The 72,089-nt window shown below is 38.0% G+C and overlaps 1 long non-coding RNA gene and 1 pseudogene across 1 annotated transcript; both read right to left on the bottom strand.

Moving 5' to 3' along the window:
* Positions 1-23,936: 23,936 nt before the first annotated feature.
* Positions 23,937-24,033, bottom strand: LOC138818429 (U6 spliceosomal RNA; annotated as a pseudogene).
* A 7,034-nt stretch (positions 24,034-31,067) lies between these two features.
* Positions 31,068-37,600, bottom strand: LOC138818424 (uncharacterized). Its single transcript, XR_011369124.1, has 3 exons — positions 37,394-37,600; positions 35,152-35,285; positions 31,068-31,130 (listed from the first exon to the last, which is right to left on the bottom strand). It is a non-coding gene; the product is annotated as an uncharacterized lncRNA (long non-coding RNA).
* Between the last annotated feature and the right edge of the window lie 34,489 nt (positions 37,601-72,089).

Genomic DNA, 72,089 nt, shown 5'->3' with positions numbered 1-72,089 from the left:
GTGAATCCTTCCCTACTTGCCAATGGGTATGAGAAAATGAAAGGAAGGCATTACAGCAAAATATCTTACCTTTTTAGGCATTCAGTCGTACTGGTGAGGGTAAAGTCTGAACTCTCCAATTCAATAAAAGCTTGAAGTTTATAAAAGCATTCCCTACATATAAGAATTTGTGGCAGGATGATTGACAGGGTTATTTCACCATGGAGATATCCCTAACAAGAACTAGAGTTAAATGGAGTATATGGCAGTTATGATGTGTCAATGACTATTGAGGCATTTTCTATTCTAAAGAAGAATCAATTCGTGGAGTCTTCAGTCACATCAGTAATGCTGTTGTTCAACCTAATACTTAGTGTTACTTGGCTTACATTTATAACAAATAGGCTCATAAGACATCCAAACATATCTAAAAATATTTCAATAAAATCCCAAACTGATGTGGATACATGGGCCACACATTGGAACTGTAGGACAAATTAGGCTTGTCTGTGCTGTAGTTCAATCTACAATCTCCTGAATAAACAAAGCCTTCAAAAATGTTCACACAATAGATATGAGTAAAGTTCATGACAGTTATATCTGTATAATTTTTCTAAGTTCAGGATAAAAACATTGGTTCCCAAAATTTAAAATCAACAGGATCTGTTGAATTTATGGATCCAGAATTTTATGGCTTCATATTCATATCCCAAAATTTTATCAATATGACTTTCACCAAAACAATGATCTTATTGAACTTGTTTATGTCCTTTTACTTTTCAAATCCAAATAGCATATTTCTTTCAATATCTTCTTTCAAATTCCTTCCTTTACGTCTGTAAATCTGTGTTTGTTACTTTTTTATTTCCTTATTTATCTCTTTCTTCCAATCTTGTCTACAGTGGTGCCCACATTGCTCACACCTGTGTCAGAACTTTCCTTTTCCTTTTCCTTTCAATAATGCCCCCAATTTTATTATTCTTTTTCATATTCATGGTTGTGGATATTTTGATGATGTCTAAACAGACCCATCTTTGCAACTAAACTTTAGAACTATCAGATTTTTCCCCTAAATCCATCATTTCCACCTGTGGTCCTTATAACTAAGAGTAGAACTAACAGAGTTGCCAGCCAAACGTGTGGAAGCACATTAGATTTCTTCTTACCCTTCTACTCCCTCCCATTAGATAAGATGAATGATCCAGATTTTCTCAGTTTCTGTCACTCAAATGATTTCTAATTTTTGGGTGGGTGCATTCGTGGGGCCTGACCTCTGGGCCTGGGAGCTGTCCCTCAGTTCTTCAGCTCAAGACGAGCACTCTACCACTTGAGCCACAGCACCACTTTCAGCTTTCTTCTCTGCTTATGTGGTGCTGAGAAATCGAATCCAGGGCTTCATGCATGCAAGGCAAGCGTGCTACCACTGAGCCACCTTCCCAGCCCCCACTGAAATGATTTCTATATACTACTTTTTATGCCCCTGACACCAGCCTGTTTCATTTACTCAACACTGTCACCTAGTCCTAAAACAACCGTATCCAAAGTATGCTTTTTTCCCATAGTCTTTTCATATTGGTCCCCTCCATCACCAAATTACTCTCTTTGTAAGCACACAGAGTGAAGAACTCAGACACAAATTCTAGTATCATTATTTACTCACTACATTGACTGTTGGCCTTACATTTCTCATCTATAAATGAATGTAATCTACCAGAAATAATGAAGAATATATGGGTTGACTTCTAGAGCAGGAAAAAAGAAAAGTGAAGAGTCCTTACATTTTCCACCTTACCTTACAAATAAGGAAAGACTCAAATTCAGTTTGTTGGTATAAAGTCACAAATTGTTTCCTGCAGAAATAAAAATAAATTTTACCTCCTGGCTCTAAGGTCTATGTCATTTTAAGGTAACTACAGATATGTAAGTGGTACTATGTAAAAATAAATAGTGTCATGTTTTTTCAGATGTATTGAAGAACATACCCTTAATATATCATTGGAAACATTGGTTACTGAATAGTATCTATAGGAGAATGTTTTTGAACTAATCACACTAAGCTGAAAACTATACCTTAGTCCATCAAAATATGGAAATAAATAATTTTATTTATAAGAAAATAATACCACCAAGAAAAGTGTGTATACATTAGAGAGACTTCAGGAATAACATTAGGGTTTTTACTGTCTCTACCCATTTATGTGATAGTATTTCTTGATATTGAAACTCTCCTCTTGTTATTCTTATTGTATGTAATCCAACGCTATTTTTTACTATATATTTAAAATGGGAAATATAGCTTCAAAAATGTGTAAAGTTTTTTCCTTTTCAGTCACAATATTGTCATTATCAGGGTACTCTGTGATCATCATTATCCTCATCAAAATTAGTATTAGAATCATAAGTGGTAACTATTGAAACTCTGATATGTATCTATGATTTTGCAATTATTCGTTTTGTCTTTAGATTAATAATTTTAATGTTACCACTGTGAATGCATCTATATTAAAATTTTGAACAAAGAAACAAAAGACTAAACCATAGCACGTAGCTTGGCTATGTGCTTATAACATATTATAGAATAGATTTTTGAAGTATTGCAATTTCCTAACAAGTACGAATTAACTTCCTCTCTCCTCACCACTACACACAAATATTTAAGAGTTTGAACAGAATTATTTCAAGTAATATAATACAATATCATGTGTATATCTAAAATTCCCTTAAAAGTAATAAACGCTACATTCTATAGAAATATTAGATATTTTATTCTAGGAAACTTTTGGAAAAACATACTGTATATCTTTGAAATAAAAAGGTAAAAAAATAGTAGCATAAGAAGTTTTAGAAGGAGTCTGTCTTCAGAAATGTATTTGTATATATATATATATATATATATATATATATTATGTGTAGAAAGACATACATTCTTAGAGATTGTCATCAGAAATATATACATATATCTAAATTTATGTGTAGAACGATATACATTATAATGAAACAAAAATCTTGAAACATAATTAAAATTAAAAAATACATTAAACCAAGTGCCAGTGACTCACACCTATAATTCGAGCTATTCTGGGTAATGAGGTCTTAGAATTATTTTTGAAACTAGCCCAGACAGAAAAGTACTTGTTAGATTCTCCAATTAGCCACTAAAACCAGGAATTAGCTCAATACCTCAAGTTGTAGATTGCTGGCTTTGAACACAAAATGGCTTAGGGACAATGCATAACCTTGCAAACAACATCTAGAACAACAACAAAATATATCACATTAATTTCACAGAAGCATCTTTTACCTGCTGTGAACATTTCTTAGAAACATGAATACATGCCCATGGAAAATGTTAGGTAAAAAGTATAGAATATTTACATCTATGTTAAAGACATGACTATTTAGATTGTTTAAGATATTTAGGTAATGATTTAAAATTAAGAATAATGATAATATATTGGGACTGTCTTTCATTCTATTTTACAATAGTAATAAAATATTTGTAATTATTCTGTAAAATTACTCTGGCTTGGTATTTGAATTATAATAAGTGATATACATTTTTAAATGATTTCCATAGGAAAGTATAATTTTAATGCTATTAATTCTTTTGTAATTTCAAAACAATTAAGAAAATTATTCCAAGGCTGGTTTTCTCTAAAACTATATTTGTTTTCTTATTCTAATTTTCATATGTTCGTAGAAATTAAAATTCCAAAAATTCAATGGATGTTGGCATTCAGGATCATCTTCATAGATACTAATAATGGAGTCGCTTAAGTGGAATTGTTTTATTTGATTTGTTTTTGTCACAAATAAATCAAGATGATTGTATGTTTTGTTTCTTTTCACTTTATTGGCTCTTATCCTGAGAATACTTTTTTCTAGCAAAGTAGAGAAAAGCAATTGGATTGAGCAAGTAACATATGGCTATCAAAAAATGCAGATGCATAGATTTGTGTTTTCTATCATTTGCTAAAAGTTTCTTCCAGAAAAGGTTATCAATTATGTATAAGTGATGTATAATTCCTAGATATTCCAGTTATCACATACATTTTTTGATTGGATTATCTCTGCATAAAGTATAAAACAGACAAAAAACTCAAAATAAACAGAACTCACATGTTTGTTTTAGAAACTGCAGTTTACAAAGAATTTTTAGCCAACACCAAAAACATTAGTCATTTTGCATTTTGTAGGAAGTATTTTTAACTATAGTTTTATTTTTTTGCTGACATGAAATTCACATACAATATATTATCTCCTTTCATTGTATACGTTTTAGTGCTTTGGAAGTGAATTGTACACTCTTAGGTTTTCCAAGCCTAATTTTCACAAACTTGGATTTCTTCAAATAGAAATGCTATAAATTTTAGAACAGATATTAAAATAGATATAAAATTGAGTTACAGGAATTTGTCCTGCATACATCTTCTATAGGGTATCTTTTCAAAATTTGTTTTGAGGAATTATTTCAGGTTCTCACTCATACTGTCCAAGTGCACAGTCAATGAACTACATTCCCGATCCATTCAAGTTTTTTTACTTCTCTTTAATACATACATAGAAGTGTAACAGTTAGAACATATACAATTCTCTTTGACCTTTTAAAGACTTGAAAAATTGCTTAATAAAATGACTGCAGTATTACACAAATCATTCTACTATGCGAAGTATATTAATTTCTCCACAAATGCATTACTATATTTGGTGTCATCTTTTTATATTTTGGTCATATTACTGAATTTTCTTTTTCTTTTTTCTTAGATACTAAAGAGGAGCTTAATTCATATGCTCCTCCTATTGACTATTAATTTATATATGTCCTTTATAGAAATATCCTGTTCAGGAAAAATTTATACAGAATTAGAAGATATAATAGTACTTAAGATTCAGGATCACTGTAGCATTAACATTGTAGCATTAACAAATATGTGCCCTCTATCTGTTGGATATGTTTTCACTACTTTCATAGAATTAAGAAAGATCATCAGTTGATATTAGTTCATTCTTGCTTTTCTTTAGCCACTAATGCTTTCCATGTCAAATTTTTGGAAACCGTTACTGATCCATTGTCATGAATTTTTACATGTATGTTTTGTAGGATTTTACAACTCACATTTACTTTGATAATCATTTTTTATTTAAAAATTTTTGTATAAGGTTTGAGGTAGTAGTCTAAGATCATTCTTTAAAACTAGAGAGGCAGTAGTGCCAATATACCCATTTAATATTCTATTTTTCTTTTATTAAGTCATGGCATCCTTTTCAAAATCTATTGACAATAAAACTAAGAATTTATTTTTGATAAATCTGTTACATTCTTCTATGTGTCAGTTCTTTCACTAATAAACATGGTAATAAGATTCAAATCTAGTTAGAGTGCTCAAACTACACCATTTTACAAGATTGTTCTGATTGACCTGTATTCCTTGAATTTACATACAAGTTTATTGAGCAGGTGGACCAATATTCTACAGATATCTAGATGTTTGATAGTCACTCATATTTTGCACCTTGTGAAAACACAAGACCCCAGATATTATATAGTGAAAAATGTCTTTAGAGAATGCTTAAAACAACTAAAATTAATTTAGGAATGAGTTAAGATTTAGATAGCACTATAGAATAATAAAGTTGAATGATAACGACTACAGAGAAGAGTGAAAGGGGATAGAATGAGGGGCCACCTAGGAGCTGTATGTCATTGTTATTGTGTTTCAAAAACAGAAAGACTTCAGAGAAGGGAAGGAGGAAAATAATCAAAGGGTCCTTAATCAAGTTCTTTTTAATCCACCTAATAGTGTGGACTGAGAGTCAGAGAATATAGGAAAAATAAAATAGAAAATAAAGCATTATATAGACCTCTTACAATGTAAATAAATTGTAATAGCAATATGATAATTAATTTCCAAAGAAATAAAGTAAACAATAGCTAAACTCTAAAGGCAAAAAGAATGAAGAGAGAAAAGAAGCAAAGCAAAACCTTTATCAATAACAAACACAAGAATTTGGAAGTGAAAAAGCAGTGGAAATACTCTAAATAACAATACAAATTGCTAACATGGATAGAAAATGGATCACATTTAATCATATATAATTTTGAAAAAACATACTAGGAATGAAAATTTTAAAGCCATAATTTAAAACACTATTTACATTATAACTACACAGTATAGTTCAGTGGTAAAATCTTGACTTAGCATATGTGAAATAATGGTGTGATCTCCCAAGCATTACAAAGGTTCACACAAAGCACACACACACAAAAACCACATAAACACACACACACACACACACATACACACACATACCACATACACACATTTGGAATATTGATATTATAATATTAAATAGAGGAAATTATCACAAATAATAAAAAGATTAATATATGAAATCATAATATTGCTCATATTATTTAAACGTTTAGTAGAAATCAAATGATCACAATATACTTGGATTCTTATAAAGTAAATGGAAAATTAAGAAATAAAAGACATGAGAACCTTTGTAAATAAGTTTTAAATAATAAACATTTTGAAACATGTATCCTTTAAATTTGACAAAAGATTAATATTACTGGTGTTTAAGTCTCAAGATTTAGAATACAATAACCAGGTGCTCTATATCTCGCTATGAGTGGCTATATCTCAAATCATTTCACTCTGGATATTTTCATGATAAGGTCTCATAGTTTTTCAGGCTCTCCCGAATTACAAACCCTATTCACAGTTACTACCATAGGTAGAAAACGGAACACCCAAATCACCATGCCCAGCTCAAACTTTTTTTTTAATTCAAGTACAAATATTTACAAAAAAGTGACCAGGAAATGAAGCCTTTCTTAATATAGTATGTGATTCTTGAAAATACAGTAATTATTTGTTACCTGGAAAAATATGTTTAGAACTATAAGAAAACCAATTTATGTAAATTCACCAACCATATAATAATTAAGAAAATAATATTAAATATTCATATGTTAAATATTTTAAAAGTAACATATTTGTGAATAATTTACATGTGTAAAAATCATGCAAAATTAAATGAACTAATCCTACAATTCTGAAAAAAGAATTATCTTAAAAAACAAGAAAATAATTAAGACCAAAAGTTGAAATATAGAAAATAAAATGAAGTGTACCCTTTAGTTGCCTTAAGTAACTGTAAACACTTTTTATATCAATTTTATAATAAAAAAAGTATGAAAAAGAAAGCAAAAGTACATTTGAACAATACCAACAGCAAAAGCATCAGTAATTGAGTGTACAAAAAAAAATCCTTCCAAAAGAAATGTACTCATTACCTTAATTATGTAACTGTAATCCCTCTGTACATTACCTTTAAATAAATTATACTGAAATTAAAAATAAAACAGATAATATAGCAATTACGAATTCTTAGAAGCCATTAGTTAAAAACTTTATAAAAAACTGCCCCAAGTAACCAAGGAATATATTTTGATGATACTATTTAAATACATAAACTTCAGCAGAAAAGCAAAATGTTTAAAATCTTTTACAAATAAAGTAATAAATTAGAATATATTACTATAATAATCATTGAATGGATTTTTAATGGCAGTCACATATGTAAGAAATGAGGCAATATGCCATTCGTTTGCACTTAATAAGTGAGAAAGAATTTTTTAGGTCTTTTAAAATATATCATAAATTTAATGAAGAAGCTATTCTGTCACATCATATGATAATTAGATAAAGATGATATTAGAGCAAAGAACAGATTGTACTAAGTTTTGGGATGTTAATGTATGTACTTATTTTGGTTTTGGAAAATTGTGAGATTTTAAACTTGTTCTTGTGGAAAGGGAACCCCTATCCTAAAATTAACCACTGATATAATTCCAGCCTAACAAGAACAATAATGCTAGGCTGGCATTATATCAGTGGTTAATTTTAGGACAGGGGTTCCCTTTCCACAAGGACATGCACCTGATGCATCAATGGCATCCGAGTTGCACACCAACTTGTCTAGTTTCCTGGATCCTGCAGTCCTTCCAATTTTAGTCTCTAGATAGTGCAGGATGGTGGAAATGATCCAATGCACCCAGGTATAGATTGGGAAGGAACTCCCCTAAAATTTGTCCTGCTCTTTGTTCTCAAGCGTCCTAAGTAGTTAAAAGTAGAGATTGGAGCCCCTGAAGCCAAGCAGTAACAGTATTTTTAAAGCAATTAGACACATAGATGACAGGCTTGTGATTACCTCAGGAAAAGAATAAAAAAGCAGTGAAGTATAGAGGACAGACAGAATTTTAATTAGCTACTCAGAGGGTGAATTAGCTGAGCTAGCTACTCGGGAGTCCGAGATCAGAAGACTACTGTTCAAAGCCAGTCCAATCAGGAAAAAACATGTGATTATCTCCAAAAAAACCAGAAGTGCAGCAGTGGCTCAAGTGGTAGACCACTATCCTGGGGCACAGAAGCTTAGAGCAGGAATGATGAATGCATGCATGAGCACATGAACATGCACGTGTGTGTACACACAAATGAGTATTTCAATGCAGAGTTCTTTATTTTTTTTACCTTGCTGTACTTTATTTCCCTGTATTAGTTCACAAATTAACAAAATTAGCAAAGCAACTATTTACATACAACTCATCATGTTTCTCTAAAGTCTACTCTCTTCATGGCAGCCTGCTTTTATTTGACCCAAAAGTAAATTATTCAGGAGATCAATTCATCTCCCTCAACTCTGTGATGTTGGATGATTGTTTAAGTTCTTCCTAGCAATGTAATTTTGTGAATTCCTGCATCAAGTAGCATATTTCTTTCATGAACTGGGAAGCCTCTGGGGAAAAAAAAACCTATAGGTTTTACTCCTCCTGGCAAGCATCTGGAAATTTATTAACTTCATATAACCCATGATCAGTCTATGTATGCCAAAGACGGCTGTGAATATAAAAAGACCCTTCTAAGCACATAGAATTCATATACCATTAATAGGTATAAAGGTTTTTTATTATTCTGAAAATACCATAGTGAGGAGTTACAATTACATGGTCAAGATAATGAATACATTTCTTATCAAGCATTGTTGCCTCCTCCTTTGTTTCCCCTTTCTATCCCTTTCCATCTCACCCCTTCTGCCCCTCCCCGTTATTCCCCGCCTTGCGAAAGTTTTAAAGTTCGTTTTTCGACATAACATCTTGTAAATCTCATTGTTACAATGGGTCCAACTCTATCCCTTTTTAAACGATTTGTTTTTCCCATCCCCTCCACAAATTATACCAACATAAAATACAGTGAAAACAGGAGTTATATCATGGGGGAGGGACATACAAAGGAACAAAAATTCATCTTATAAATATATTACAAACAATCGCATGAAAGAAAAAAATATTTGAATACTTATGTTGGGGTACATTTCACATAACATAAACGAATCTTACCTTTTCTGCTTGTCTCAGACGTATACTATTTACTACCAATAAGGGAAACTATGGCGCCTAAGTGCCTTTGGGCCTGGCTTACTTCACTTAATATAATTTTTTCCAAGACTTTCATTTTCCTGACAATGGGGAATTGTCATTCTTTCTGATGGAGGCAAAGAGTTCCATTGTGTATATATACTACAATTTCTTGATCCATTCATCTACTGAGGGGCATTTGGGTTGGTTCTAAGCTTAGCTATGGTAAATAATGTTGCCATAAACATAGTTGTGCGGAGAGCTTTAGTGTGGTCTTCTTTGTGATCATTTGGGTAAATGCCCAAAAGTAGGATTGCTCAGTCATAGGGGAGCTCTAAGTAGAGTCTTTTGAGGAACCTCCATACCACTTGCCAAAGTGGTTGACCAAGTTTACACTACCACCAACAATGCAGTAGGGTTCCCCTATTCACATCTCCTCCTGAATCTGTTGTTATTAGAGTTCTTGATTTTAGCCATTCTAACTGGGGTGAGGTGGTATCTCAATGTTGTTTTGATTTGCATTTTACTATGGCTAGGGAGGTTGAGCATTTCTTCGTGTGTCTATTGGCCATCCTTCTATCTTCTTCAAAGAAGTATCTCTTTCGCCCACTTATTTATTGGGCAGTTGTTTCTTTTAGGATTTGTTGTTGGGGGATGTAATTTTTTGGAGTTCCAAGAATATTTTTGATATGAGACCCTTGTCCGTTGTATGGATAGTGAAGATCTTCTCCCAATCCTTAGGCTTTCTATTGATCTTGCTAGCTATGTCTTTGCCATGCAGAAGCTCTGCAACTTCATGCAATCCTATTTGTCCAACCTTTCTTTGATTTGTTGTGTTTCTGGGTATCTATTAAGAAAATTTCGGCCTTTTCCAATGAGATCTATGGTTTCTCCTATTCCATCCTGTAAAGTTTTCAGAGTGTCTGCTTTGACTCTGAGGACTTTGATCCATTTGGAGTTGATTCTGGTGCAGGGTGATATATAAGGATCTAGCTTTAGTTTTCTACAAGTAATTAACCAGTTTTGAGAGGACCATTTACTGAAGAGGCTGTCTTCCTTCCATTCTATTTTTTTTAGCTGCCTTATCAAGATTAGATGGCTGTAGTTCTTTAGGTTCATTTCTGGGTTTTCAATTCTATTCCATTGGTCCTAAGGTCTGTTCTTGTGCCAGTACCAAGCTGTTTTGATTACTATGGTTTTCTAGAAGAGTTTGAAATTTGTTATTGATTTTCTTCCAGTCCTGTTCTTTCTGTTAAGGATCGTTTTTGCTATATGTGGTCTTTTATTGTTCCATATATATTTTTGGATTGCCTTTTCTATTTCCTTGAAGAATGAGGTTGGAATATTGATAGGTATCATATTCAATTTATAGATAGCATTGGGAAGTATTGCCATTTTTATGGTGTTGATCTTTCCAATCTAAGAACATGGGTTTTTTTTGCCACTTTCTAAGTCTGTTTTGATTTCCTTTTTTAGGTATTTAAAGTTTTCATCATAGAGGTCCTTCACTCATTTGGTTAAGTTAATTCCTAGGTATTTCATTTTTTGTGGGGCTATTAGGAATGGAGTTGCTTTCCTAAGTTCAGCCACAATTTTCTCATTGTTGGCATACAGAAAAGCCATTGATTTTTGAGGATTCATTTCATACACTGCTACTTGCCAAAGTTTTGAGTCACCTTGAGTAACTTGGGAGTGGATTCTTTAAATACAAGATCATGTCATATGCAAAGAGAGGGAGTTTTACTTCTTCTTTCCCTATTGGGATCACCTTTATGTTCACATCTTGTCTTATTGGTGTAGATAGGCATTCTAATACTAGATTGAAGAGCAGAAGAGAGAGTGGGCATCCTTGTCTCATTCCTGAGTTTAGAGGAAATAGCTTTAGTTCTCACCATTGAGTATAATGCTTTCTGTAGTCTTGTCATACACAGCCTTTATTGTATTGAGGAATGTTCCATAGTTTCCTAATTTTTCCCGGACCTTCACCACAAAGGGGTGTTGGATCTTGTCAAAGGCTTTTTCTGCATCTATTGAGATAACCATGTGGTTCTTATCCTTGCTCTTTTTGATGTGATGAATTATGTTAATTGATTTGCGTATATTGAAGCAGCTTTGTATCGCTGAAATAAATCCTGTTTGCTCATCGTGTATGATTTTTTGGATGAATTGTTGAAATCGATTAGCCAAAATTTTGTTGAGAGTCTTTGCATCAATGTTCATGAAAGAAATAGGTCTATAGTGCTCTTTCTTTGATGAGGGTTTTGGTATGAGGGTAATGATGGCTTCATAGAAAGTGTTCGCTTTATTGGGGAGTTACATCCGTTAATATTGAGAGATAGGACTGAGAGGTATTTGGATGTTCCTGCCATTTTATCCTCCTTCTTGGGAGCTACGCCTACTGCATTCTTCCTATGGTTCTTTGATTCTGTTTTGGTGTGGTTTCTTGGCCTTTATTGTGGTCTTTTTTTTCTATGTGTAGGACATCTTTAACTATCTTTTGTAGAGCTGATTTGAGGGGCATATATTGTTTGTTTTTCTTTGCTATGGAAGATTTTTATTTTACCTTCAGTTATGAAGGAGAGTTTACCTGGGTACACTATTCTTGGTTGATAGTTGTTTGTCTTTATGGCATGGCATACATCATTCCAGGCTCTTCTTGCTTTAATTGTCTCTGTTGAGAAATCTGAGGTGATTCTAATTGGATTTCCTTTATAGGTGACTGATCTTTTCTCCTTGGCAGCTTTAAGGATCTTTTCCTTGATCTGAATTGATCATGTGTGGATTATAATGTGATGATGGGATGTCCTGTTTTTGTCTGGTCTATTTGGAGTTCTAAAAGCTTCTTGTATCTGAATGCCTATCTTTTTGCATGTTGGGAAGTTTTCTGCTGGGATCCTGTTAAACAAATTAACTTCTGTCTCTATGTGCTCCTCTACACCCATTTCCCTCAGATAAGACCTTCTGATGGTGTCTTCCAAGTGTTGAATAGATTTATCATATTTCTTGAATTTGTCTTGGATAGTTGTATGTTCTTTCTCTATAATACCTAGGCTGTCTTCAATGTCGGAGATTCAATCTTCTGCACGGTCTAACCGGATGTCAAGACTTTCTACTACATTTTTTCATTTCTTTTGCCGACCACGGTTTTTATTGCTTCAAAATCTTTGTTGGAGCTTTGTTTTAGATCTTGTATGAAATTCTTTACTTCCTTAATTTGTGTTCAGTGTTTATTCTCAAATCACTTGGATGATTGGTTATGGTTTCCTTGGACTCCCATTGCTTCTGTTGGGCTCCATTCAGCATTCTCTTTGTGGTCTCCCTGACTCCTTTCAGGTGCCTGTTTATGGATTCCATGAATGGCTCTATTGATCTTTGTCTATGCTCATCCCGCTCTTGCACTTCTTGTATTACTCTTTGATTAGATTTCTCACGTTCATGCAACTTGTGTAGTTCTCTTTGTCTGATCTCAGCCTGCTCACACAATTCCTTTATTTCTCTTTGAGTGTTCTCAACCTGCTCACCCAATTCCAGTATCAACCTTTTAGTATCTTCCTCAAGCCCATGAGCTTCCTGTTTTGATCTTTGGTTTGCCTCCTCTCTCTCCCTATCACGCTCACACTGAGTCCTTTGCAGGGTTTCAGTCATTTCATTTACCATGTTTACCAGTAATGTTTGTAGAGCTTTTTGGGAACTCTCCTCTGGATTATTCATTATCTGTTCTATCACCTGATTACCTTGAGTGGGAATTGAGATACCCGGACTTGCCATTTTTCCTTGTGTTTTTCTTGCTTCTTCTGCCCATTTGGGATTAAAGTAATGCTAGTTTTGTGCTAGAAAACCATTTTAAGGCAAGCATCAACCAAAGTCCTGTAATTGCATAGTCAAAAGTCGGCAGATACAATCTATTTCAAGAGATAAAGTCTATTCAACATTAAACAACTTTATATTAATGGGGTAAGAATAGCAAAGAAGAATTTGACAAACCAGAAATTATTATGTTTAGGGAGAAAGGTGTGGAAAAATAGAGTTAGAGGGATGTGGAAATGTAAAAGGAGAATGAAATTAACCAAGTCCTTCTCTCAAGAGGGAAATGGATTGGAAAGAATGAAAGGAGAGAGAGAAAAAAATTAAAAGAAGAGACAAGAAAAAAAACGGAAAGACAAATATTTAAATTTAAAAAGTGAAACTCTTAAAAGTAATGAAAATTTAAAGAAGTGACATTGAGAGATGAACGGGAATAGGATGAGAGGAGGGGAGGGATAGAAAGAGACCTGAAAAACTAAAAAAAAATAATTTGTGGAGGGGAAGAGGAAAAACAAGTCGTTTAAATAAGACACAGGTGGACCTGTTGCAACAATAAGAAGTACAAGTTGTCATGTCGAAAACGAACTGTACAACTTTGGTGGGGGGGGGAGGATTAAATGGGGGGCAATGGGAGGCTGGGAAGGAATGGGAAGGGGAAACAAATGAGGAGGCTACAATGCTTGATAAGAAATGTTCAAATTATCTTGCCCATGTAATTTTAACCCCTCTGTACAGTATTTTCACAATAAAAAATAAATTAAAAAATACTTCAAATATTGTATAGTTATAAATAGATAATACTGCTATTAAGGAATTTAATCCTAAGAAGTTTTGAATTGAGAAATACATTTGTGAATTAAGTATGTACACAATGGGGGATAAGGTCTTATAATCAATGACAGGTATATATGAGGATAAGCAGAACAACAAATAATTCATGCAAAAAGAACAAAAGATGAAAAAGTAAAATGAATGAGAAAAAAGAACAAAAAAGACCTAAAGGTCAGTAGAGATTTTTTTTAAAAAGCACATATACAGACATATACACCTAAAATAAGAGTTATAAGAGGAAGAAAAAAAGATTAATAATAACAATTTTTATAATTAAAAAGTAAATATTTTAAAAGATATAAAAAAAGACTACTTTGATTTTGTTTTTGGGGTGTTGATGGGAAGATCCTGTATCTCCCTTGTGTCAGTAACCAGTCTTTTGGTGGAGTCTCTGGTTTGCTTGTGGTGTTTCGTTTTCTGTGGCTTGATTGGTTTTTTTTAAGTCAGTTTGTTTGGGCAGGCAGAAAAATTCTGTTGGTTTACCCAGAAGTTTGTGATCTTCCTCCCAGGCTAGTTCAGTGGGAGGGAGATCTGCTTTGAGTATCACAAAAGAGGTAGATGGCTGTTTCCTCTAGTTTGGAGTTGTTGTGAAAAGGCTGGGTTCTGGGAAAAGTTGAGGCCTTTCAGAAAACAGTAGCTTTCCCTGAGGGGCTAGCTTCTGAGACATTCACAGAGCCCAGTCTGGAGCCATTCTCAGGGTTTATGTTTACTGAGTTTCAATTGATTGTCAGGGCTGCTGTAGAGAGGAGCAGCCTCTGGCTCTTTTTACCCAGTGAAGAAAGCTACTCCTTCGGGGGTGTAGCTTTCTCTGCCTGGTTGTGGAGTTCAGAATGGCAGGTCAGGGTAGGTACTTGTGACTCGCTAAATGACTTTTTTGTTTTCATCAAAGGACTGAGTTGGAGCTAGCTGCTTAGCCAGGACTTTGTATCAAAGATGGATATCTCCGCTGTTGGTGGAGGAGTGGCCTTCCCTCCTCTGCTTCCTTTGAGAAGCAGTGAGAATGTCAGTTTTGTACTCAAGCGGGAGTGTGGGTTCCTGGATAGCCTATGTTCTGCTATCTGCAGGATGAAGATATCTGCTATTTGTCAGTTCTTGTTGGTGTTGAGTAAAATCTGCTCACTTGCTGCATCTGGCACATTTGTCCCAAACTATCTGGGTTGTAGGTATGGTGGCTATGGACACCACAACAGCCGCCGCAGCCATGGCTGCTCGAAAATGCTCACATCTGTCTCCTTACCTGGATTTTCCCTCTCTGGCCAAACTCTCTGTACTGTGATGCACACTTGGTGTGCCTAGGACTGTTCACTGGAACATTAGAACTGCTTTCTCTGCGAGAGCTTGTTTAGCCACCATGTTCTCCTCTGCCATCTTCTCGAAATTCCTGAAGGTGTTTAAATGTTACTGGATTTGTTTTGGAATAAATATTTTTTACCTTGACTATCTTGAGAAAGAAGATTTGGTTTCTCAGCATTATAGGTAAGAACTTCAGTGAAAGAAACAAAAGGAAAAATGAGGAACAACTCAACACATACATTCAAAAGAAACAAAACAACCCAAGCAAACCCAAATTAACTCAGTACTCAATAACCTGCAGGAAATTCAAAGGTTTTTAAAAATAGATATGATAGGGGCTGGGAAGATGGCTCAGTGGTAGAGCGGTTGCCTTGCATGCATGAGGTCCTGGGTTCGATTCCTCAGCACCACATAAGCAAAAAGAAAAAAGCCGGAAGTGGCGCTATGGCTCAAGTGGTAGAGTGGTAGCCTTGAGCTGAAGAGCTGAGGGACAGCGCCCAGGCCCAGAGTTCAGGCCCCACGACTGGACTCAAAAAAAAAAATAACTATGATAAGCTTATGAAAATCCTGACTACATGGGAGCCTACTGTGGTGAGGATAGTGGTTAAGCTCAGACTGGACTGAAAGATCTGTACACAATGCCAGGAACCTGTTATTCTAAATTCCAGGAAGAATAACACGAAATAGACTGACCCCACGATCATACACAAGTAGGAAGCGAGATTCAATCTGAAAGTTAATCAGGATAATTTAGGGCTGGGGGCATGCCAAAGTGGTAAGAACATCCATTGAGAAGACACAAGACACTCAATTGAAATTCTAATATTATAGGTATTAAAGAAAAAAAGCTATGACTTTAAATAATTGGAATAATTGCAAGATTTGATTATTGAGTGGAGAAAAATCCATGAGACAGATAGAGTTTACCCATGTTGCAATGCTTTCTACTTATGTGATAATATTATGTGTTACTCCAGATACAACAGAGTTACCTTGCAATGAGCATGGATGTGCAATTGGGTGAAAGAAATACTCTACTTACACAGGTGTAAATTAAATACTTTTTTGGGGTAGATTTTAGTTCTTGAACTAAGAGCCTGGGTGATATCTCTGAGTCTTTTCTCTCAAGGCTATCACTCTACTACTTTGAGCCACAGTTCCAATTCTGATTTTCTGTTGGTTGTTTGGAGATAAGAGGCTCATGGACTTTCCTGCCCAGGATGGCTTCAAACCAAGATCGTCAGATCTCAGCCTCCTGAGTAACCAGGATTCCAGGCCTGAGCCGTCCATGTTTTTAATAATTTAGTAAATTGTACAGTTACAGAAGTTAAAATTTATCATTATAACTTTTATAATATATGTGTGTATATTTATATCAATGCATACATATAGAAATATTTTAATGTATTTTTGTATGTACAGTCGAATTACGAAATCATCCTTCATTACAAAATAACATGGAAACAAGTTTAATGAGGAGCAAAGCATAGGGAATAGTCACGTTTCTTGTTGAATGAAATATGAATTGTGAGAATCAGTTTGAGAAAACCATTTAACAAAATGGATAATGGCTATTAATTCCAATCCCTTTATTTGCCCATATTGTGCATCCTCACACATGAGTGTTAAAGTCAAACCACACATTTTTGCCTTTGTAGTTAAATCATGCTATAACTTAGGGGATAGGTGAAGTAATCAAATAAAGATTAAAATAATAGTAAGTGATGCTATGAGAGCTGAAAATTATTTTAAATATGATAGTAGCTAATTAAATTCCATATCTCTTACTTTTACTCTATTGTCATATCCCTCATTACCACAGTAGGAAAGTACATAGATGATTCTCACTAAATTATGTGTAAAATTATGAAAAATGTATTAAAAGAATATGGGCACATCGGGGCTAGGAAAGTGGCTCAGTGATAGAGCTCTTGCCTTGCATGCATGAGGCCCTGGGTTGATTCCTCAGCACCACATAAGCAAAAAGAAGAAAGCTGGAAGTGGCGCTGTGGCTCCAATGGTAGATTGCTAGCCTTGAGCAGAAAAGCTGAGGGCCAGCGCCCAGGCCCAGAGTTCAGGCCCCTTGACCGGACAGAAAACAACAACAAAGAATATGGGCACAGTGTGGTTTTAGCTGATTCAGACCTGTAGGGGGTAGTGTGTTTTTGACAACTTAAAAAACCTTGTGATGGAGATGAAGGAAGGGATGTGCTTATTCTGGAAAATTGGCTAGAGGGTTGCTCCTAGAAAAATAGTGGTGAATTCTTCCCAAAGGTTACAGTAAAATCAATCTCACAATCATGTTCTCTACTGCACTATTCACCATAGAGAACTTATGGAATCAGCCCAGACGCCCTTTAGCAGAGGGATGGTTGGAGAAAGTGTTGCACATATACACAACTGGATTGCACCCATCCATTATAAAGACCGGTACAGCATTTGCAAACAAATGGATAGATCTAAAACTATGTTAAGTAAACGACGTCAGAGCCAGACACACAAAGGACGCGTATTTGGAAGCCAGAATTTTATGCAAGTTAAACAACAGTATTAATCAAAGCATGTTATTTGCAGAGGAGTAATTTCTTATAAAATTGAACTTTTAATCCAACAAAATGAATACCAGGAAACTATCACTTGGAAAATGTGAGGGGAAGTCAAAGGGAAGGATTAAAGAGACTTACGGTAGAGAGTGAAGCCATAATATTCAATGCAGATAGTATGAAACTAGGAAAAAATGAAAGTGGGGTGAGGTTTGGAAGGATGTGAGAAATTTATGTAAAAATCCATCATACTTAAAAACTGATTCTTTGAATGGAAAACCCTTCGTACAATTATTTACTAAAAATGTAATGAAAAACAATGGAGACATCTGATCTTAATCCATGAGTCAATATGATAATTTCCTTCTCAGAAATTTTCTTTGCAGGTATTATCTTCATAATAACAGAAAAGTGAACAACGCAGTGTATATCAATACATCACATTGCCTATCCTAAATCGACGCAATATAAAAATCATAGTACAAATATTTCAATATATCACATGATAAAATAACAAGTAGAAAATATCAAACTATGATTGTTTTTCCAAGTACTTTACCTTTGGTATCTAATTTAATCCTCACAATAATCCCATAAAGTAGAACTACTTCTATTTTTAATTCTAAGATGATGATATGTAAGTCTTCAGAGTTGGAATTACTAGTACAACATTGTACACACGTTAAGTGTTAGGCTGCGGTCAGTTCCCACCATATCAAATAACCTCATTCTATTTTATAACTGAATACCAGCACTCAGTCTACTAATTCTAGGAAAATTTCCCAAAATTATTGTGCACACTCTAATAATATTTCACTTTATCTTTGTTAGAAAATAAGTAACTAAGCCGGACACCAGTATATCACACCTGTAATACTAGCTACTCAGGAGGCTGAGATCTGCTGATTGTGGTTCAGAGCAAGCTCGGGCAGGACAGACTGTGAGACTCTTATCTCTAATAAACCACTAGCAAACTGGAAGTGGCACTGTGGTCCAAGTGTTAGAGACCAGGGACAACACCCAAGCCCAGAGGTCAAGCCCCATGACCAACAACAACAAAAAAAGAAAATAAGTAACTGTAATATGAAAACTCCAAGTTCATAATCAATTTATACCTCCCTGGTGAAAGGAACTGCTAAACTATAACATTCTTGATTTCTAGCTCAAAATACTAGAAATCATATTTTATGCCTTCACTCAACACTGCACTGCCTGGGGACCCCATCTCTGGTTAACACAGTCTTACTGAAAGAATGACCTGCCCAATTCCTGACGGAAACAGACTGCAGGTCTTTTGGAGCAATCGTTTCCACATTGTAGCTCACCTAAATTGTTTACCATTAGAAGTATTTTGATTGCTTTTTATACCCAAAATTTTGAGAGAAATGTACTACTATATAATGTTATTAAAGACTGATATAAAAATCACTTTTCACCCCAGATAAATATTTTACCTTTTGTATACACAAAAATGCAGTCTGATATATTAATGTTAGGAATGAGAGGTTAAAAATCATAGGCACCAAAACCTAAGTATGAATTAAAGACTCTCCAACTTGTGAATACAATTGTTTTAAAAAGACATCAATACTACTGCATTTTTAATGATAATGATAATGATAATGATTCCCTATGATAATAATGAAAATGATAAACTCTTAACATTTAAAAATAACTCATTTTCTTGGGAGTAGGACACAAAACACAAGGTTAATTCTAATCATTTAAAAATATCGTTATTTATACAAAACATTCACTCAAAACTATAAAGATTCTAAAACTAACTGAAGTACAGAGACACAAAGGAAATAATTTAACAGCATCATGTACATTCAATGGACTGTTAATAGAAAACAAAGTTATACTAATAATTAGCTTACCCAATTCACTTACATTCTTTATTCTATTCCATTTACTTTCATAAAAACTGGGCTTTCATAAAATGATGCATAAAAAAGCCTATATGCCCACTTACATTTTCAGATCTTAACAATATTTATTTCAGAAATTTTAGCTCTATAGTCAATGAACTGAAATAATACTAAAATATTCAAAGGACTTTCAGAAATTGCAAGACTTCCTCTGGGATGTTATGTATATTGGAAAAGATATTCAAAAAGCCTTATTTGTTAAAGTTGCCGTAGTTACTCCCACAAAAGAGCCATTGGTAAAGATCCCTGTGCATGTACAAAACACCTTCAAATGCATACACAATCTGGACATTACACATGCATTTTGTTTGTTCGTTTTTGGAAGGAATATCTAACAAGCATATCGACAATACTTATTTTGTCAATAAGATGGGATATTCAAACTTAATATGGGTTTGATTAACTCTTAGTGCGAATAGATATGGTCTTGCAAAGAAAGTGATTTTCTACCGAAATCCGGAAAGAGTTTATCCAACTTGTGTTTCACAGGAATAACCAGAGAGTAATACCTGTTTGGTCAAGTCTGTCCAAATCACTCCATGAGTGTATCTTAAAAGTATAACCAATTTAAGAGGTCAAATTTTGTACTGACAATCATCTTACAGCAATAACTTACTACATAATTATGTCTGTATCTTCTTACCTCACATACAATAAGAGCTGAAAGCGGTCTCTTTATCTAACTTAATGCTGTAAATGCTTTGATTATGATGACTTTTTTAGTAGACAAATAATATGTACAGAAGGGTGGTTCCACTGAAATGACATGACAGAACATTGATAAATAAAACATTGCAACACAGTTAGCTCTGTTCAGCCTCACCCTGTCCAGATTGGCAAGCAACATTGCAACAGCACACGCACACATATACATGTATACACATGTTTGCACATGTACACACACATATACATGCATGCTAAATTCAGGGTTTATTGTACAAAAAAGTTCAAATAATATATTAGTGATTAGGACAAATGATAATATGCCTTATTACAAAATAATACATGAACCATCACCACCCTTGTTACATTTTACATGCCTCTCCAAATGTGACCACTTAATTTATTTTTAATTAATTGATTACCTTATTAATTCGTTTGGTGCTAATACTAGGGCTTTAACTCAGGGCCTGGCTTTGTCCCAGAATTTATTTTTTATTTCAGTTTTCTCAAGGCTAGCATTTTACTGCTTGTACCACAGCTCCATTTCTAGCTTTTGCTGGTTACGTTCAAATCAGTATCTAATGGACATTTTTTTTTCTTGGTCTGCTTTCAAACCACAATCCTCAGATTTCATCTTTCTGATTAACTACTACTAAAGACATAAGCCATCAGTGTGGCTTCTACTTTTTCCTCTATAGTTATCTAATGCACATACTTAAATAGTAATTTAAAGCTGAGAGTATAGAAGCAAGATGTACAGTGATGATACTGTCCTGTCAGAAATTCAAGTTAGTAATGTAAATTATTCTTAAGACCATACACAAAAAATACCATATTATAGTGTAAGAGAACTCACTATTTAACATATGAGCTTTAAGAGCTTTCTAATAGATCCATTATTTATTGTTACCCAACATTAGAAAAATGTATGAGGCATTGGTAAAATAGAAGTCCTTTGCATGACTACAAATATTCCTTTTTTTAAAAGACACTTGCTTTCATCTAAAAAGTAGGCCTGTCTATTGTCTTCATGTGATTTTGATGATTGAAAGTGCTTAGTGAGAAGGTCAAAATGTATTAGTAGTCCTTCATTATCAATTCTCATTTTCTTCTTGGAGAATATAATAATCAAATCAATAGTTCAGAATCGGCAAGCAATACTTCAGAATCATGCTTCCAGTGCAAGTGGATCACCAGTAAGAAATCCTCAATACCAATTTCCACAAAGTTTTGTCACAGATACAATCTCCCTGCCTTCTCTAGCTGCTTTACTACCCTCTTATTCCTTCATTGTACAAGAAAAGTATGATTCAACTGATTTCAGTCAGATCTGTTACTAGAACTATCAAGGATTTATTTTACTGTCTGTAGTTTGGTAAAATTATGTCTCTTTATGTAGGCTACTAAAAATGTATTTACTAACTTCAAGTAAATACATAAATTCGATTTCCATCTCTTTTAAAAAATAAAATTTTGTTTGCTCTACAAATTGATCAGAGGCATGGATTATGTGGCTAGCTACGTCATTACACATCTTTCTCTTTCTTTCTCTCTCCCTTTCATGGTTCTCATATATAACACGATTGCTCCATAATTATCCTAATTTATTTTGCTTTTATATTTTCGGTTGTATCATTTCACTTTTTGCCTGCCATTTCCCAAATCATTTATATGGAAGGCATTATTTCCTAGTTTCTCATGCCTAGAATAAGCTGCACATGGAGACATCACTGGTCCTCATTTTCAGTGTGTACATTTGAATATGGAGGAATATCTTTCCTCTGCTCTCCATCAATTCCCTACTATCCAGTTAGAATAATTTCGAATAGTAAAATTGGAAAAAGAGAAAATAAATCATGGTGAATAAACAGTTGCAGAAAATTCACCAGATATTTCTGACCAGTTCAACCAATGTGAACTATTAGGAAAATACATGGACACCTCATTCCCACTGGCACTCAAAGTTTCTGGTTAGGCAATTCTTAGGAATATGAAGAACAAGATGAAAAAATAAGGAATGATATCAATTGCAAGAAAAAAAATGGAGAAGGATCCAAGCAAATTTCTTCATTGGGCTGCCAAAAATATTCGGCTTACTACAGTGCGGAGACTTCTTTCCCACAAGGCCACTCATGTGAATAGTAGGGATGACGATGAGTATACCCCTCTTCATTAAGAAGCGTACAGTGGACAATTAGACATTGTCAGTGAGTTGGTGTCTCAAGCGGCACATGTAATAACTGTAGATGACTGGACACCCCTGCACAGTGCATATACGTGGAATAATACCAGAATGACTTATTTATTACTTCATCATGATGCAGATACCAATGCCCAACTAAAGGCCTCTTGTCCCCCTTACATATTGCTGGTGAGAATTGAGCTAGCAAAGATACGCTGAATCTCCTTCTGTTGAACCATTATATAAAACCAGGCCTGGAGAACAACATAGAAAAAATTGCATTTGATATTGCCAAAAGGATAAGTATGTATCACTACCTCTATGAAGTTGTGGAAGGCTGTACAAATTGTTCACCTATGTCCTAATGGTCGGGTTAAGTTTCTTAAATTTCAAAAATGCAAGTCGATCTTTTATGTCCCTACAAAATATTTTCACAATCCAAATAAGAGCAATATATTTTATTTTGGTCTGTCATGGGGCTTGAACTCTGGGCCTGGGAGCTATCTCTGTGCTCTTCAGCTCAAGGTGAGCGCTCTACTACTTGAGCCTCAGCTCCACTTCCAGTTTTCTAGTGGTTTATTGGAGATAAAAGTACCACAGACTTTCCTTCCCAGGCTGCCTTGGAACCATGATCCTCAGATCTCAGCCTCTTGTGTAGCTAGCATTATAGGCATAAGCCACATGTGCCGGCAACACCAATATTTTACTGTAAAAATTCATGGATTCTGCGGAATTCTTCCAAGTGAATTGCCTGCATTGGATGTCAAAATGTATTTAATAGTTTTTGTATACATGTATAATGATTTCTTCAGAGTTTTGATTTTTTAATCAGAAACAATTTTAACTTACCTGTTGAAATGAGTAGTACAGAAACTAAAATATTTCTGGTGCTTGTCTGAAAAAGTATATTTTAAAATATTCTATATTCTATGTTTGCATAATGTTCATAATTTATTTTATTTTCTCCTAGATATACCTTGAATTCTACATTATTTTATAATATTTAGGTTCATTAATGTGTCCTTTGTGATTGCATTCCATATAGAAACAGTTTGATTCCTTTTTTTCTAGGTCTTAATATTATTTTTCTTTGGGATAAAATGACAATGTTGTCTAGTTTGAAAAGTTTTGTAAAGTTTATGCTTTGTAAACGCCTTTCTGAGGTGAATATTTAATACACTGATGTCAACCTAAATTTAATTATATGAATTACGTGTATTGTTACAGTTGTAATTTTATAATCAACTTTTTAATAACTGTTTTTCATTTCTTGCATCTGAAGAATGAAACATATGGAATACTTCTCAAATTTTCATATTATCCTTGTGCAAGTGCCATGTTAATCTCTGCATTGTAATTTGAGTATTCATGCTGCTGAAGCATGTAGTATCCTCTAAATTTAAGTAGTTAATGATGCAATCTTTATACAAGCCTATATAGGCTTGGGTGCCTACTTGTAACAAGGAAACAGTAATGTTCCTAACAATGCTATCGATCTTATTTCCCTAAAATTCTGTGAATAGTAGAAAAAATTATATTGATCAATCGATTGCTCACATTTGCAAATTTTTTGTCAATGACTATCTTAAGTCTTTTTATTTGGAATTTGATCATACTCTCAATTATTTATAGATAGGTCCAAAGGTGATGGCTTTTTCAAGTACTTATTTATCCAACTGTGTTAGCTATGTGGACCTAATGGATTCAAAGTAAGCGTTGCTTAAGAGCTACTTCTAAACTTCTTCAGCTGATATTTTCTCAAATGAGGTGTTACTGGCACAAATGTCTACCTGAGCCTTTACCCTTCTTCCATGTGGGAACAGACCAACCAGAAAATCATACCCTGACAGCATAGATTGTCTTACTAGAACAAAACTAATCTTGGTTACAAGGGATCATAGAGAGATGAACAGTTCAAACAGAACTGTTCAGACTAGAAGGTATTTTATCAAAATATAATTGTTTAATATACCTTCCATTTCAAAAGTAGCTAAAGCCAAGAAGGTGAAAAAATTGTTCATATGCATGATTACTTAATGTCCTGGCCTGTCTACCATCCAACCAGGCAGGAACTTACACTACTGCCTTTTTATCACCAAATATTTTCATAGTTGCAAGAGAAGTCCATATGTTTCTCCTTGTTATTAGGCATTAAATTGATACTCTTTTAATCACAGTGTTTCCTCTTGCCTCCATGCTGTAAATCTACAAACGATAAAGCTTTAGGTCTAACTTTATCAAACACTAAGGTAGAAATAATGGAATAATACTTTAAAACAGAGTTGCCTTTGATACAGTAACTACAACAGAACAATGCAAACCTGTGCCTTTTAATTATATTATATATAATTATGTATTTTATATTTATATGTGCTGATTTTATATTTCACACAGTAAAACTTACTAGAATTAGTTGATATTTTGGCAAATAAATTGATATTTATTTATTCTAGTAAATAGAATTGGAATATAAATAATTAGGTTTAAAATATATATTAGAATATAAAAAGTATCAATGCAATGTCTTTAGTATAAACTTGTGATACATTTTAACTTTTCTTGGTCTTCTGAATCCACATGATAAAAAAAAAACAATGTTTTCCTCTAATCTATAATGCATTTTACTCTGCTGCTCTGTTTATTGTTTTAACTCTCTTGTCCCAAACTGTTTTTCTCCATATTTTGGAAGCATTCCTATTGATTATACCCAAATTTTGCTAAGATGTCTAAAAAAACATTATTCTTCTGCAGTCCCCATGGATCCTAGGATCCCAGGTCCCAGTTATCTGCATCATCAAATAACAGGGGCAAGACTTCTCACCAAGGCCCATGCAACATGTCAGCACATAGTAATTGAAGACCAATCTCAATTTCTCATTTCCTATATTTCAGGGCCCCAATTCCTTGAGATGCAGGAATTAGCAGTAAGCAATTGTGGAATGCAAGGCAACTTAAAATGAAGAATGAAATAAAATTTGAGAGAAAGTACAGTAATTAAAACATGCAACTTATAGATGACCAGCCCATATGAGTGAACAAGTTCACAAAGTGTCAAAAGATTATTTTTAATACCCCTCCCCTATGATTAATGAAAGATTTTATTCCAACATAAGTGGGCCAAAAAATAGTTCCTTGAAGGATAGATCCATAATTGGTCTACCAAAGCCCGGAAAACTTGACTTAGAGGTCAAATGTAATTCAGAAAAATATTTGAAGCACTAAGGGGTGCTTCAAAACACTGGGACTTCAGTACAACATGGTTCTGTGGTATAAAAATGTCACTCTCAAACCAATGATAATCTACATTTAATCTTCTGAAAGTGTATTCCTTTTCAAATAAACTTTTTAAAATCACATTCGTCAAAATGACATTTTACAAGTTGATGATACTTAGTGACATTACAAGTTTTTTAAGTGTAGGGAGCAAGTTACAATAGAGTTGAATTATTTACACAGCACTAATGCCAAACACGTTCAACCATTCATTAAAGTGTAGAAATAGTACCACCCACAATTTGTGTTTTTCAGTAAGGGCCTTCCAGAAATGTGTTAAATAGGTTAGCCTCCTAAATTTCAAACCCAAACGTGAGCTAATAAATTTCATCATTTAATAAGGTACACTTTAAAAAGTCACAAATAGTTGCCTTATCATATGTTATTTTATGTTTTCCTTCTGTCTAATATAGTAAGAAATATGACTTTAAGTCTTGAATATGGGTATTCATCAGAGATATGACAAACATAATATCTGTCTTCTATTTTTATCATATTCCTCTTTTGGAATAAATTTTAATTTTCTTCTTTTTCCAAAACTTATAGGCAGTAGAAAATATTATTCCATGTAAAATAAAAGAATCACACCATTGTACAAAGCCATTTATAAAAATTCGTAGTTAGGAATACATTCTAAGCCATTTTTTTAACTTTCTTTATGTCTAAAGATTAATCTTCCAAATGGATGAGAATAAAGTCTTGTTTAGGTGCTTCACCTCTCCAGTCTCCAGCAAATTGTTGCTGCAGATGAATCAATTATGGAAATATAAGCTGACATCAGTGCAAGAATATGCAGGATTGAAAGTCCATGGAATGCATATAAACCATTCAAAGTATTAATAGACAGTTTAACACAATGACTATCAGGAAGTTGAAACCAGAGAAGAATTATAGTAAAGACATAGAATGAATGAAAAATGAACAAGGGGCAAGTACAGCTAGAATATTCAATGTACACACATGATAAAGGAAGTGGAAAATTGGAAATAAATCTTGGAGAATGGGTTGGTTGAGAATGATGGAAGGAGTGACTCAGATCTAGGAGCGTTGGACAATTAGATGGATATATTTAATTGTAAAACAATTGCACAACCTTTTAAAATTCAGTTAAAAAACACAAGAAACAAAAAACAGAAAAATCACAACCAAACAGCAATCTCCAGAGAGTATGAATATGACCTCTCAAAATTTTAATCAATTAATGAAGGGCAGTCTTGGGAAAAGCAAACAAAACTGTTCAAAGAGAGAAGTTTGGGATAGGGGAGAATTTTGAACAGAATTAAATAGATTGTCTAAGGTTATAAATCACCTACATCTGCTGCAAATAGTATCTTTCTTCTACGAGTTTTCTGTCTGAACTGAATAATCCAGTTCTGAGACACATTTGGTAGCTTGTGAGGTTAGTGTGGAAGAAACAAGATCATGAACCCATTACTCCGCTGGAGAGAAAACAATACTCTATATTTTCTCTAATATCTCTTCACTACTCTTTCTTCATACTTTTAAGTCAATTGATTTTGAATTATATTTTTCCTTCTTTCTTCTGGCAAAGTAATTCATTAAATATTATTTGCCATTTTCTTCTTTCATGCTGTTTAATTGGCCATTGATATTTAATGAGTCCATTAAATATCCCTCTTGCATTTGTTTGCCATGAAACAACATTTATGTTAATGAGGAGAAATCTAATGTAAAACTTTGTCTCCAGAATACAGCCCTAGAAGCTGTGATCACAAATATTCAGCTATTTTTTTTCTTTTACCTTAAAAGACTTCTTGTGTCTAAAGTGCCCACAAAAATAAGTACTCCATCACTTGTTGGTTCAATCAGAATTGTCTAAGCTCAAAAATATATTTTCCTAACAAGATGCTTATAGGAAACAAAAAACACTGCACTTTTATCTTCTCTCTTAAGATTCTCCTTAGATACCATATCAGGAACAGTGAAGTTATTCTAGGCAAAATTATTTCAATAGATTATTTTTCTCTTGGTCTTGAATTTGTTCACCAAGATGTCTGGAGGACAATAGAGTTAAATGACCCATACCTTGGAAGACAGTGTCTGTTACAAAAGGACAATGCTTTTATGTCCTATTTCTATGTCCTCCTTTTAGCTCTTGCCGGAGTTCCAATTAATCACAGCTTCTTGGCTTCATGTCTAGTGAAGCTGAAGGACTATATGGGCTCCACCACTGTTAAATCTTCATTATTTCTCTTTTAAAACTCTTTAAGTTGCCTCATTTGGACGTGAAATTTATTTTCATGTCTTCATTCAATCAGTTCTGCATTGTAGTGAGCCAAATAGGCTCTGTAAACTCACTTTAGGGAGTAAAAATACTAACACAATTTATATCAAAAAGTTTTGGCCTCCCTTCACTGCTGAATACAATATGCTTAGCTAAGTCTTCTAACAAAACTTTTTTTATTAACTTTTCCATTTGCTCAATTCTTTTCTGAACTTTTTGGCATATGTAATAACAGAAGTATTCACTATCTCATATTAATAAGGATATTACTTTTGTGAGCCATTTAGAAATGTGAAATCATTGGTTTGAAGTATCCAATCAGATTTTTTTCTGTGTTTCACTGCTTCACACCCAAAGACATTGTGGAAAGTGTTATAAACAAAAATGTGTAATCCCAACACCTTCTTTCATTTTGAAGGGCACTTTCTCCCTAAATTGTTTGACTCAAATTATCTTTTTCAGAGAATTGCTCTTTGGTAATTAAAGGTAAATTCACAAATTTTGATGCCTTATTTTTTAAGAACTTTGAATTTAAATTCCAATACAACCTTGTGTCAAACAGTGAAAATATATTTCCTGGGTAAGGATAATTCCAAGGGACCCTACAGGATTTACAGGTTTGTTTGTTTAGTGTGAAAAAGAGCCATCTTCATCCACATTGTTCCCTCTCTACTAAGTCTCATTGGATTTCTTTGCATGAAAACTATTCTTCCAGGCAATTTAAATTTTTGTAATAGGCTAAGTTGTTAAAATTTTGAACAATTAAAATTTACCTGTCATAACTTTAAAACTCTTGAAAATCCTTTATCAGAACCGTGAATTCACCAATCCTAATTCCACCATAACCATCAAAAAGTTAACATGTTATTTTCATGATATATTATCCATGCAGCTATTATATTCCAGTGGCTTTGTTATGCATATATATAACCATATTAGCTGATGCTAAGCAAAATTAATTCCAAGATATGGAACCAGATTTTTTTCATTTGTGGTTGTTGTTTTTGATGAACTATGTGATTTCTGTTTTCTTTGGGTTTTCCCCCTATGGTTTATCCTTCCGGTATATCATTTTGTATTGTATAAACATTTACCTTAATTAGCGAAGGGAAGAGGAAAAGCATAATGGTGAGACAAAGGACAAAAGGCAAACCAATGCAATAGCAATACTCACAAGACAATATATTGGAAATGTACATTACAACTTGTGAGGGATGAAGGGATGAAGGAAAACTATGAGAAAATGAGAGAAGGTTAACAAATTTGAAAAGTTATGATTTAATACCTTACAATTACTGTAACCCCACTGTACATCACTTTGATAATAAAATTGAAAAATAAGCTGCATAAAATATAATTTCACTGTATTGGCACAGGAAATAATATTCTTTATGTAGTAATATTTTAAAAATCAATACTATTTGGCATCTAATTTGAATTAATTACCCCTTATTTATCAGAGGGTGATCAACTTGAATGTTATCCAACTAGACAATATTTTCACAATATACTTGCCAAAATTTTCAAAAAAGAATAAATTTAGTACTTTCTCATTCTAAAACAGAAAACTGTTTAATGCTATGGAAACCCATAACTTTTAATAGTAAGTAAGTTGTTAAGAGGACAGAATATATGTGTTCTTCAAAATTCCTATGACTAATAACTACTCATTTTTAAATTCTTAACATTTCTGAGAGATTCCAAACAGTACCTGTTTGCATGTTATATAATTCTGCAATAGGTGTAGTTTCCAATGGGGTGTTACAGACTGAGAAGTCAACAGAAAAATAGCCACATTCTGGTAGAGGATAAAACTATGAAGCATATGTAATAATTAATTCTTCAAGAGTAAGCTATTGTTTATCAGATTAAGCTATTATTTCTATGACCATCAATCCCAAGATTTATGCCATAAAGTCATCCTAGCCCAACAGTTTCCAACTTTTAAGGGGCACCTTAAAATTCCTTAATTCACATCATGAATACCTTATCTCTATTTTGAAAAAATACTACACCTCTGCTAATGTGACGCCCTCCTTATTCTGAAAAGAACACTATAATACATTGAGCTGCATCATTTTTCCTCCGCTAGTATTCTTGAGATCAGAACACTTGCAAATATTTTTTATATTTATACTTTTTTAACTATCATAGATATTCAGGATGCTAAGATAAAAAAAATATATTTCAAAGCCCACCCAGGCAGGAAGATTTCTTAGAATCTTATCTCCAAAAAAATTCTCCACAAAAGCCAGACTCAAGTGGCACTGAGGTTGAAGTGGTAGGGCACGAGACTTGAGCATCAACAGGCTCAGAGACACTGTCCAGGCCAAGAGTTCAAGCTCTAGGATCAACCAATAAAACAAAAACAAAATTGAAAACAAACCCCAAACCTAGCATTTTTCTCCATGTATACAGAGGCCCGTAAATAAGGAAATGACTTCCTGTGTTACATATAGGTAGAAGAAAGAAGATGTCACACAATTACTCTCTTCATACCATATTAAACCAAATCCTTAATAAATTGGTTTTTCTAAATGTATAAATTAATGTCATCCATTTTTTGGCAACTCTGTCCAGATTATTCACATTAACATAGTGTACATGAACTGTGGGAATTATCTATTAACTATGTTCTAATTATAACTCTCTTGAAAGAATATCTAGACAAATAGAATGCCAGAATCATTTGTGAATTTTTCAATTAATCCCTCTACTTAAAAATAATTTTGTAGTATACTATAGAATATGAAATTACAAACAAAACCAAAAAATATATTTTAAATCTAAATTCTAATTTAACAAGGTCTACAAAGTCCTACATTAGATGAACTTTGCTATTTCTCCAGATTTAAGCTTTTGTAATACTTCAACATTAATTTGGAATCCAACAGAATGAGGCTTACTTACTTTTGCAAATTTTTGGATGGGAATCATGAGCTATTTTTCATCTAGGAATGTTCTGTAATGATGAGAGCATTTAAAACACAAGTGAGGATATATATGAGTTGCATTCAATAGGAAACTTGACTTCTCAAATCATAATGACAAAATTAGCCCAAACTTCCAACTGTGTATTCCATTTTTGTTGTTTGGTTTGTTTTACTGAGACAAAATTATTCTACCTGGTCCAGGGAAGGTACCGTTATGTAATTCCACTCTCTATTCTCCTGTTTGAGTGCTATAATTCCAAGCTTGTAGCACTTTGCCCTGCCATAGTTTGTTTATTTAATCTAGAAACAGACTAGCAATTCTGAACTTCTCCTATGATCTTATCCACTAGACTGAATGCTCAGACTGTTTATGTACTATTTTCAAAGATGTTTTAACATTTGACACAGGATATGAACATTTTCAGATGCACCTGCAGGGTTCCCTGACTCATTCTACCATGGATCTTATAATAATAATGATTACTTGACTCTCTTACTATCTCTGTCCCTACCTATGTAATATTCTCAAATTCTGGGGGAAAGATCACTTGAAGGCTTTCTAATATTTAAAATTATCATTTGATTCTAATCTTACTCAGGACTTATTTTCTATTGTTTTCTAACTTTTCTACATATTCTAAGAGTTGTTTCATTTGTGTCTTTTTGTGTGCACCTATAAGTGCCTCTGTGTGTATGTGTATGTTCGAATGTATGTATGCAAAAACCTAAAGCTCTTATTCAGCAATGTTGCTCTTGACTGGTATTCCAGCTTTTGGCTGATTAATTATAGGTAGTGTCTCAAAGCCTATGCTGTCCAAGCTAAATGCAAATTGAACTTCCCAGACTCCTTTACATTCTTAGGTTTTATTTTTCCAGGAGTATCAACTTTTAAACTTCAAACACTTTTGTGAGTGTAAAGTCTAACGTGTAGCCCAGATTTTTAACTCAAGAATTCATATAAAGATAGATGAACATATACATTACATATCCTGAGTGTACACTGTTAGAAATGTGATCCTAAACCAAGTTGTTGTGAAATCTGAGGATTGGGGTTTAAAGCCAGCACGGGTAGGAAAGTCCTGGAGACTCTTTTCTCCAATAATTACTAGAAAATTGGAAGTGGCACTGTGGCTCAAGTGGAAGAGCACTAGCCTTGAGCTGAAGAGCTGAGGGACAGCAACCTGTCCTATATTTCAAGGGCCACAAACAACAAAAACAACAACAAAAAGAATATAAGAAAAGGAAAGAACAAGAAATGTGATCTTAGCCACCAGGTTCATTGCTGGTATAATTCCTGTTCTCTCAAGATGGATTCTTTTTTTCCAGTTACATCTACTCTCCTATATCTGACTTGCATTGGAAACAGAATCATTCTTCCATTCTCCTTTTTGCACATTTACGTGATTAGCAAGCATAATTTAGAAAGGCAGTGGCCTCATGCTTCATGTTCCACATAGGAGTAATGCTTTCTCTATATTATTCCCATAAATCTACATATTGGATTTGGCTTTATTTTTCAATATTTTATTTATTTATTTATTTATTTATTTATTTATTTTTCTATATTTTATTGAACACTTGTACATAAACACAGAACTTCTTTTTCTCCTATAGTTGCTATTGTTTCTCTTACTCTTAACTCATGTACACTTGGGAAATTAATGTACAGCACATAGACTCACAAAAATGATCTGAGAACCTTCTTCCCATTTAAAATTCATCTTAATTGACAGAACACATAGGAAGTTTGAACAAAATGTTCTCATGGATAATGTATTTATAAGCAATTTAAATTTCATTTCTCTTTACTAAGTTGTCTCTGAAACACGTGTTACCTCATGGCCAAAAGTATCCTTGTGCTATTTCAATGAAGCCAGAAAACATTCATTTATTTCTGGAGCAGCACCATAGATTGTTACTGGAAGTAAGTGGAAGTAACTGTTACTGGATGTGGAAACTGATCCTAGGAGAGGAATTGAATATATTGAAATGACAAATTCAAGTTAACTATTGCTTTCCTTTTTACTATATAAGAAAAGGATCCTAGGCTGGAAGGAAACTCTGTCCCTGACTTTTGTGAGTGTGTCCTTTACTCATATAAAACTTGTCTGTGAACTTCTGGTTGAGAGTATAAGGAAACAATATGTCATTTGAAGGCCAGTATAGAACAAAAGGAAGTCACTTTATTTTAAAAATGTTCTATTGCAAAGAAGCAAAGATATGGAGGTTTTGAAGTGTCTTATGGATGGATGTTTCACTCCTGAGATGATTCTCTTGTTGCAGGAATCAGTTATCAATTCCTTTAGTCAAGTCCTGAGTTTTATATAGCAATAAGGATTCCAAAAAAGCAGGATCCAGTGAGTATGATCAGCAAAAGCAGCCTATTTTCGGACCACCACTATTTTAAAGAGAGTCCGAAAGAAATACCCAGGGTTTGTTTTGTTTCCTTGTTTATTTAGTTTGTGCTGGTTCTGGGGCTTGAACTTAGAGACTGGCCCCTGTCCCTGAACAGTTGTGTTTCTTTCCAAAGTGACCCAAACCAATACTCCGATGCTTGAGCCAAACCTCCACTTCTGGCTTTTTTGGTGTTTAATTACAGATAAGTGTTTGACAGACTCTCTTGCCTGGGTTGGCTTTGAACTAAGACAGTAAGAAATCTAAGTGACCTCAACTGTATGTACTTCTCTTTTGAACCAAGAAATATTAGATGAAGTTTATTATAAAGTTACTATTTGACAATTTTTAAAAAAGAGAATATGTTTAGCAAAGAAGCCATAACAAATAACTCAGCAAAAGTAGGTGCACTACTAAATCATTTGGGAAGATTACTATTGACTTCATCATTCCTTTGAGGGAAACTTAAAGCCATATTTGTAATTTTTTGTTGGTTGTGATTATTGAATATTGATCCTGGGCATTGTCTCTCAGCTTTTCAGCACAAATTGAGCACTCTACCTCTTTAGCTACAGCACCACTTCCGAGTTTCTGGAGTTAATTGAAGGTAAGTGTTTCATGGACTTTCCTGACCAGGCTGGCTTTGAACCACAATCCTCTGGTCTCAACCTCCTCAGTAGCTAGGAATACAGACATGAACCACCAACACCCGGCTCATATTTGCATTTATGTGCACTTAATGTCACTATGTAGACAAAGAATGTAAATCTGAACCAAATGATGTGACATTGAAGCTTGTCAGAATGATTGAGTTAGCAATAAATATGTCCTCCTTTCCCATTTTGTTACATTAATGACCCATGAGCCATGGGACTCTTACATTAGCATCCTCTTTCATCTTTGTAGGTGTATTTAGTATCAGAAAATGTTCACAGAGAAATATAGAAAGACAGATTTTTAGAAAGCAAAGTAGATCAGGTATGAAAGAACAGCATAGAAGGAGGTACATTTATCACACAGAGATTAAGAACTAGCCTAGGAGATTTTGAATGTTAAAGGGCAATGAGGAATAAGCCTAGCTGATAACTAGTTCTTCAATATCCAAAAATGGTTTCCTAGAACGGTTTCTGCTATACCTTAGTTACTATCATTTTTTCTTTCCATCTGGAGTTATTCCTTCTCTTCTGTCACAACTGTTAATTAGCCTCTGCCCTTTTGGTGCGATGACTTGCCAAAAGAGTTTCCAAATCTCACTTAGACTGTTGTTGTTGTTGTTGCTGTTGTTGTTTTGGCAGTCCTCGAGCTAAAACTCAGCCCTTGGGAATTATTCCTCAGATTTTTTTTTCCTCAAGGCTAACCATCCACCATTTGAGGCACAGGACCACTTCCAGTGTTTCCTTTTCAATTTATGTGGTACTGAGGAATTGAACCCAGGGTTTCATGCATGCTAGGCAATCACCATACCATGAAGCCACATTCCCAGAACCCTAAATGACTTTCTTAAGATGGCATTACATTTTCATTCTGTAACTATGTATCATAATTTTAACCAGAAATTTTTGCTAGAAAAGAACATTGAACACAGTACTGAGTCCAGTAAGGCTAGTTGGGCAATGGATTACTGTCACAGTGTAGGCAGGGCACAGAGGGATTTACCTCTTGGAGCTGGTACAACAGAGTGAGCAAGACAGAGCCTGACCCACAGTCTACCTCCAGAATGAGAGGGCCACCTTGGTTCCAACCATATGGGGATGCTGGGCCACCTCCTCCAGCACCCATTGAATCAGTTCCTGAGAGAGAAAGAGAAAGAAAGTAGGTCAGAATTACACTTAAGCCAGGTGCCGGTGGCTCAGGCCTATAATCCTAAGTACAATGGAGGCTGAGATATGAAGATCGTGGTTTATAGCCAGCCCGGCAGGAACATCTGTGAAACTCTTATCTCCAAAAACCACCAGAAAACTGGAAGTGGTGCTGTGACGCAAGTGGTAGAATACTAGCTTTGAGCTGAGGAGCTTGGGGAGCTGCCCCAGGCCCAAAGTTCAAGCCCCATGACTGAAAAGAAGTGGACTTCCCACCACAAGAAGTGGACTGAATAGCGCCCATTGTCCTAAGGAGCATGGCAGAGAAGTCAGGCCGAGCTTCCTGTCAGCTAGGAGTCATTAGTAGGTCACCTGGCTTCTCTGTGCCTCAGTTTCCCCAGCTTCAAAAGTGAACAAAATGAAGGATCCTGTTACGCATGGGGATAGGGTAATAAAGAGAGCCATGTTTTGTTTCATAATCCTATACCTGTTTCACCATTAATAACACACACCATCTGAGATCTTTCTGGGAATCTTCCTCTCATATGGTCACAGAATTGCCAAGAAAAGGATCAGATGGCCCCTCCCTCTGTGCCTGTCCCTGTTCCAGATATCCCTCTGTATTAATCCTTTGTTTCCTCAACTGTACCATGAGGAGATTGAAGTCCAATGGTTGAGGCCCAACCCAGAGCTTCACCTCTGGTCAAGAATCGGCTGCTGTGGACTTTGTTTGGGACAATCCATCTAAACTAATGACTGAGCGTGGTGCTACATGTCTACCATCCCAACTACAGAAGACCGGGCCTGGTGGCTCATGCCTGTCACAGATAGGAGGACCATGATCCAGCCCAGCATGAGCATATATTACTTCTCCATCTCAGAAATGCCCAAGACAGAAATGCTTGACTCGCATGGTAGAAGACCTGACTGGCAAGCCTAAGGTCTTAAGGTCTAACCCTAAAATACCAAAAAGAACCAGAATCCCAGTGCCAGAGGCTCATGCCTATAATCCTAGATACTCAGGAGGCTGAGATATGAAGATCACAGCTCAAGATTTAAGATAGGGTTGGCCTCGCCCATCAGACATCATGATGAGAAGACCCAGAGTCTGACCTATGATGTTGCACTCCATACTAGCAGAACTCGTATCCTTACTAAGTGTTGGTCATGGTCTCTGTCCCCTTGGGAAGCCATCCCCTGCAGGCCAGACTCCCAGGTCCTCCAAATATCCCACTGCCACCAATCAGGCTCAAGGGAGTACCCAGCCCCATTGCACACAGATCCCTTGTTCTTGTAATTTAACAGTGCTGGGTCCCCTTCAAGCCTCTCACCTTTCCAGGCCCCCAGACCTCAGCTGTGAAGCCCATACCTGCCTCAAAGATAGCAGGTAGAAGTTACCAAAGCATTCTGCCTCCTTGTTACAACCCAATTCTACACACACACACACACACACACACACACACACACACACACACACACACACACACACACACACACACACACATCCAGACCGGTGACAGAAGACTCATCCATGCAGCACCTGCAATTTGCCAACTGATCACTCACCTGAGCACAGTCAGGCTGTACAAGGAAAAAGATTATCTCTCTCTCTCTCTGTCTCTCTATGTTTCTCTCTATGTGTTTCTCTGTCTTCAGGGGAAACGTTGACCGAACACAGAACACAAGAGCTCACACAGGAAGGGTGTCTATATTCTGCATCCAACACCTCCAATCCCCAGAAAAAAAGAAAAAGACCCCAGAAGGCAGGTGTAGACATGCTCCTCCCTACCTCTGACTAAAGCCACCAGGTTTTCACCAGGGAGAGGAGGGGTGAAGATGTGCGGCAGTGTGGCTCCCACTACTCCAGGCCAAGGGATCTGTGGCGCCCACTCCTCACCCAACCATATATCTCCTGGTTTCCTGGGACACTAGCCTCTGGGGATGGGGGTGAGATCCTCGGGTCAACACCCACCCCTACCCCTGGGGCACATTTGTGGCATGGCGTAGGCCAGACTGTGGGGCACAGGGGAGGCGCGGGTCCAGGTCAGAGAGGAGGTGATATGGGGTGCAGGGTGCAGGGATGTGTGGCAGCCACTCACATGTGTTGCTGGCAGAAGCTGTTGGGAGCTGCTACAGGTGGGGCAAGCAGCAATGGCAGAGGCATGACACACGCTCAGGCCCTGAGCAGAGGACAGGGGAGCCAGGACCAGGTCAGGGCAGCAAGCTGGCTCGTGGCACACCCTTGCACCATTGCCTGAGGAAACCATGGGTCTGAGCCCACAGCACCAGGTTTGAAATGCTGCTCCATGGGGAAGGGGGGGAGGGGGCCAGAGTTCAGGCAGGCACATGATGGGCCTGAGGAAGCCCTTTCCTCCTAGGCCTCGAGTATTTTACTCAGCCACCTCTACCTTTCTCAACTGCTGGTAGTGGTGTCAACAAACAGAGGGAATCATGGTGCTACTGGTCGGCATGGAATGTGGGTGTGGCCACCATTCTTGTATCCCATTGGTCAGAAAGAACCATGAAACAATGGGGGTGTGGCTGGAATCGTGTGATGCAGGCAGAATGGGAGGAGTCAAAATGACGCAGCCCATTTCCCAGGAAACTCTGTCCATGCCAGTTGGGCACAAGAGGGTGACCTGCTTTAGCAGAATGGCTGCACAGATTGTTGTCTATGTCTGTTTGTTCCCAGACCTTGAACTCAGGATCTGGGCACAATCTGTGAGTTGCTTTTGATCAAAGCTAGCTCTCTACCACTGGATCCACATGGCTTTACTTCTGGCTTTGTTGGCACTAGTTCAACAGGAGTCTCAAGGGCTTTCCTGTCTAGGGTGACTTTGACCATGATCCTCCTTTCACAACCTTGTAAGTTTTAAGGAAGACTGCTGAGAGCCACTGATGCCTGGCTAATCATTGGTTTTGCTGATGTTCTTGGACAGACCTGTGAGTTCCCTATCCTCAGGTTGAAGTGGTAGGAGCTGGAGCCCACAGTTTGAATCCTGGTCCTACCACCAACAAATGGCAGGAGATCCTATGAAACTCATTCCTATTCATATGACTACCAAAGGAATGTGATGTATATCATGATTAAATGGGCAGTACTTGAATGATTTGAGGATAAAACTATACGCAATTACATTATAGGACACTGGTCGATATTAATTAATACTTTATGAAGCATTTAAACAATCACATTCATTAAATGGAGGCCAAATGAAATACCTATGAATTGGGCATCACATAGCATGGAGATGCTATTTTTTCTCCTGCTAGGACTGGAATTTGAACTGGTGGCCTAGGTATCCCTGCTGTTGCACTGTGTAGAAAGGGGAAACTTGTCGCTACCGCCTCGACCACCAAGGAAGACGCGACACCGAACTCCTCTCTGCAGTTTATTCAGGACCTTTGAGCAATCTTCTGACCCAACCCCGGGGAGAATTCCCCACAGCCTTAAGTACCCGCTGGGTAGCCAACCCTGATACACCACGTGGGAACCACCAATAGGTTCAGGTGCACGGAAGCAAGCCAGATTCTTTGCCTTAGCCATATAAGGAGTTGTTTACCACAGAGAGCACTCGCCATCGGGAAGGCGGAGGGCGGAAGCCAGCACCATCTTCCAGGTGCGGCCTCTCGCAGCTCTCTACAGTTCCCCCTTTTTTGTTTAAAGAACACAGATGAGAACAGAGGTCTGATCCCTGTTGTGCAATGCAAGGACTGCATACAAGCCTTCTCCCAGAGGGTACCTTCTCTAGGGATGATTCAGCCTGTCCATTGATTCGTTTTTCACAAGGACGGGAAAAGGCGACTCGAACCCGTGTGCAATCAAACATGCTCTCCTCGAGGGCAAAACTCATGCTTCTCGACTGCAATACTTTGGCATTGCAATCTGTGTTCATTGTTTTAGGGTGGCAAGCCATGCTTGGGGGGACTGACCTGCTCCAATGGTTGTAAAGGCTTGGATAATCATGGCTGCACTGCGACACTGAGAACCTCTAATTTGGCAAATGCACCACAGACATATCAAGGAGGCTAACACCAGGAGGCCTGTCAGGGCTCCCAAAGCCGCCCACTCCTTAAGATGATTCATAGCAGTGGAGATCCATGAAGATAACCCCTCCGCCAATCCGGCATCCACTCGTGTCGAGTTCACCGTGACGATGGCAACCCTGAGCTGTTCCATCAGGCTGTCGAACTCCCCAGTTCAATTACCTAAAAGATAACTAGACAACTGTTTAGACAAATTTGCAGTGTTTTTTGAATAGGTTTTTTCCTGGGCCTGAACTCTGGGCCTGGCACTGTCCCTCAGCTCTTCAGCTCAAGGCTAGCGCTCTACCACTTGAGCCACAGCGTCACTTCTGGCTTTTTCTTTTTGCTTATGTGGTGCTGAGGAATCAAACCCAGGGCCTCAGGCAGGCAAGGCAAGCGCTCTACCACTGAGCCACCTTCTCAGCCCCTTCTGGGTTAATTGCACCACAGCAGCAACTAATCCAGCATTAGTTAGTGGTCCGCCCAGCTCTGTGCAAACTTTCATCCATGCTTCTAGTCCCTTATTCTTATATAGGGTTATGGCAGCTCTGCATTCCTTAGTGCATTGCTCATAAACAAGCTGTTTAATTAATGGCATGGCTGCGTCTGGGTTACCAAAAATTTTGCCAGCGGCCTCGACCATATGGGCAACAAAGTCCGAAAACGGCTCCATAGAGCCCTGCAGGATTATGGTGAGATTGCCACTCATCTCGCCTTTATTTGGTAAGGCCTTCCATGCCTTTATGCCAATTTTATTGATTTCTTCATAAACTTGAACCGGGTAGCCTATCTGCTGATTGGCAAATCTCCCCTGTCCAAGCAGCATATCTCTGTCCCAAGCTGGGTTTCCCGCAGCCTGATTGGCCGCAGCCTCTTCACTAGCAAATTCAATCAAAAAGACCTTCCAATCTAAATACTGACCTGGGCTCAAACAAGCTCGTGCGAGCCCACTCCAATCACCGGGTGTCATGCAGTGTCTGTTTAGGGCCTTCACCTGGGCCACAGTAAAGGAGGCCATGATTCTGTATGTCCGCACAGACTCAGCTAAAGATTTTATAACCTTAAAATCTAAGGGTTCATGATACCACTGTCCCTGTGGATCCTGAAATATTGGACAGGCTAGATGTAACTCGGTTCTGACCGCTTTCCACATGCCTGGGCTGAAAGAACAGCTGGGGCTGCCACTTCCGCGGTCCTCCACATAAAGCAGAGGGGCCGAGGTTGCAGCACAGCACATGAAAGGCGTGCCCTCCTCTTTCTTATCTTTGTTTTTTCTATTTGTTGTATGAGTGATTGTAGTTCCTCTAAATCTGTAGACTCAGAGGTCTCTAGTTCAGCAAGATCGGGATATAACCCCCCCCCCTGCTCTCCTCCTTTTCGCTGTCTGCCCTTTCCGATCTTTCTTCCTGAAGCATTTCTAGGGCGGTCTGACCATTCTCTACCGCCTCACTGCAACGCTGGTCCTCAAGACAGCCTCTTATCAGTTTCCATATTGGTCTCACTCCGCTCTTAAGTGTTCCTTGTTCAGAGGCAAAATCTAGGTCCCTCCCTAGTTTCTCCCAAGAGGCCACCGTGAGGCTTCCGGAGACAGCGAACCATGGGGCAACGATGTCACATTCATCCAAAAATCTCTCTAAAGTACTCTTTTTTATTTTTAACTTTTTTGAGTGCAGTAGCTCATTGAGAGCCAAAAAAAATGGGAGCGAAGAAGAAGCAGCCATGTTTTAAACATTTAAAGCTGGTAAACAAACTTTTACTTTTACTTTTGGCTACTCTATTGACTAGCCCCGGGATCTCACTCTCTATCTACAGAGAAGAGCAAAAAATCCCCCCCCCCCCCGCTCTTGTCGCTTACCTGGGAACTTACCCGTGCACCACCCTGAGGGCAGAGAGTTCTGAGTCCTCATTGGGGTTATGGCTGAGTCCCCGTACGGACCACCACGTGTCGCTACTGCCTCGACCACCAAGGGAGACACGACACCGAACTCTTCTCTCTGCAGTTTATTCAGGACCTTTGAGCAATCTTCTGTCCCCAACCCTGGGGAGAATTCCCCACAGCCTTAAATACCCGCTGGGTAACCAACCCTGATACGCCACGTGAGAACCAACAATAGGTTCAGGTGCACGGAAGCAAGCCAGATTCTTTGCCTTAGCCATATAAGGAGTTGTTAACCACAGAGAGCACTCGCCATCGGGAAGGCAGAGGGCGAAAACTGGCGCCATCTTCCAGGTGCGGCCTCTCGCAGCTCTCTACAGAAACTTGCCTCCTTGAATTCAAGAAATTCAAAGTCTCTTCCTTAGTCCTGAAATCGATGCCCACCACTAGAAAACATCCTATTTTTGTACATTTTAAATATATGATTTATATTTATATACATATGTTGATTCTATATTGCATTCAGTGTAGTTATTTATTTTATTTTTTGTTTTATTCATGTATTGACTTCTCATTTTATTGACTATTATGACTCATAGAACAGTGATTACATTGATTACATAGGATATAGGTTTGCATATGTATTGCACATCCTTCCTGACACCCAGGACTTTCACAGGAAAGGAAAACGTGTCAGCATCAACTTCTTACTACATGATTCATTTTTTGGGAGTGCTGGCATCTGAACTCACAGCCTACAAGGTCCAATTCATGAATGGGTGAGTCTCAGCCTGGCATCCTGTGGCAAATTGAGCTGACAGACAGTTCTGAGTACCTGAGATCGAGTCCCAGCGGTTGACAAAATAAGAACAGATTGACATCCAGATGGTAGTACACTAATAAATATATATCTTTATAGAGTGCCAGAGATGTCTATACATTATTTGGTTATATAGACTACATTCCTACCAATTCTTGGGTATTTATAATGCCTCCATATAATTAATGTTATTGTTTTCATTCTTAACAAACTATTAAGTAAATCAATCAATATCCTGAAATTATTACATTCTGTAAGTAATAGTATTATTTTAATGCTTCATAAATATTAAATAAAATCAGTCTTCTGAAATGATGCTGTCTAATTTTATAGGAGCATCATTCACCATCAACTCATTCAACTGTGACATTGATAATATTACCTTGTTATTCCCATGGATGGGAACGAGTCTCTTAGTATCTCCTGCCATTGATTGGTGTCAGGACTAGGATTGAAATCAAGGCCTACATTGCCACGTGGACCTATGACTTCCTCAATAGTCTGACAACCTTCAGCAATGCAAGGTGAAGTACCCTTTGCAACAGTGTCATTCAGACTCAGGAGGGTCACCGTGCAAAGGAAGAAAACATAAAAAGGCCATCTCGCTGCATTTTTTCTGTACATTTTTGCCACACAAGGCTTGGGGGTCTAGGATCTCAGGATCTACTGTATGTTCAGTGGCTGCACCCCAGCATAGGGTGTCGAAGCTGAGGCAGAGTTACCACAACCTGAGTTCAAACCCCCTACTGAGCAAAAAATAATTAAAAGAAATTAGCTCCCTGGCTTGCAATTCACCCCATTTATTCTGCCAGGCTTTGGATTTGAACTCAAGTTCTGGGTAAATCTGCAGCACTGTGTTAGAAGGGCAAGCTCACCGTACTTGAAGATAAGAAAATCAGGCCTGTACTCTAAGCCAAAATTCAAGCCCCAGCCTTGGAAAACATACTATTTATATACATTGAAAATGCAGGGTTTGTACTTACCTATGGATGTTCAGTCCATACACGTTTGGTGTGGTTGTTCCTTGTACTTTTTGTTTTATTCATTTATTTACCATTGATTTTACTATGATGACACCCATTCCCTTTATTATATTGATGACATCCTATCACATGGAATCTAAATTTGTAGACATGTTCTCCATCATGCCTTACACCCAGGGCTCTCAGAGAAAAGGAAAAAAGTTTCACACTGGGTTTCTTACTGCATGATCCAATTGTTGGTAGTGCTGGGATCTGAACTCAGGGCCTAGCAGGACCAATTGGTGAATTGTTCAAAGTGACCACACCAGCCTGTGAGCAACAAAGGAGTTAGGCCATTCCCAGGATCTGACATTGATCCCCAGTGTGGGTCACGATAGTCATAAATTAATAATCAAAACATAGGATCAATATTTACATATATGTTTGGACAGCATCTTGCCTTTGGAGTACTTTTTCTCCTCATTTTCTTTCTTATGTAAGTATTGTGTATTTTACTGAGTAAGGTAACAAATATAACAGTGCTTACATGGAAGACAACCTATTGCCCTGGCTATAGGGTTTCCTATGCATTCTCCATCCAAGCTGTGACTCAGGACTCTCACAGGACAGGAAAATAGGTGAATCGATGGGCTTCTCACATCAGGATTCATCTTTTGGCAGTGTTGGGATTTGAACTCAGAGCCTATCAGGCCCAATTGGGGAAAGTGTCAAGGTGAGGACACCAGCTTGTGAGCAACAAAGCAGATAGGCCCTTCCCAAGACCTGACATCAAGTCCCAGGGAGGTCCAGATAGTCATGAATTCATAATTTAAACATAGCGTCTATATTTACATACATGTGTGGACAGCATCTTGCATTCAGTGCACTTCTTAATTTGTGTCGAATTCATTGAATTATTGTGCATGTTACTGAGTATGGTGACAGGTATAACTATGCGGACATGGATGACAACCTGTTCCCATATTTATAGGGTTGCCTATACATTCTACATCCTAGTGGAAGCTCAGGACTTTCACAGGAGAGGAAAACATGTTCAACGACTGGCTTCTGACAACAGAATGAATCTTTTGTCAGTGTTTGGATTTGAACTGAGGTCTGGGTAGCTCTGTTGCACTTTAGGGGAAGGAAAATCTCACCATCCTTGAAGACTACAATGTCAGGCCTGGTCCAGGGCCTGATTTGAAGCCCCAGCACGGGACAAAATAACAAGCCTGCCTTTTTAAAACATAGGATCTCTCTTTACCTACAAGTGTGGTATGCATCTTGCATTCAGTGTAGTTATTCTTTTTATTTTGTTTCTTATTCATGGATGTATTGTGTATTTTATTGAGTATGGTGATAGATATAACTATGCTGACATGGATAACAACCCATTCGAATGGTTATAGAGTTGTCTATATAGAATTCTCCATCCTCGTTGAGACCCAGTACTTTCATTGGACAGGAAAACAGGTGGATCGATTGGCTTCTCATATCAAGGTAAATCATTTGGCAGTGTTGGGATTTGAACTCAAGGCCTAGCAGGCTCAATTGGTGAATGGGTCATGGTGAACACACCAGCCTGTGAGGCACTAAGGAGGGAGGCCATTCCTAGGACCTGAGATGAAGCTCTTGTTGGGGCCAATATAGTCATAAATTCATCATTTAAACAGAAGATCTATATTTCCATAGATGGATGGGCAGCATCTTGCATTCGGTGTAGTCATTCTTTTATTTTGTGTCTTATTCATTGATGTGTTGTGTATTTTCTTGACTATAGGATAACAGATATAACTGTGGTGACCTGGATGACAAACTATTCCCATGAGTATAGAGTTTCGTATACATTCTCCATCCTAGCTGAGACCCAGGACTTTCACAGCACAGGAAAACTGGTGCAATGACTGGCTTCTCACATCAGGGTGAATTTTGGCAGTGCTGGGATTTGAACTTTGGGCCTAGGAGGCCCAACTGCCCAATGGGTCCACGTGATCACAACAGACTGTGAGCCACTAAGGAGCTGGTTGGTTCTCAGGAACAGAGATCGAGCACCAGGGGGCGGCACAATTGTCCTGAATGCATCATTTAAACATGGGATATATATTCAAAGCTATGTGTGGACTGCACTGTGCATTTAGCATTTAGTGTAGTTATTCTATTCTGTATGCTATTCATGGATGTATTGTGTATTTTCTTCAGTATATGATGACAGGTATAACTGGTCTCACATGATAACAACCTATTTCCGTGGCCACAGGGTGGCCCCTGCATTCTCCATCCTAGCTGAGACCCAGGACTTGCACAGGAAAGGAACACAGGTGCAACAATTTGCTTCTGACATCAGGATGAATCTTTTGGCACTGCTGGGATCTCAACTCGGGGACCAGCAGACCCAATTGACGAATGGGTCCATGTGAGCACAGCAGTCTGTGAGCCACTAAGGAGTAAGGCCGTTCCCAGGACCTGAGATGGACCCCCAGGAGAGGGTGTGGGGGAAGGGCACACAGCAGTCATCCATTCATAAGTTGAAGGTAGTATGCAAATAAGTACACAATTGTATAGAGTAGGAGAGATGATAACCTGTGATGGAATCCAATCTACCATGTGTCTACTGATTTTTGGATCTTTCCAGATGCCTTCATTTCATGACTGTGATGTATTGTCATGCTTAATCAACACTGCTTTACAAATAAGTGATACCCCATGAGTCTTGCCTATCATTTCCTAGTCATATCATGCATTAACTACTTATTCGATGATATCAATCGCATTCCATGACTTTTCCTGTATCTCAGGATTTTCTGCCATTGCTTTCTCATGGAGGTGGGCTGAATTCAAGCCTCAGTCATGGAAAACATACTCCGTATATACATTTTAAAGATAGGATTTATACTTCCATACAGATGGTCAGTAGATACCGTGTTTGGTGTCGTAGGATTTATACTTCTATACAGATGTTCAGTCCACATTACGTTTAGTGTGGTCATTCATTTTATTTCTTTTTTATTCATTTATTTACGATTTATTTCATTGACTTTCATGACACCTATACCATTTATTACATTGTTTACATCATATCACATACCATCTAGATTTGTAGATGTTTTCTCCATCATGCCTGACACCCTGGACTCTCCCAGAAAAGGAAAACATATATCACACTCGGCTTCTTACTCAAAGATTAAATTTTTGGCAGTGCTGGGATCTGAAATCAGGGCCTAGCAGGCCCAATTCATGATTGGATGAGTGTGAGCACAGAAGCCTCTAGCCTATTAAGCTATCAGGTGGTTACCATGCACTGAGATCAAGCCCCAAGTTTGGCCAAAACAGCAATACATGGATAGGCAGAAGGTGGTATACAAATAAATATATATTGTTAAAGAGTTCCAGAGCTGTTTATCTATGACTGAATGACATCTACTACGTTCCTACCCACTTTTAGGTATTTATTATATCTTCATTGAAAAAATATTATTCTTTTCATGCTTAATAAACTATTAATTAATGTCAATCAACATCCTAGGATTATTGCATCCAATTTTAGGCTAGACAAATGCATGAACTACTCTTTCAATCTGTATTCTTATGCATAGGCATGAATCTCTTGTGATCTCAGGCCATTAGTGTGTAAGGATTAGGATTTGAACCCAGAGCATATGTTGACATGTTGGCTTATGGCTTCCCTGATAGCCTGCCAGCCGTCAGAAACGGTAGGCCAGGTCCACTTTGAAACCATGTCATTCAGACCCAGGATGGTCACCATGCAAAGAAAAACTTGTAAAACCCTGAGCCCTCTACAGCTCCCCACTTTTTGTGCTGTTGTGCTTTGTTTTTCTTCCTGCAAATCCTCTGTGCCTAGGGTCCCAGGATCAGCTTTGGGTCTCGAGGCTGCACCCCATCCTAGGGAGAGTGAAGCTGAGTCAGAGTTGTCATGACCTGAGTTCAAGCCCCTTGGTTGGCAAAATTAATTAACTAATTAATTCATTAATTAACCAACTAACTAACTAAATTGAAATAATAAAGCTCCTTGGTTTGGAATTTCTTCCAGTTTTCTTTCCTAGCCTGGGATTTGAACTCACAGTCTTGATGAATCCGTAGCAATATGACAGAAGGCTCAGAGTTGCCGTTACTTGAGTTCAAACCCCATGCCAAGCCAAAAATAAATAATTAAGTCACTAACCTCAGCAGGGAAGTTAGTTGTGAAGATGGGAGGGAAGGGATGGTAGGGGAAAAACAAACGAGGAGGCAACAATGCTCAATAGGAAATGTACTCATTACTTTGCTCATGTAACTGTGACACCCCTGTACAACATTTTTAAATGAAAAACATACAAAAAATTATGTAGTGCTCAAGAAGCACTTTGGGGGTAAGGGATGAATGTCTGAATAGCTGTACAAAATTCTACACTGATTTTTTTCAGTGTTCAGTATGGAACTGAATAAACATAACTGTTTCTGTTACAAAAATTAAGTCACTGTCTTGGAACTGGGTCCAATATTTCTGCCATTGCTGGGATTTGAGCTCACTGTCTAAGTAACTCTTTTGCACCTTGGGTGAAGGCTAAGCTCCTTGTCCTTGAGGGAAAGATTTTCAAGCTAGTGTTCCCAGGGCTTGAATTAAGGCCCTGCAATTGAAAAAAATATTTGTATACATGTGTAATATAAGATATATAGGTACATATGTATGTTTATTTCATATTATGATTATTTTTGTATTTAATTTTTTATTCATTTAATTGTTTATTTATTTAGTATTATTATACACATAATATTTAGTATGTTGTGTACATATATTATAAAATTATACACAATAATTTAGTACATTGATTCATGCTCATTTTTCATTAATACTTTATTAAGTGTTGAAACATGATATATAATTAAATCGAGGCATTTGTCAAGTCATCACATGGTTAGACTATGTCCCTAGTATGAGCTTTGTCTTATTTATCTTGGACAACTTCCTATAGGGATTTGTTTAGATGATTTATACTCAAAAGCCTTTTCTTGTGGATAGGCAAGTTGAGGGATAAAATCGTAAGGTTGGGGCTGGAACTGTAGGTTAGTGGTAGAGAGCTTACTCAGCATGCTTGAATGCCAGGGTTTGAATCCTCAGTGCCACGTACTCAGAAAAAGCCAGAAGCTGTGGTGTGGTTCAAGTGGTAGAGTGCTAGCATTTAGAAAAAGAAGCTCAAAGACAGTACCCAGGCCCTAATTTGAAGCCCCAGGTCTGGCCAAAACAATACGCCAGATTCCAGTGGCTCAAGAAAACTACTTTCTCAGGAGGCTGAGATCTTAAGATCACAGTTTGAAGACAGCCTAGGGAAGGAAAGCCTGTTATACTCTTACCTCCAATGAACCATCAAAAAACCCCATGTGTCACTGTGGGTCAAGTGGTAGAGTGTTTGCCTTGAGCTGAAGGGCTCACGGACAGCGCCCAGGCTTCAGTTTGAGACACACACTGGAAAAAGACTGAGGGATAATCAAAGTAATTTTCCTGTTTGCTATTTATGAGAATATGGTTTGGAAAATGAATGCTGATGTACACCAGAATTGGAGTCAGACCTCAAGGTTCAAGTGTAGCACATCCATAATCCCAGCCTCTCAGATTCTAGCATTATAAACTTGCATCCCACAAGGTTCTGAAAAGCACATTGGTGAAAGGCTTAATATGCTCCCCAAGCCCTTTGTGATAAGCAGTTGACTTGTATTGTCAATGTCATTACAGTTCTGACCCTAGCAGAGAACCAGTAACTTACACCCATCACCCTAGCTCAGGAGGCTGAGGTCTCTATCACAGGGTGAAACCAGCCAAGGCAGGGAAATCTAGGACATTCTGGCTTCCTGTTCTGAAAGGTCAGATGCTCAAGAAATTCCTGTGTTTCGCTTGGTGATGAGAAGTTACTTGCACTCTAAATGTTTTTGGAGTTCTTGAGCTACAGAAGAAGGATAGAAATATTATTGACCCAATCAGGGTTCAAATGAACTTCTCAGGATCCAAGCCCTAGCTCTGTTAGCAGGAAGAACTCCAGAGTAACACTGTATTTGAAGCACAGAAAAGAGTTTCAAAAGCCAGGCTAGGTGAAGAGAACTAGGCCTGCAGGATTCGGAAGCAGAATGTACATACTCAACAGGGAAGTGAGCTGCAAAACCACTTCATTCATTCCAGGCACAGCCAGCAGTGGGAGAAACCTGAAACATTTGTTAGAGTTACAGAAGGGTCAGGCTTCTCTCAGTCTCTTCAAAGGATGACTAATTAAATTTCCTTCCTCAGGTGAAGGGACCCTCAGGCTATCTTTAGGTTACCTATAGAGAGCCAGTTTAGTGGGGAAGAGGAGAGGAACAGAGTAGAAAACCCTGCTCTCTGGTCGTAAGGTGTGGGTTTTTGACTCTCCATTTTTCAGGTTTGAAGGCCCTTTTATCTCTGCTAGTCCATTCTCCTTACTACATTCTCCACATCATTAATGCAAATCCACAGTCCAAGGAGGAAGAGGGCAATTTCTCTTCTGTCTCAAAGCCCCTGAGTTAGAACCTGGCTCTGCCCTCTGGATTCTGGGGCTCTTGTCTGCCTGAGAAGTGGGACAGAGACAGTCATCCTGATCTGCGTTTGTGCGAAGGTGATGCTGGAGTCCTGGAACACTGCAGAAAGACTCGTGACTGGGAAGTGGTCCCTTCTTTCCTTCTGATGTCAAAAACAGATTCATCTATCAGCTTTCTTCCTTATTTTCTTCCTTCTTTCCTTCCTTCCTTCCTTCCTTCCTTCCTTCCTTCCTTCCTTCCTTCCTTCCTTCCTTCCTTCCTTCCTTCCTTTCTTCTTTCTTTCTTTCTTTCTTTCTTTCTTTCTTTCTTTCTTTCTTTCTTTCTTTCTTTCTTTCTTTCTTTCTTTCTTTCCTTCCTTCTTTCTCTCTCTCTCTCTCCCTCCCTCTTTCTCTTTTTTTCTTTCTATCTATCTACCTTCCTTCCTGTCTAGGTAGCTATCTCTTTGCCAGTTGTTGGGTTGAACTCAAGGCCTGGGCACTGTCTCTAGCACTCTGCTACTTGAGCCACAACACATATTCTGGTTTTGTCTGTGTATGGGTGCCTGAAGAATCGAACCCAGGCCTTCTTGCATGCTAGGCAAGCACTCTCTCATTAATACATATTCCTAGCCCCTTCACTTTTTTCTTAATGGTAGTTTTTACATAAGAATGCTACCATTTATTTTCTCAAGTTTAATTTTCTGAATACCGGTTACTTCCAAGAGACCTGATCTTCTCTTCCCCTGCCTGATTTGTGATTGTTCCTGCATTGCCCTCATGATAAAATGTAAATAAAGGCTGCTGAAAGCTTCAGTGTGTCTCATATAAAGACACAGGCCTAGAACCCTGGTAGAGAAAAGCAATGGGTCTGAAATGAAGAGAATGATGCAGTATGCACAATTAGCATATCTGAAAAATAAACCAGTAAATAAAAGCAGAATTTGCACTATGGGAGGTAATTTACATACACACATAAGTAGTTAGGGCACTGATACATAAACTTGGCCTTCTTTTTTTGAAATTTTTGTGGCCATCCCAGGGCTTAAACTCAGGCGCCGATGTGTTCCTGAGCTGCTTTGCTCAAGGCTGAGGCTCTACCACCACCACAACTCCACTTCCCGCCAGCTGGTAGTTAATTGGACATAAGCAATTCCCAGGCTTTCCTGACTGTCTGGATTGTATCTCCTGCTCAGTTTTCTCTCTCAAAGCTGGAGCTCTACCCTCTGGGCCACTGCTCTACTTCTGGTTCTCTGGTGGTTTATTGGAGATAATAGTCTCAGAGACTCTCCTGCTAAGCTGGCTTGAATGGCTTTCTCCTGAGGAGGCTTCAAGTGGTTTCCTCAGGGATTCACCAAGAAGCCTCTCCACACAAACCCTTAGTCTAAATTTCGAGGAGTACTAGAGAAAAAGGAAACATTGTTATACCGCAGTCGCAGGACCCCCACTAAAAAGACCACCGAGAGTCAGACTTTACAGCTGTTGTAACGTTTTATTTAAACGTGCTGCATCTCAGGCCTTGTCCTACACTCCTACACAGTAGCACCTAGGAGGAGCGCCCCAAGGTAAAGATTTACAGGATATATAAAGTCACACAACCAACCAGGTGTTTGTATTACCACCATGTGTTGCTCTGCTAGAAATAAGCAACAAGTGGTCACTGCCTCAAAACTTTAACCCTTCATTCCCCCCTTGACTTATGGTCCTGGAACACAATCTTGTGGCTCCAGCCTTAAACTGAACTCCAACAGCTCTTGATCTTGAACGGGTTAGCCATATTATTAAACAACTATACCAATAACAATCAGTTCATTTTTCTTTACTTGAGGTGTATGCAGACTGGTTGGGTAAGACTTCCCATGTTTCCCCATGCTTGTCCAGGGCAAACGGGTCAGCCGGTCTAGCGTGGGAGCAGTGGATCCAAGCAGCAATGCCACAGTAGCAGCAGGGCTACACACCAGTAGCACCATGTAAGGGTGGAACCATGTAAGGTCCCTTCCACTGTGGCTCCAGAGATCTCAGGTTTTGCCTTCGAACAAACACCCAGTGCCCTGGTTTAAACAAATGGGGGTAGGAATAGAAGCAGAATCATATAATGCTCTAAGCTGGGGCCACATCCTCTTATGCACCAGCTGTAAATAGACAAGCTTACACAGAAATTCAATATCATCCAAATCAGCAAGCAATTCAGTCTGAAGGCTAGGGATAATAGGTTGAAGGTGTCCATACATTATTTCAAAAGGAGTAAAGCCAAGCTGATAGGGTGAATTTCCTACTCTAAACAGGGTAAAAGGAAGTAGTGATACCCAGTCTGCGCCAGTCTCAAAGGCCAATTTAGTTAAGGTCACTTTTATAGTCTGATTCATTCTTTCTACCTGCCCTGAACTCTGGGGTCTATAAGTACACTGCAATTTCCAATCCTCCCCAGTGCGGAGGCTATTCCCTGACTTACTTTTGAGATGAAGGCTGGTTCATTGTCTTACCAGATGGTGGATGGGAAGCCATACCTGGGTAGGATTTCTTCCAGGATCTTCTTAGATATGACGTTCACAGTCTCATGCTTTGTTGGGTAGGTTTTAACCCATCCTGAAAAGGTGTCTACAAAAATTAGCAAATATTTATATCCAAATTTTCCAGTTTTAATTTCTGTGAAGTCTACTTCCCAATACACACCTGGCCTATCTTCATGGAGGCGAGCTCCTTTTGTAACCAGTTGATTAGGGACATTGGTAAACTTACAGGCTTTAAAATTTTTAACAATGTCCTCAATGAGTTGATTTCCTTGCCTGATTTTTACTTCTGTATGTAGGAACAAGTCCTCCATTCTTCGGGTTCCCATGTGAGAGACCCGATGGATTCTCATAAGAATCCTCTTGCCCAATCTTTGTGGCAAGATAAGTTTTCTCTCACCAGTTTTCCACCAGTCTTTATTTCTTTCTCTGTTTGGGGGTTTATAGGCCATTGAACTTTTCTTTATCCACTCCAAGTCTTCTTGGAAGTACTGAGGCTCAGGAGGCAAAGCTTGGGGCCCTGGGTCTACTTCTGCTTTGGGCTGGAGATCCACCTCCTTAGCTGCCTGATTGGCCAAATTATTTCCTTTGGTTATTGAATCAGTTACCTTTTGATGTCCAGGACAGTAGATAATGGCAATATTTGCTGGTTCCCATAAGGCCCGGATGAGCCTTAAAATTTCTTGTTCATTTTTAATAGCCTTTCCCTCGGCTATCGACAGCCCCCTCTCTTGGTAAATGGCTCCATGAACATACACAGTGGCAAATGCATACCGACTGTCCATGTAAATGTTTAGTCTCTTCCCTTTTCCCATCTGTAGGGCTTTTGTTAGTGCCACTAGTTCTTCTCTTTGTGCAGACATTCCCTGGAGGAGTTCTTCTGCCCACACTATCTCAGTGTCTGTGGTGACTACTGCACCAGCATACCTTTTTCCATCTCAAATGAAACTGCTGCCATCTGTGAACCAGGTATGCTCGGCGTGCGATAGTGGTGAGTCCAACAAGTCTGGCCTCTTATCTTTGGCCTGGTCACTCTTTTCACACTAATTTCACATTCTCTGTCCTTCCTTTCCTGTCTTTGGTACTTTCTCTCTCTTATTGTAAACCTTTTCTGCTGTTGCTACTAGATCCCTAATAGACTTTTCACCAAGTCTGTCTAGAGCCTGCAACTTCTGCTTTATGTCTGGTGCAGCTTGATTTATATAGGCAAACATAATCATCTGAGCCGACACCTGGTTCTCAAGATCATATGGGTATATTGACTAAAAGCTTCCCTGAGCTGCTCAAGATATGCTGCGGGACTTTCACTTCCTCCCTGTATAACATCATAAACTTTGGCCATATTAGTAGGTTGGCAAGTCTCTTCCTTGAGACCTGCCAACAGAGCCTGATGATAGACGAAGTGTCGCTCCCTACTTTCAACTGTATTGTAGTCCCATGTTGGTCAGATCTAAGGAAAATAGACAGTGATAAGGGCAGGATCTGTAATAGGTGTTCTTGTGGGGCCTGGGATATGTTTCCGGGCTGCCTCTTGGATATAGTCTCTCTCTTCGGTGGTAAAAATGACCTGTAAAAGTGGACTAAAATCATCCCAGGTGGGCTGATGAGTAAAGAGAACAAATTCAAGCAAACAAATTAAATCCTGGGGTTTCTCAGAAAAGGGGGCATTTTGGGTGTGCCAATTGTATAGATCACTGGTAGAAAACGGCCAATATTAGAGTTGCTGTTGACCATCCACATCCACAGGACCTATGGAGCATAAGGGAAAAACAGCTGCATTAGAAGGGGGATTGATCCCACGGCATCTTCGAGTGACTGGCTCCTCAAAAACGTTAAGGGCAGGTGCCGAGTGTTCTATAGCGCCCTCCTCCTCTTGATCATTCTCAGGTTTTGCAAAAGGACCTGGAAAGGAGAATATGGTGGAGGAAACATTTCTTCTTTCAAGTTATCTCCCTGAAAAACCGGGGGGTACCCTGTATCTCAGTTTCTTTTTGTAAGTCTAGGGGGCTAGATGGAGTGGTGCCTATGGTTTCCAGTCCTGTCAGATGTACAGTCCAAAAAACAATAAACAGTACAAACAAAACACATGCAGGCCTGACAATTACTAAAAAAAAGCTTACAAAGTGGAGATCTCCCAAATTGGTCCACTGACTACTCTCATGGTGGGGTTCCACACCCACACCACACAGCAGAAGGAGAAGAGCCACAGTGGGCGAGTTGAGCCTCTGTTAGGAGACCCTCTTGGTCAGTTCTGGCCCAACACTGAACCAACCTCCGTGCCACAAATCACACTGTGGTGTTCCAAGGACTGCCACCCCTGCCCCACACAGTGGGGTTCCAAGGACCCCCGCCCCATGTGGCAGGGTTCCAAGGACCCCTGCCCCACAAGAGGATCTTGGACATATCCTAGTTCCTCCAGGGTTGTGGTGAAAGGGCGCCTGCTTCAACAACCCTTTACAAATCGGAGAGGCCATCCTCACAAAGGAAAATGAAAGTAAAACAGACAAATGAAAGGACAAGACAAATTAATAAAGACAGTGCTGTTTTACCTTTCGAGTTTGAGATCTCGGAGGTCTTTGGGGGCATCCCGGACGAACCCGCACTATTATGTTATACCCAGGTCGCAGGATCCCCACCAAGAAGACCATCGAGAGTCAGACTTTACAGCTGTTTTAAGGTTTTATTTAAATGGGCGGGAGCTCGGGTCTCATCCTACATTCCAACACAGTGGAGCCTAGGAGGAGAACCCTGAGCTAAAGATTTGCAGGGTTTATAAAGACACACAACCAACCAGGTGTTTGGATTACCACCATATGTTGCTCTGCTAGAAACAAGCAACAAGTGGTCACTGCCTCAAAACTTTAACCCTTCACATGAAGATGCTACTAGTGTGTTCTAGACACTTAAGGTTGGAGACACAAAGCACTCATAATTATTAGATCACTTTATAGGCTAAAGGAGCAATGCAGACTGTATGAGGATCACTCCACCTTTCGGTCCTCATATACTGAGACAGTAAATTCACAGCAGCTCAATGCTAAGTAACAGAACTGGCATGTACTGTGGATATTTGCTCCCAAATCCTGTGACACTCATTTCTCACTTTTGGCCTAAAACCTGTGACCAGAGGGGAAGATGAGGAGGGAAAATCCTTCTCAGGGAAAGCAGCTATAAAGAACATTGGGTATTTTACTTATAAATTAAAACCTTGGGAATGACCATTAAGAAGTCAGATTGTCCAGATTAAAAAATGAAGAAGAGAAGAAAAAAGGTGCCAGTGGCTGCTGTCTGTAATCCCAGGTCCTCAGGAGACTGAAATATAGAGAAACTTAGTTTGAATCCAACCAGTGTAGGAAAATCCATGACACAGTTATTTCTAAGAGATCACAGAAATACCCAGAAGTGGGGCTGTGAATCAAGCTTATTGCACTACCCTTGAGCAAAAGGAGCTCAGGGACCGTGTATAGATTCATACTTCCACCCTAGGACCTGCCCCCTCAAAAAGAGCCTGTCTTTGTCTTTGTATTATATTCTTATAGGTGAAAATCCAGAGCAGCTATGATGAATCGCACCAACCTAGGAAATTTGTATTCAGTACAATGAGTTCATAACAGACAGACTTCTTTCAAGATAGTGCATGTGCCGGGGCTCCCTTCACTGTTCACATTGTAACTTAAGGGTTTTTCTGAATCACAGGCCTGCTGGAGGAAGACTATCTCATTGTCTGGAGAGGCACACAAAAGTCCTCACTCCTGTACAGCTGGGTAACAAACAACGCCATCTGGGCCAGTTAGTGAGGCTGAGTGTGGGCAGGCTCTGAAAGTCACAAAAAATAATTCCTCTTTGTACCCTTAGCTATCTCTCTCCCCAGTGCTCTGTTTTAACAGGAGACTTTCATTTGTGCCACCTCCCATGGCAGGCCAAGTTCTGTGCACTTATCCTGCCTTTGTGAGACTATAGTCTGGTGATGAGTTAAAGTGCTCAATATAATTCAGTTGTCTGCCTGAAGGGCAGACAGCTAGGGCACTGAACATAATGACACGATTCATTGCAGGCAATGTTGGACCTATGATGCCTCTCCTATGTTTCCAGAAGCTTGGGAAATCCAAGCACATGTTGTATATCACAAAGCTTCCTGTCATGTAGGACTGGTGAAGCTCATCAGGTTTTGAAACCTTTGACTTCTCCTAGTTGGGCCCTGGGTGGCTAGGTTTTGGGATTGAACACAGGGCTGGGTGCTGACAATGAGCTCAGTGCAGAAGCTCAGTACTTTACCATTTTGTGTAACAACATCACATCTGGTCTGTGATGAATGTGTGTGTGTATATGTGCACACCACATTGTGTGTGTGCACGGGTGTAAGTGTGCATGCACACAAATACATGAATCTTGAAGCTTGACCTCCTGATCTGAGCACTGTACCTAGTTTCTCTTGTATAATGATATCCCTCTCCCATTCGAGCCACAGAGCTAGTTCAGGCTTTGTCCTAGTAATGCGGTCCTGAGAAATGAAGCCCACGATTTCATATATGCAAAGCATTCTACCACTAAGGCACATTCACAGCCCTCTACTTCAGCATTGTTAGTTTAGTTCTGTCTTTTTTATTGTTCTTGTTGTCGATTGAAGGAGTTGAAGTCTTGGTTTTGGTGCTGTCCCTGACCTCTTCAGCTCAATTCTTGTGTTCTACCACTTGAGTCATAGAGCTTCTTCCTGTTTTCTGGTGGTTCATTGGAGCTAAGTTTCTCAAGGACTTTCCTGCCTAGTCTAGCTTTGAACCATGATCTTCAGTTCTCATCCTCCTGAGTAGGTAGGATAGCTGACATGACCTCATGCACCCAGCTCCCCCTTCAGGTTCTTAGTAGTGAATTGGAGATAATAGTCTCATGGTACCTTTTGTGTGTGAGATAGTTTGGAACCCAGACCTTTAGAACTCAGCTTCCCAAGAAGGCAGGATGACAGACTTCAGCTACTGACCCCTTGGCCATGGCCTCTGCTGCAAGGGGGTCCATGGCTCCACGTGGTGGAGTGCTAGCCATGAGCCCAAGAGGTAAGGGTCACTGCATCAGCCCCAATTTCATGGTTCATGACCAAGAAAAAACCAAACCAAGCCATTGTCTGTTGTAGACAACTCACGAGTCTTCAGTAATACATAATTTTGTCCCTGACATGGGGACCTATTTGAGCCTCAATATTCTTGTCTGTATAATTATCTAAGTTATGGGGCTCTTACATAGAAAAGGTGTAAGAATGCACCCAGTTAAGGACATAGCACATGGCACTCTTTGCACCACTCAGCACACAACATCCTGTGAAAGACTCAGCACCCAGCACCCAATGCAGGACTCAGCACACTGCATCCTGTGAAAGACTCAGCACATAGCACCCTGTGCAGGACTCAGAACAGAGCAACCTATGGAGGACTCAGCACATAGCTCCATTCCACAAGCTGTCATTGGAATTAGGGTGCTTTCACCATTCTTTGAGGAAAATTTACAAACCATACAAGTTCACATCTAATGGTTTAGAGGGGTGTTTTCTGGGGTGTTAGCCATGGGGCTTGAACTCAAAGCTCTACCACTTGGAGCCACATTTTGAGGTGTCTCCCAGACTTCCTGACAGTACTGGGTTTTAAAGCCCCTGAGCAGCTAGGGTGACGGGCATAAGCCAGGATGACCTGGGTAACTCATGGAGCTGGCTTGCAGCAGTTTACATGTGGCTAAGTCAGGTTAGGTGGCAGCTGTCAGCACCAGACTCCTAGATTGCTCTGTAATGAGCAATAAGTGTAGGATGTGCACTAAGTTTAATTAATATTTTATTAAGCAGTTAGAATATCCTACTTTTTTGGCATCAGACCTGTGGCTTGAGTAAGAGCTTAGACACTGTCCCTAAACGTTTGTGCTCAAGGCTAGCACTCAATTGATTGAAAGACAGCAGAACATCTGAGTTTTCTGTTTTGTGACACTGAGGAATCGAACCCAGGGCTTTGTGCTTACTATGAGAGCACTTAACCCCCGAGCCTCTGGAGGGAACGAGGTGTAAATAGAGATTGCTATATATAAATATTATATACAGAAAAAGAGATTTCTGCATATTATTAAATTATAGATAATATTGCTACCAATTCTTAGGTATTAAATTATGTCTCCATTTAATGATGTGTCCCAGTTAAAAATTAATAAAGCATTAATTAATAACTACTCAATATCCTATAATTGTTTATCATTTTTGTACATATATCCATACATATAATTAGATATTTCATAGAATGAGACCAATGTCTATACATTATTAAATTATGCATCATGTGTTACTCCCAATTATTAGTTATTTAATTATGTCTCCATGTAATTTTTATTCTGTTCATGCTTAATAAAATATTAAACTTAGTGCACATCCTACATTTATTGCGTCTAATTTTATCCTAGAATGATTCACTACTAATTCAATCTGTTTATCATTTACTGTAGTGGCAATTCTTCTACCTATGATGTTTTTTAACTTTATTACATCATATTACATAGCATATAGATTAATATCCAAATTATATATCCTATCTGACACCGAGCACTTTCACAGAAAAGGAAAACATGTGTCATGTTCGGCTTCTCACTACAAGATTATGTTTTTGGGAGTGCTTGGATCTACACTTAGGGCAAAGAAGTCTCAGTTCATGAATGGGGGACTGCCAGCACAGCAGCCCTAGCCAATTCAGCTGCCAGGTAGTTCCCAGGCCCTGAGATTGAGCCCCATATGTTGACTCCAAATTGTGCTTAGTGTAGTTATTCATTTTATTTTTTATTCATTTACAACTTATTTTATTGACTGCTGTAACACATGGAATATTTACTACACTTATTACATAGGGTATAGAATTGCCTATGTATAAAACTTCACACCTGACACCCAGGAATTTCACAGAAAAAGAAAACATGTGTCACCCTGTGTCTTACTGCATGATTCAATTTTTGTTAGTGCTGGCATCTGAACTTACAGCCTACAAGGCCCAATTCATGAATGAGTGTCAGCACGCCAGCCTGGGGCATATGAAGCCAACAAGCAGTTCCCAGCACCTGAGATTGAGCCCCAGGGGTTTACAAAACAAGAACAGATGGACATGCAGATGGTAGTACACAAATAAATATAAATCTTTATAGAGTGCCAGAGATGTCTATACATTATTTACTTATATAGGCTACATTCCTACCAATTCTTGGGTATTTATTATGCCTCCATGTAAGTAATATTACTGTTTTCATCCTTAATGAATTATTAATTATATCGACCACTGTCCCAAAGCTATTGTGTCCATGTAATTAATAGTAATCTTTTAATGTTTCTAAAATATTCATTAAAATCCATCAGCCTCCTAAAATCTCTCTCTAATTTTATGCCAGTATCATTCAGGAACAAGTAATTCAACCTTGACATTCATATCTTTCCATCGGTATTCCTATGAATAGGAACGAGACTCTTAGGATCTCCCTCCCTTGGTTGGGGTCAGGACCCGACTTCGAACACAAGGCCTATGTTGCGGTGTTGGCCCATGGATTCTCTGGAAGTCTGACAGCCTTCATCAATGCCAGGTTACCGACACTTTTTTCAGCCCTGTTATTTAGACCCAGGATGGTCACCTTGAAAAGAAAACAAATGTAAAACCGGCAGCCATTGCAAGTTACTGGTTGTTTTTCTGTGTCGTTTTATTTATTTAATTTTCCTGTCATCCTTTGAGGCCCAGGAACCGAGGTTCGGCTGTGGGTCCAGTGGCTGCAACCCAGCCTAGAGTGATCAAAGCTTAGGCAGAGTTACCATGCCCTGAGTTCAAGCCCTGTGCTTGACAAAATAAAAATATGTAATACATAAATGCATACGTACATATATACATTAAAAATATTTAAACAATTATTAGGCTACTTGGTGTTATATACATTCCATTTTTTCTGCCAGGCCTGGGATTTGAACTCAGGGGCTGGGTAAATCTGCAGTACTGTTGGGGAAGGGAAAGCTCACAATGCTGGAAGACAAGAAAGACAGGCCTGTTCCTAGCACTTGCTAAAATAATATTCATATACATTTTAAACACATGATTTATATTTACATATACATGTTTATTGCATATTGCAGTTAGTGTAGTTATTCATTTTATTTTTTATTTAGTTATTATATATTTTAGAGGATCAATTATATATTTTAGTGGGTCAATGTTTGCCCACCAGGCTGACACAAGTGAAGGTGTCGGGCAAAATTGAGGACCTGAGATGAAGCCCTAGGAGTGGCCAATATATAAACAGATAGATGTGTAGATTGCAGCGTGTGTGTGTATTTAGATATGTATATGAATCTATAAATAAAGTTATAGATAGAGACAGATAGACATTTATGTAGATTCTAGTGTGTAACTCTATATAAAGAATGATGACCTATATCTTATTTTTATATATTCTATTACTATGAATTATTTGGTCTAAAATTATGCCACCATTAATTAATCACAGTAGGAGACTTAATAAAGTGTTAATTAAGTTAATCAATGACCTATATTTATTGCGTACAATCTTATAATACAATGACTAGCTAATTAGTAGTTCAATTGGTACATTACAAAGATTCTATTATTGTTCCTATAGATAGGAATGAGTAAGTGGAAGTCCCAGCACAGAACTCAGGGCCTAGGTGTCTTGGTTGGGCTCAGGCTTCACTGACAGCTCGCCAGCCTTCGGCCATGCAAGGACATGTGCAATTTTCAAGCCGAGTCATTGAGAGCCAGGATGGTCACAGTGCAAAGGAAACAAAGGTAAAACTGTTGTCTAAAATGTCCTGGATTTTCCTCTTCCATTTTGGTTGCTTTACTTTTTTTGCCACAGCTGGGAGTTGATCCCTGGATCATCTGTGGGTTTAAAAGCTGCACCCCAGCCTAGGGTAATCAAGGCTGAGTCAGATTTGTGGTGACCTGAGTTCCAGCCCCATGCCTGCCCCCCCAAAAAAGTTAAGGTCTTGGCTAGGAGTTTGGGCCACTTTATCTGCCATACCTAGAATTTGAACTCAGAGACTAGGTAACACTATTGTGCTCTGGGTGAAGTGAAAGCTAACCTAGAAGAAAAACAAATCCGGAGCATTTCCCAGTGTGTGAATTCCAGGCCTAGAACTGGCAAAAATAATATTTATATACATGTATAATATATATCATACATATGTATTTGCATAGATATTACATATTGTACCTAGGGCACAATATTTCCACGGAAAGGAAATTAGATCATCATTGGCTTCTTACTCCACCAATTGACTTCAGCATTCCTGGGATTTGAACTCAGGGCCTGGAATGTCCAATTCATCAAGGGGTCAGTTTAAGCACAGCAGCCTCAAACAAATTCAATGCCAGGCAGTTTCCAGGACCTGAGTTCTAGCCCCAGCAGTGGCCAATATATAAATAGATAGATGTGTAAATTGCTGCAAATAAGTGTATATAAATATATATATAGAGAGATGTATATGTATATTCCACTGTACATTTAAATATAAATATATTTATAGAAAATATAAATATACTTATAGAATGTGAGATGTCTATATATTATTAAATTACATGTAAAATATTACTAATAATTATTAGGTATTAAATTATGCCTCCATTTAATGAAGTATCATGGATTAAGGCACAATAAAGTGCTTCCTTGTGTAAATGGAGCTCAGGGACAATTTCTAGGCTCAGTTCAAGCCTCAGAATCTGCACTAAAAAAAAAGAACCAGTAACTGCATGTGTCTGCATATATATGCATATATTTCTTTCAGTGAACATCCATAGTCGTTATGAAGAATAGCACCCAGCTAACAAATTTGCTTTGAATAGAATGATATCATAGCACAGAGAGTGCTCTCAAGACAGTTCATGTTCCTGGTTAAAAATAATTTAAGACTCTTCGAATTCTCACCATTTTTCTGACAGGCCTGGGATTTCAACTCAAGGTCTGATTAACTCTCGGGCACTGTGGGGGAGGGGAAACCCACCATGGTTGAAGACAAGAATTTCAGACCAGTTTCCAGGGCCTGATGATCTTTAGATTTATCTCTTCTGTGCACCAAGACATTCATGAGTTTCAATTAAAAAATAGAAAAGGAAGAAATGCCATGACACCTCCTGCTGAAGCTGCGTGAGAGATCATGCCAGACAAAGCATAAGCTTCATGGAAGCATGCTTGCAGGAAGGGGTGTTGGTTCAAGGCTTCCTCTATACTTGGCTGCACCTTTATTGCCTCTACCTTTATTCTAACTATATTTTTCTTGGCTGTACATTTGTTTCCTTTATTCTTGTTTTGGCTATTTTTCTATTGATCCACGAACAGAGCATGTGAAGCCACTTACCCTCGTGCCTATCCTTGCTCTTCTCTGCTCTCTCTCTCTACTTCTACTCCTCTTGCAGGCCGCCTCACATCCTCTGTGCATGTACATCTGCCCCTGGGAGACCCTGGCCACTGCTGACACCACATTGAGGCCCCCGACCCTCCCTCCTCCTCCCCTCTGCCCAGTCCCCTCTTCCCCTTGGCTCCACCCCCTACCCTTGCCCAAAAGATCAGCCCTGACTGGCCCCTAAGGCTTCCAGGCCATGGGAATTACAGCCTCACCTCAGCTCTGCACTCCCCGCCAACCCTAGCGCTTGCTCAGGGGATCGAATCTCCCCTCAGCCCCACCTCTAGAGGAGACTCTCCTCCAAGCCTCTCCACTCCACATATCAAGAACGTGCACAGTGACCCAGTTAGAGAGAGAGACAGAGAGAGAGACTGAGAGACTGAGAGACTGAGAGAGATTGTTGGGGAAAACTACCTCTCAAGGACTCAGAACATGGCACACTTTGGGATGACTCAGCACACAGCATACTTCAAAAAACAGCACAAAGCACACTATGTAAAAGACAGCACAATGTGTCCTTTGAAGGACTTAGCATATCGTAGCCTTTGGGATGACTCAGCACACAACACCCTTTGAAGGAGGGAGTCCATAGCACGCCCTGTATAGGACTCAGTGCATGGCATGCTTTGAAAAACTCAGCACATAGCACTCTTTCCCAGGACTCAGCATATAGCACCCTGTGTTAAGATTATTTAAATACTTATACTTCAGCAGAAAAGCAACATGTTTAACAACTGTTACAAATAAAGTAATAAATCAGAATATATTACTATACTAATCATTGAATAGATTTTTAGTGGCAGTCAAATATGTAAGAAATGAGGTAATATGTCATTCGTTTGCACTTAATAAGTGAGAAAGAATTTTCTAGGTCTTTTAAAATATATCATAAGTTTAATGAAGAAACTATTCTGTCATGTCATATGATAATCAGATAAAGATGATATTAGAGCAAAGAACAGATTGTACTAAGTTTTGGGATGTTAAAGAATGTACTTATTTTGGTTTTGGAAAATTGTGATGATTTCAAATTGGGGTATTGTTCTTGCTAGGCTGGCATTATGTCATTGGTTAATTTTAGGATAAGGGTTCCCTTTCCACAAAAACATGCACCTGATCTGTCCTTTTAAGTTTCCCATCATCAATTGCATCAGAGTTGCACACCAACTTGTCTAGCTTCCTGGATCCTGCAGTCCTTCCAATGTTAGTCTCTAGATAGTGCAGGATGGTGGAAATGATCTAATGCACCCAGCTATAGATTGAGAAGGAACTCCCCTAAAATTTGGCCTGGTTTCTGTTCTCAAGCCTCCTAAGTAGTTAAAAGTACAGATTGGAGCCCCTGGTGCCAAACAGTAACAGTATTTTTAAAGCAATTAGACATTTTTATGACACGTTTGTGATTACCTCAGGAAAAGAATAAAAGAGCAATGAAGCATAGAGGACAAACAGAATTTTAGCTAGCTACTCAGAGGGTGAATCAGCTTAGCTAGCTACTCTGGAGGCCGAGATCTGAAAACCACTTTTCAAAGCCAGTACAATCATGAAAAAACATGTGATTATCTCCAAAAAACCAGAAGTGCATCAGTGGCTCAAGTGGTAGACCACTACTTTGGGCACAGATGCTTAGAGCAGGAATGATGCATGCATGAGCACATGAACATGCACGTGTGTGTACAGGCACGTGTGTGCACACACATACAGATGAGTATTTCAATGCAGAGTTCTTTATTTTTTTTTACCTTGCTGTACTTTATTTCCCTGTATTAGTTCACAAATTAACAAAATCAGCTAAGCACCTATTTACATACAACTCATCATGTTTCTCTAAAGTCTACTCTCTTTTGGGCAGCCTGCTCTTATTTGACCCAAAAGTAAATTATTTAAGAGATCAATTCATCTCCCTCATCTCTGTAATGTTAGATGATTGTTTAAGTTCTTCCTAGCAGTATAATTTTGTGAAATCCTACATCAAGCAGCATATTTCTTTCATGAAATGTGAAGCCTCTGGAAAAAAATAAACTATAGGTTTTACTCCTCCTGGCAAGCATCTGGAAATTTATTATCTTCATATAATCAATGATATGTCTGTGTATGCCAAAAACGACTGTGAAAATAAAAAGACCCTTCTAAGCACAAAGAATTCGTATACCATTAATAGGTATGAAGGTTTTTTTTTTTTTATTATTCTGAAAATACCATACAGAAGAGTTTCAATTACATGGGCAAGATAATGAGTACATTTCTTATCAAGCATCGTTGCCTCCTCTTTTGTTTCCACTTCCTATCACTTTCCATCTCATCCCTCCTGCCCCTCCCCCCATTATGCCCCTCCTTGCGAAAATTTTAAAGTTCATTTTTCTACAAAACATCTTGTACATCTCATTGTTACAATGGGTCCAACTCTATCCTTTTTTAAAAGATTTGTTTTTTCCTTTCCCTTCCACAAACTATACCAACATAAAATACAGTGAAAACAGGAGCTATATTGTGGGGAAGGGACATACAAAGCAACAAAAATTCATCTTATAAATATGTTAGAAACAATCGCATGAAAGAAAAAAATATTTGAATGCTTATCTTGGGGTACATTTCACCTAACATCAACGAATCTGACCTTTTCTGCTTGTCTCAGACATATCCTATTTATTACCAATAAGGGAAACCATGGGGCCTATGTGTACTTGGACCTGGCGTAGTTCACTTAATATAATTTTTTCCAAGACTTTCATTTTCCTAACAATGGGGCAATGTCATTATTTCTGATGGAGGCAAAAATTCCATTGTGTATATATACCACAATTTATTGATCCATTCATCTACTGAGGGGCATGTGGGTTGGTTCCAAGCTCAGATATGGTAAATAATGTTGCCATAAACATAGTTGTGCTGGGAGCTTTAGTGTGGTCTTCTTTGTGATCATTTGCGTAAATGCCCAAAAGTGTGATTCCTGGGTCATAGGGGAGCTCCATATGAAGTCTTTTGAGGAACCTCCATGCCCCTTTCCAAAGTGGTTGAACAAGTTTACACTACCACCAACAATGCAGTAGGGTTCCCCTATCCACATCTCCTCCTGCATCTGTTGTTAATAGAGTTCTTGATTATAGCCATTCTAACTGGGGTGAGGTGGTATCTCAATGTTGTTTTGATTTGCATTTTTTATAGCTAGGGAGGTTTAGCATTTCTTCATGTGTCTATTAGCCATCTTTCCTTCCTCTTCAGAGTAGTTTCTCTTTAAGCCTTTAGCCCACTTATTTATTGGGCTGTTGATTCTTTTAGGATTTGTTTTTGGGGGATTTAATTTTTTGGAGTTCCAGATATATTTTAGATATGAGACCCTTGTCCATTGTATGGCTAGTGAAGATCTTCTCCCAATTTGTGGACTTTCTATGGATCTTGCTAGCTATGTCCTTTGCCATATAGAAGCTCTGCAATTTCATGCAGTTCCATTTGTCAACCTTTCTATGATTTGTTGTGTTTCTGGGTCTCTATTAAGCAATTTTCAGCCTGTACCAAGGAGATCTAGGGTTTCTCCTATTCCATCCTGTAATGTTTTCAGAGTGTCTTCATATTGTGAGGTCTTTGATCCATTGGGAGTTGATTCTGCTACAGGGTGATATATAAGGATCTAGATTTATTTTTCTACAAGTAGTTAACCAATTTTGAGAGCACCATTTACTGAAGAGGCTGTCTTTCTTCCATTCTATTTTTTTCAGCTCCCTTATCAAAGATTAGATGGCTGTAGGTCTTTAGGTTCATTTCAATTCTATTCCATTTGTCCTGAGGTCTGTTCTTGTGCCAGTACCAAGCTGTTTTACTTACTATGGCTTTGTAGAAGAGTTTGAAATTTTGTACTGATTTTCCTCCAACACTGTTCATTCTGTTAACGATCGTTTTTCCTATTCAGGGTCTTTTATTGTTCCATATGAATTTTTGGATTGCCTTTCCTATGTCCTTGAAGAATGAGGTTGGAATATTGACAGGTATCACATTCAATTTGTAGATAGCATTGGGAAGTATTGCCATTATCACGATTTGATCTTTCCAATCTAGGAACATGGGAGTTTTTCCACTTTCTAAGTTTGTTTTGATTTCCTTTTACAGGTATTTAAAGTTTTCATCATAGAGGTCCTTCACTCCTTTGATTAAGTTAATTCGTAGGTATTTTATTTTTTGTGGGGCTATTACGAATGGAGTTGCTTTCCTAATTTCAGCCACAATTTTCTCATTGTAGGCATACAGAAAAGCCATTGGTTTTTGAGGGTTAATTTCATACCCTTCTAGTTTGCCCAAGTTTTGAGTAACCTTGAGTAACTTGGGAGTGGGGTCTTTAAATACAAGATCATGTCATCTGCAAATAGGGAAAGTTATACTTCTTCTTTCCCTATTGGGTTCCTCTTTATGTTTGAATTGAAGAGCAGTAGAGAGTGGGCCTCCTTGTCTCGTTCCAGAGTTTAGAGGGAATAGCTTTAGATTTTCACCATTGAGTATAATGCTTTCTGTAGTTTTGTCATGCACAACCTTTATTGTATTGAGGAATGTTCCATAGATTCCTAATTTTTCCAGGACCTTCACCATAAAAGGGTGTTGGATCTTGTCAAAGGCTTTTTCTGCAATTATTGAGATAACCATGTGGTTCTTATCCCTGCTCTTGTTGATGTGATGAATTATGTTAATTGATTTGTGTATATTGAAGCAGCTTTGCATCCCTGAAATGAATCCTGTTTGCTCATGGTGTATGATTTTTTGGATGAATTGTTGAAGTTGATTAGCCAAAATTTTGGTGAGAGGCTTTGCATCAATGCTCATCAAAGAAATGGGTCTATAGTTCTCTTTCTTTGATGAGGGTTTGTGGATGAGGGTTATGATGGCTTCATAGAAAGAGTTCGGTAGGGAACTTTCTCTTTGAATTTCATTGATGATTTGGAGGAGTATTGGTGTGAGTTCTGCTCTGAAGGCCTTTTAGAATTCTGCTGTATAACCATCTATTCCTGGGTTTTTCTTAGATGGGAGTTCTCTTATTGCTCTTTCTATTTCAATGCTTGATATGTACCTGTTAAGATGGTTTAACTCATCTTAGTTTCAGCATGTCAATATTTGCCAGGAAAATGTCCATTTCTGCCAAGTTCTGAAACATATTAGCATAAAGTTTTGAGCAGTATTCCTTTATAATGTTCTGAATCTTGGTTGTTTTTGTAGTGATGTTTCCATTCTCATCTCTGACTTTATTAATTTGGGTGTGTTCTCTTCTTTTTCTTTTTTAAGGGTCTGTCAATTTTGTTAATTTTTTTGAAGAACCTTCTCATTTTGTTGATTCTTCATATGGTTTTTTTTGGATTCTAATTCATTTAATTGTGATTGAATTTTAATTCTTTCTTTCCATCAACTTGATTGGGGTTTATCTTGATTCACTTTTTCAAGGAGTGTCAGATCTCATTAAATTGTTGGTTCCAGGTCTCTCCAATTTGTTAATATAGGAACTCAGAGCTATATACTTGCCTCTGAATCGTGCCTTTTCTGTGTCCCAGAGGAGCAGAAAATCTCTGTGCTAGTTTTTGTTGAATAATATGAACATTTGAACTTCGATTCTAAGCTCTTCCATGACCCATTGGTGTTTGAACAGTGTGTTTTTGAGCCTCCATCTTATACTGGACTTTCTTTGGTGGCTTTTTGTGTTGAGTTCTAATTTTATTCCCTTTTGGTCTGATAGAATGCAAGATATGAATTCAATGTTTCTGAATTTTGACAAGTTTGATTTGGAAAATGTTCCATGTGCTGCTGAGCAAAAAGTGTATTCTTATGCTGCTGGATGAATATTTGCTAGATGTCTGCTAAATCAGTTGATGTATGCACTTGTTTAGATCTGCAGTTTCTCTGTTGAGTTTTTGCCGAGTTGATCTATTTAGTGGGAATAGTGGTTTGTTAAAGTCCCCAACAATTAATGTCGTTGGACCTATGTGAGATTTAAAGTAGTATTTCTTGTATAAATTTGGGTGCACTATTGTTTGGCAAATATTTAGAATTTTAATATCCTCCTGAAAGAGATATCCCTTAATTAGTATGTAGTAACCTTCTTTATCTCTTCTCAATAATGTTAATTTGAAGCCTATTTTATCTGATATTAGGATTGCAACTCCTGCCTGTTTTGGGGGGCCGTTTGCTTGGTAGATTTTGTTCCAGCCTTTCACTTTCAAAATGTGTTTGATTTTTATGGGCAAGTTGTGATTCCTGAAGGTAGAAGATAGAAGAATCTTGCATTTTAAACCAACTAGACAGTCCATGTCACTTAATTGGAGAGTTACATCCCCTAAAATTGAGAGAGAGGACTGAGAGGTATTTGGGTGCTCCTGCCATTTTATCCACCTTCTTGGGTGCTGCGCCTACTGGATTCTTTCTCTGGTTCTTGGATTCTGTTTGTATGTGGTTTCTTGACCTTTATTGTGGTCTTGTTGGTTTTCTATATTTAGGACATCATTTAGTATCTTTTGTAGAGCTGATTTGGTGGAGATATATTGTTTGTTTTTCTTTGCTATGGAAGATTTTTATTAGACCTTCAATTATGTTTGAGAGTTTAGCTGGGTACACTATTCTTGGTTGATAGTTGTTTGTCTTTAGAGCATGGCATACACCATTCCAGGCTCTTCTTGCTTTAATTGTCTCTTTTGAGAAATCTGAGGTGATTCTAATTGGTTTTCCTTTATAGATGACTGATCTTTTCTCCTTGACAGCTTTAAGGATCATTTCCTTGGTCTGATTGATCCTGTGTGGCTTATAATTAATTGGACGATGGGAAGTCCTGTTCTTGTCTGGTCTATTTAGAGTTTTAAAAGCTTCTTGTATCTGAATATGCCTATCTTTTTGCGTGTTGGGAAGTTCTCTGCTGGGATCCTGTTGAACAAATTTTCTAGACCATTACCTTATGTCTCTATATGCTCCTCTACACCCATTTCCCTCAGATAAGGCCTTCTGATGGTGTCTTCCAAGTGTTGAATAGATCTATCATATTTCTTGAATTTGTCTTGGATAGTTGTATGTTCTTTCTCTATAATACCTAGGCTGTCTTCAATGCCGGAGATTCAATCTTCTGCATAGTCTAACCTAATGTCAAGACTTTCTACTTTATTTTTAATTTCTTTTCCTTTTAATTGGTTGGCTGTTATGGCTTCAAATTCTTTGTTGGAGCTTTGTTTTAGATCTTGTATGAAATTCTTTACTACCTTAATTTGGTGTTCAGTGTTTACTCTCAAATCACTTAGTTGATTGGTTATGGTTTCCTTGGACTCTCATTCCTTCTGTTGGGCTCCATTCAACATTCCCTTTGTGGTCTCCCTGACTCCTTTCAGGTGACTGTTTATGGATTCCATGAATGGCTCTAGTGATCTTTGTCTATGCTCATCCAGCTCTTGCAATTCTTGTATTACTCTTTGATTAGATTTCTCATGTTCATGTAACTTCTCTAGTTCTCTTTGACTGATCTCAGCCTGCTCAGACAATTCCTTTATTTCTCTTTGAGTATTCTCAACCTGCTCACGCAATTCCAGTATCAATCTTTGAGTAGCTTTCTCAAGCCCATGAGCTTCCTGTTTTGATCTTTGGTTTGCCTCCACTCTCTCCCTAACACGTTCACAATGAGTCCTTTGCAGGGTTTCAATCTTTTCATTCACCATGTTTACCAGTAGTGTTTGTAGAGCTTTTGGGGAACTCTCGTCTGGATTATTAATTATCTGTTCTGTAACCTGATTATCTTGAGTGGGAATTGAGATACCCGGACTTGCCATTTTCCTTGTGATTTTCTTGCTTGTTCTGCCCATTTGGGATGAAAGTAATACCAGTTTTGTGCTAGAACACCATTTTAAGGCAAGCATCAACCAAAGTCCTGTAATTGCATAGTCAAATGTTTGAAGATACAATCTAGTTCAACAGATACAGTCCATTCAACATTAAATAACTATGTTTTAATGGGCTAAGAATACCAAAGAATAATTTCACAAACCAGAAATTATTATGTTTAGGGAGAAAGGTGGGGAAAACAGCATTAGAGGGATGTGGAAAGGTAAAAGGAGAGTGAAATTAACCAACTCCTAATCTCACAGAGGGAAATGGATTGGAAAGAATGATAGAAAAGAGAGAAGAAAAAATTTTTAAAAAGAGACAAGAAAAAATGGAAAGACAAATATTTAAATTTAAAAAGTGAAACTCTTAAAAGTAATGAAAATTTAAAGAAGTAAAATTGAGAGATGAACAAGGATGAGAGGAGGGGAGGGATAGAAAGGAGACCTGAAAAACTAAAAAATAAAAATACTTCAAATTTATAGTTATAAATAAATAATACTGCTATTTAGGAATGAAATCCTAAGAGGTTTTGAATTGAGTAATACGTTTTTGGATTAAGAATGTACACAATTGTGGATAAGGTTTTATAATCAATGACAGGTATATAGGAGGTGAACAGAACAACAAATAATTCATGCAAAAAGAACAATAGATGAAAAAGTAAAACGAATGAGAAAGAAAGAACAAAAAAGACCAACAGGTCAGTAAACATTTTTTTTTAAAAAGCACACACACACACACACACACACATACACCTAAAATAAAAGTTATAAGAGGAAGAAAAAAAGATTAATGAAAACAATTTTTATCATTAAAAAGTAAAAATTTAAAAAGATACAAAAAAGGCTTCTTTGATTTTGTTTTTGGGGGGTTGATGGGAAGATCCTGTATCTCCCTTGTGTCAGTAACCAGTCTCTTGGTGGAGTCTCTGGTTTGCTTGTGGTGTTTGGTTTTCTGGGGCTTGATTGGTTTCTTAAGTCAGTTTGTTTGGGAAGGCAGAAAAAATTCTGTTGGTTTACCCAGAAGTTTGTGATTGCTTCCCAGGCTAGTTCAGTGGGAGGGAGATCTGCTTTGAGTATCACAAAAGAGGGAGGTGGCTGTTTCCTCTAGTTTGGAGTTTCTGTAATAAGGCTGGGTTCTGGGTAAAGTTGAAGCCTTTCAGCAAACAGTAGCTTTTCCCTGAGGGGCTAGCTTCTGAGACATTCACAAAGCCCAGCCTGGAGCCATTCTCAGGGTTTATGTTTACTGAGTTTCAATTGATTGTCAGGGCTGTTGTAGGGAGGGGCAGCCTCTGGCTCTGTTTACCCAGTGAAGAAAGCCACTACTTTGTGGGATTAGCTTTCTCTGCCTTGTTGTTGTGACTTTCCCATGGGTGGAGTTGAGAATGGCAGGTCAGGGTAGGTACTTGTGACTAGCTAAATGACTCTTTTGTTTTCATCAAAGAACTGAGTTGGATCTAGCTACTTAGCCAGGCTTTTGTCTACATCAAAGTGGATATCTCCGGTGTTGGGGGGAGGGGTGTCCTTCCCTCCTCTGCTCCCTTTGAGAAGGAGTGAGGATGTTAGTTTTGTACTCACGCTGGAGTGTGGGTTCCTGGGTAGCGTCTGGTCTGCTATCTGCAGGATGAAGATATCTGCTACTTGTCAGTTCTTGGTCGTGTTGAGTAAAATCTGCTCACTTGCTGCATCTGGCACATTTGTCCCAGACTCTCTGGGTTGTAGTTATGGCGGCTATGGATGGCACCACAGCCGCCACAGCAACCTCAGCCATGGTTGCTGGAAAATGCTCAGATCTGTCTCCTTACCTGGATTTTTCCTCTCTGCCCAAACTCTCTGTAATGTGATGGCACAC

Source organism: Dipodomys merriami, unplaced genomic scaffold, assembly GCF_024711535.1.
Source record: "Dipodomys merriami isolate MVZ:Mamm:240054 unplaced genomic scaffold, mDipMer1.0.p SCAF_759, whole genome shotgun sequence".
Taxonomy (NCBI): Eukaryota; Metazoa; Chordata; class Mammalia; order Rodentia; family Heteromyidae; genus Dipodomys; species Dipodomys merriami.
This window is presented reverse-complemented; position numbering and strand designations above follow the sequence as displayed.